This window comes from Lolium perenne, chromosome 2 (assembly GCF_019359855.2).
Source record: "Lolium perenne isolate Kyuss_39 chromosome 2, Kyuss_2.0, whole genome shotgun sequence".
Taxonomy (NCBI): Eukaryota; Viridiplantae; Streptophyta; class Magnoliopsida; order Poales; family Poaceae; genus Lolium; species Lolium perenne.
Window position 1 is genome coordinate 147981329 of NC_067245.2, and position 72089 is coordinate 148053417.

General features: G+C 43.7%; 2 protein-coding genes and 2 long non-coding RNA genes across 4 annotated transcripts in view; 2 read left to right on the forward strand and 2 right to left on the reverse strand.

The window, feature by feature from the left end:
* LOC127322035 (uncharacterized) overlaps window positions 1-411 on the reverse strand; it is a 1510-nt gene extending 1099 nt beyond the window's left edge. Inside the window, exon 1 of the long non-coding RNA XR_007864491.2 lies at window positions 135-411. This is a non-coding gene — a long non-coding RNA (uncharacterized lncRNA). The remainder of the gene's footprint in view (window positions 1-134) is intronic.
* A 24403-nt stretch (window positions 412-24814) lies between these two features.
* On the forward strand, window positions 24815-27906 carry LOC127321911 (uncharacterized). The gene is made up of 2 exons (XM_051350871.2): window positions 24815-24940; window positions 25941-27906. Exon 2 carries the CDS (start codon window positions 25956-25958, stop codon window positions 26937-26939), a length of 984 nt encoding a protein of 327 aa, XP_051206831.2. The 5' UTR covers window positions 24815-24940; window positions 25941-25955; the 3' UTR covers window positions 26940-27906.
* LOC139836073 (uncharacterized) lies at window positions 24831-26056 on the reverse strand. Its single transcript, XR_011752007.1, has 3 exons — window positions 25962-26056; window positions 25609-25755; window positions 24831-24968 (listed from the first exon to the last, which is right to left on the reverse strand). It is a non-coding gene; the product is annotated as an uncharacterized lncRNA (long non-coding RNA).
* An 8363-nt stretch (window positions 27907-36269) lies between the features above and the next one.
* On the forward strand, window positions 36270-37481 carry LOC127322110 (F-box/LRR-repeat protein At2g43260-like). The gene has a single exon (XM_051351070.2). The coding sequence runs from the start codon at window positions 36270-36272 to the stop codon at window positions 37479-37481; it is 1212 nt and encodes a 403-aa protein (XP_051207030.1).
* Window positions 37482-72089: the final 34608 nt, after the last annotated feature.

Genomic DNA, 72089 nt, shown 5'->3' on the forward strand with positions numbered 1-72089 from the left:
AAAGACAGGTGCTGAGAAGAAAAACTGGGCGTTTTTATGTGAACTCGATCTCGTCTGATCTCGTCTCTCCTTCTCAACTCGGACCAGATGAAGCAAGGAAACAAGTAGGAAGGTCAGGGCATGCAGCTGCTCACCCTGGAGGTGTCGACGACGAGGAGGAAACGGCAGGGGAGGTCGGAGTCGAGGCCACGGTCGCCGGAGTCCGGGAACAAGACGGCAGCGGCGGTGAAGATGTTGAGCAGACCCTGGCGTCTCCGGTTCCGTGAAGTAATCCGGGAGGTAGAGGAAGGAGTGGCGGTGCGATTCCCGTCCTCAGCTGGGCGTGCGGCGGTCCATGGCGTCGGCGGCGATCATCGGAAGCTCGGGAAAAACCCTCTCAACTCACGGACGGAAAGAGATGGAGGTGGCGGCGCGGAGAGGGAGGAGCGAGCTAGGTTTCTGGGGCTGCTCCTGGCGTCTTAAGGAGATGAAAAGAGGGGCAGGTGGCGAGCATCCATGGAGGGGGAGAAGATCATGTGGTGCTGGCTTGGTTCGTACAGGAGGCGACGCCAGGCGAGGAAGACGTACAGGAGCTGCGTCTCCAAAGTTTGGACCTGGGCTAAGGTTGGGCTTAGACCAAGGTAGGCTGCTGGGTTAGATACGTAGGTTAGGTTAGCTTTTCCCTTTTTATTTCTTTTTCCTGTTTTCTGTTTTTATTTCTTTCTCTTTTCAAAACTCTTTTCGGAAATTGAGATGTGAACATTTGAATTTGAATTCAGAGAAGGACTCAAGCGTCTATACCAACCTTGGTAGGCTTGAGAGAAATAAAAGAAAAAGAAGAAGAGTGGGACATAGAGAAATAAAGAGAAGATGAAATATTTGGTAAACCTTAATGGCTCAACCATTTGAGAAGGTAAACCATCTCAAGATCATAAAACATGTGTATTGCAAAAATAGAGAGGATAGGAAGGTTTATAGTAACCATATAAGAATTTGGCATGACCTATTTGAAAGATAGATCAAGTAGAGGAATAGGTTTAGGCTTGTTAGCTTTTCTTGGAACATCACAAGAGTAAGGGGATGAACCAAGAAGAAGAAAGAGGGAGAACAACAAGCAAGGCAACATAAGATCAAAGCCAAAACCAAAATGCAATTTATAAAAACCAAGGTGGTGATATGCATGAATGCAACATGATGAGATGATGACAATGCAAGAAAGGTAAAAAGGATCTAGGTATTACTCTTGGGATGTTACAAACGCCCCCCCTTGAAGGAATCGCGCCCCGAGATTCTCAGGAAGAAGAGAAAAAGGACGGGTACTCGGAACGGAGTTGATCTTCCCGCTCCCAAGTTGCTTCTTTATCGGAATGGTGCGACCACTGCACCTTGAGGAACTTGACAGAGTTGTTGCGAGTTCGACGTTCAGCTTCATCAAGAATCCGAACGGGATGCTCTTTGTAGGAGAGGTCTTCTTGTAGGTCGATGGACTCGTGATCAATCGTGCCACGGCCGGATCTTTGAAGCACTTCTTGAGCTGTGACACGTGGAAGACATCGTGCGCTTTGGAGAGCTTCTCAGGGAGTTCAAGGAGGTAAGCGACTTCACCACGCTTTGCTAGAACTTTGAAAGGACCAATGTATCTTGGCGCCAGTTTGCCTTTGATACCGAAGCGATGAGTGCCCCTCATAGGAGTAACACGAAGGTAGGCTTGATCACCAGGATGATATAACATATCACGGTGCTTGCTATCATAATAGCTTTTCACGAGATTGTGCTATCTTGATTGTCACGAATGATTCTCACCTTTTCTTGACCTCGTTGATGACATCGGGGCCAAAGATTTGCCTTTCACCAGCTTCGCACCAGTTCAGAGGTGTTACGCATTTGCGACCATAGAGAGCTTCGAAGGGTGCCATGCCCAAGCCGGCTTGATAGCTGTTGTTGTAAGAGAACTCGGCGAATGGAAGGCATTCTTCCCATTTCATGCCGAAGGAGATAACACGAGCACGGAGCATGTCCTCGAGAATCGATTGACTCTTTCGACTTGCCCACTCGTTTGCGGATGGTAAGTCAGGTCTTTGAAGAGCAGATTAGTTCCCATAGCTTTCTGAAAGCTTGCCCAAAACTTGGAAGTGAAGATACTTCCGCGATCAGAGCTTATTTCCAAGGGAACACCATGAAGAGAAACAATCTTTGCAGTGTAGAGCTCAGCCAACTGACTAGCAGATATTGTTTCTTTGACAGGAAGGAAGTGAGCAACCTTGGAAAGACGGTCAATCACCACGAAGATAGCATCATTGCCTTTCCGAGACTTTGGAAAACCAGTCACAAAGTCCATCTCAATCTTATCCCATTTCCACTCAGGAATCTTCAGGGGTTGGAGGACACGGCAGTGTCTACGATGTTACGCTTTGACACGGCGACAAACATCACATTCTGAGACATAGCGAGCAACATCCCTTTTCATCCTAGTCCACCAATAGGTAGACTTGATATCGAGATACATCTTTGTGCTGCCAGGATGGATAGAAAGAGGAGTGTTGTGAGCTTCTTTGAGAATGAGGTTTCTCAGGTCTGGATCATTCGGAACAACAAAACGACCTTGGAAGAAGAGAGTTCCTTGATCATCGAGAGAGAAAGACTTGTACTTGGGCTTGTGCATATTCTCTTTGATATTCTTGCTGCAAATATCTCGCAACTGTCCTTTTCGGATCTTATCTTCAAGATTTTGCGTGATCACCAAGTTTGCAAGGTAACCTTGGGGAACAAGCTCAAGATTTAATTTCCTGAATTCTTCATAAAGAGCAGGTTGACTTTCTTGAATCATGAGGTTGTTGCAATAGGACTTGCGACTAAGGGCGTCAGCCATGACATTAGCTTTGCCTGGAGTGTAGCTGATAGACAGATCAAAGTCCTTGATGGTTTCCATCCATCTCGTTTGACGGAGGTTCAAGTTGGGTTGTGTGAAGATGTATTTGAGACTCTTGTGGTCGGTGAAGATCTCACATTTGTTGCCCAACAAGTATTGGCGCCATGTTATTAAAGCATGTAACATGGCTGCAAGCTCAAGATCATGTGTGGGATAGTTGAGTTCATGCTTTTTCAACTGACGAGAAGCATACGCCACAACTTGACGTTCTTGCATGAGGACAGCACCTAGTCCATGAAGAGAGGCATCACAGAATATCTGGAAAGGTTTAGAAGTATCTGGAAGAACAAGGACAGGTGTGGAAGTGAGCTTCTGCTTGAGAAGATCAAAGCTTTCTTGGCATTGAGGAGACCAAAGGAACTTCTTGTCTTTCTTCAGGAGATCGGTAAGAGGCTTGGCGATCTTGGAGAAATTCTCAACAAAGCGGCGGCAGTAACTTGCCAAACCGAGGAAACTTCTCACTTGCTTGACATTCTTCGGAGGAAGCCATTCAACGATCGCCTTGACGGTTTCAGGATTGACAGCAATGCCTTTTCCCGAAATAACATGGCCAAGATAGACGACTTGAGGAAGCCAAAATTCACACTTGGAGAACTTGGCGTAGAGACGGTGTTCACGAAGCTTCAGGAGGATGAGGCGAAGATGCTCTTCATGCTCCTCATTGGACTTGGAGTAGACAAGGATATCATCAAGATAGACTACCACAAACTTGTCAAGGTACTCCATGAAAATGTAGTTCATCAACCGAGAGAAAGTGGCAGGAGCATTAGTGAGGCCAAAGGACATGACGGTGTATTCGTAGAGACCATAACGAGTTTTGAAGGCTGTCTTGGGTACATCCTCCTTGCGGATTTTGATTTGGTGATAACCACTTCTCAAATCCATCTTAGAGAACACAGTTGCACCCGCAAGCTGATCAAAGAGCTCATTGATGCGAGGAAGAGGATATGTATTCTTGATCGTTTTCTCATTGAGAGGACGGTAGTCAACCACCAATCGATCAGTTTATCCTTTTTCTTCCACGAAGATGGTAGGACATCCCCATGGAGAAGTGCTTGGCTGAATGAAACCAAGTTTTTGCAACTCATCAAGCTGCTTCTTGAGTTCAGCCAACTCATTGGGACCCATTTTGTATGGCCTCTTTGAGATAGGAGTTGTTCCAGGCTCTAGTTCAATGACGAACTCAACAGCCCTGTCAGGTGGCATACCTGGAAGTTCTTCAGAAAGACATCGGAAAGTCGCAAACCACCTGTGATAGACTCAAGCTCCGGAAGAGAACTAGGATTCAAAGCAAAGAGCTGAACGGAAGGTGTTTGGGAAGATGTATAGGTCAAGGTTCCTGATGAAGTAGGAAAAGAAACTGAATGGTTGGCGCAATCAATGACAACTTTGTTGGCCTTCAACCAATCCATGCCAAGGATGACATTAATGCCAGAGTTTCGAAGGAGTATCAAGGAGGCGAGAAAGATATGGTTTCCAATTTGAATTTGGTTACCATGGCTTAACTTCGAAGATATCATTTGTCCTCCGGGAGAGTGAACCACGAGATTAGATGGCAAGAAAAACACAACAAACTCGTGCATGAGCGAAACTTGAGAGATGAAAGAATGTGACGCTCCGGTATCAAACAGAACTGTAGCTGAGAAAGGGTTGATAGGAAGGACGAGGAACCATTTATCTTGTAAAGCTGAAACAGAACTTTTGCTGAACTTGAGATCTCCGTGGAACAGAAAGAGGGGTGGGAGGGCGGGAAACAAAACCTTCGAACGAGGCACGTAGGTGGGTTGCGCCGGAACAACAAGATCAACACATTTATCAAATTTAACAAAACCCAATATTAGTGCTAACGAGAACTTCAGAGGAAACATGAATATGACAAGATATCTTCAAGGTACAAGAATTCAAGTACACGAGAGGTAGCCATAACATGTAAAAGATTAGAACGATAGCAGCAACAGTACTTCACAAAGATACCTTGCGAGGTTTATGAAGTGCAGCTATACAAAAGTTTTTGCAATAGCAAGTGTCAATAACTTGGGTCGTGTTGACACTAGTTATGCATATTGGAAGGAAAACAACAGGGTATGAGCTTGGCGAAAACAACTTCGGGGAAGGAAAGTTGATATATGCACCGGAACAAAAAGTGGTCGAGATAGCAGCGGAACAACAGAGAGGAAACACATTAGCATGAAAATACCAATATGGCAAAGGAACAGATTATATGTGGAGATTGACAAAAGATGATAAGGAAGCAACCATAGTACAGAAAATTTTTCAAAACATTTTTCCCTATGGCACTATGGTTTCCCACAAGCACGTCCAATCCTAGATGAAACAAGATAAGAATAGAGTAAAACCGTTGCACGTCCTTACCAGAGGGAGGGTGGGTGGGGTAAGAAATAAAAGCAGAATTCCTACTCTCGCGCACAATTTTTCCTATGTAGCTACTAAAATATTAGTTTCTAGACTCAACTTCGTCCGCTGCAAGGGGCTCCTAAAGGCAGTCCTGCTCTGATACCAAGTCTGTAAGCCCCAGGAGTAGGAAAACCCAGAGCGCGCAGGTACGAGGGGTTTATGTGCATGAGGTCACTACAAAGGACCGTGAGGTCGCCTCGCATTCCCAAGCTTATGGGTAGGCCAAGCAAAGCTCGACACGCCCATGCACACAACACCCACCTCATAGGCTCACGTTAGGCTTTCCAGGCCTGAGTGCTTCACCTTCCTGTGCACTTCACACATACACACACTGTGCACAGGATACGAGGGTAGAATACAGCTTGAATATCACAACATGACTATGTATGACACAAAAGATGGAAATAAGGTTCATATATAGCAACGCTCTACTGAGCAAGATCCAAATGACACGCAAAGGGACACATATCCCATCAGTACATCGTACATAAGGTAGCCAAATAGTCTGGGTACAGACAAGATCCAAATTGGACTAAGAGTCCTGAAGATAATCAAGCGGTGTTCCCATAACCAACAAGCCACAGGCTGCTGCCTTAGGAACGATCCTGCTACGCAACGAAGTCGTCGTCCGTGAACTCGACAAAGTAGCCACCTGCGTACTGCTCATCCTCTGTCGTACCTGTTTGTCGAAAAGCGTGTTCCGGAAAAAGAGGAAGAAAAACGAGGGTAAGTACCGTTGGCACGTACTTGCGAGACAAGACCAGCTATGCTTGCTGGTGGGCGGTGTAAACTTCGCCCGGCTATATGTGGAGTTTAGCGGCAGCAAAGCACTAACCAATAGAGACACGCTACAACATCCGTCTAATAGAGAAGGTGAGGGAGCGCATAATCTAGCAGTTCTATACTCTGCAAACAACAACCCAGCCAGTGCGATCCCCCTTAGCCAAGAGGTACTAACAAGGCACTCACACAGTTGACAATTTTATATCCATTCCATTATAATAGGGCTAACTTACTACGCAAGTAATTAGCAAGTTATTAGCGACAACATTAGGTGTAAGTTGTTCTATGATCGAGTTATACAGCTCCAAGTCGTCCATAACCGCGGACACGGCTTATCGATAAGATTTAACCACAGGGTGCACCAATGTTACCATACACGCATGCTCGAACCCGCTTAATTACGGCGGAGTCTCACAACAAGACCGTTCCCAAATCAACAAGAAAGTCTAGGGGGGCCACCCGCCTAAGCTACCCGTATCGAAGTTCGGCCGTACTCCGAGACGGACTCAGAGGTTTGCGCCGGCGGCTAGGCGTGCGAACCACACGCTTCGCTAAACGTCCCGCAAGGTACAAGATGAGAATATAAACACCCGAAGGCAACAGGAAGTAAACACCCGAAGGCAACAGTAAGTAAAGCATGGCATACATGGCATAGGCAAATAAAACCAAGGTTGTGGCCCCCTTTTCAACAGACTTGAGAAATGGTAATGGGTGATGGGGGGTCCCGATAAAACCTCCCACGAGTGGTTAGCGCGCTCAGTCTTAGAAACAGATAACAAGAACTCGGGTCCTAGGGGACATTAGCAAGTCAAAGTTCCGATGCTTTCGCAAAGGGGCTCACAGATGCCTCTGCATATTATATCCCTTAGCAATTTTAAGTTGTAGCAAAAGTTATCATCATCATTTTGAAAAGGTAGTACATGTGTCAACATCCCAACAAGATATCCCGAATATTTCGAGATATCAACAGAAAACCCTAAACTCGCCTACGACTCGCAAAGCTGGCAAACAACAAACAATAGGTAGGGCGAGGAGGTGTATCTCGGAGATATAGGTAACAGGTGGATAGGACACGTGACACAACAGAATCGCAACATAAGGATAGCAATAGATCAAAAGAGCATGTAAAAGTAAAATAGGTGAAGGGGTGGGCTACTTTGTCAGATCAGAGGTAGAAGCACCGACACGATCCTCCAGGGGGAACTCGTACTCCTGCTCGTACTGCTCTGCGTCGGCGTCTACTCGAGAAGAACCAAATAGCACATACAAAAAAAGTAATAGCACAAATCAATACAAGTGCAATGCGCAATATGATGCATGATGACATGGCAAGATGATATGTGCAAGGTTTCATGTATAGCAAATTAAGTGGGGTGTTCAAATATAGCATGAAAAGATGGAACACCCACACATAACATTTAGTTATGGTTGCAAATTTTACTTATTTCGAACCAGGGATGATGCCAATGATGCATGACAATGTTAAAATTGAATTCCTCTCATTTTTCTGATACAAAAAGATATAAAGTTTGTCAAATTCGGAGTTGTAGAGATGAAGTTATGAATTATGCAACAATAATCAAGTTTAGTCCAGATTTGAAATTGACACAATTTTAGTTGTTCAAAAGTTGAAACAAATTACATGGTTGGAAAGAGCATGTTTTTCTGATCGAAATGGACATATGGTTTGTCCAATTTGGATTTGTAAAAGTGCAGTTTTTAAGATTTTAGAAAACCATCTGTTTGCGTAAACTTCTGAAAACTGAATTTCGACAGCTGAGAACTGAAACGGAACAGCTGCTGTTTCCTGTAGATGGATTTCTGCACGAATTTTAAAGTGACCGCCGCGAGAGATCTGGGCAGTTCTAGACGAGGCTCTCGACAGTCGGAGCATGCTGATTGTGCCAACATTCAAATGGGACAGATTTGGGACGTTTTGGTGAACCGTGGCGACGGTGAGGTTCGCCGGAAAACGGTACCGCGACATGTGCGAGAAACAGCGAAAACTGAAAACAGATTCTGGACAGATGTTTGATCGAAGGTGGCGTCGTCTACAGGCAACGAAATTGAGTGATTCCAAAACGAAAGTTGTAGCCCTTCGTCTCAGCTTTCCAACGGTGCGAAGAACGCAAGCTGGAGTGGCCTGTGCTGGCGAGGAGATGTGTCGAAAGACAGGTGCTGAGAAGAAAAACTGGGCGTTTTTATGTGAACTCGATCTCGTCTGATCTCGTCTCTCCTTCTCAACTCGGACCAGATGAAGCAAGGAAACAAGTAGGAAGGTCAGGGCATGCAGCTGCTCACCCTGGAGGTGTCGACGACGAGGAGGAAACGGCAGGGGAGGTCGGAGTCGAGGCCACGGTCGCCGGAGTCCGGGAACAAGACGGCAGCGGCGGTGAAGATGTTGAGCAGACCCTGGCGTCTCCGGTTCCGTGAAGTAATCCGGGAGGTAGAGGAAGGAGTGGCGGTGCGATTCCCGTCCTCAGCTGGGCGTGCGGCGGTCCATGGCGTCGGCGGCGATCATCGGAAGCTCCGGGAAAAACCCCTCTCAACTCACGGACGGAAAGAGATGGAGGTGGCGGCGCGGAGAGGGAGGAGCGAGCTAGGTTTCCTGGGGCTGCTCCTGGCGTCTTAAGGAGATGAAAAGAGGGGCAGGTGGCGAGCATCCATGGAGGGGGAGAAGATCATGTGGTGCTGGCTTGGTTCGTACAGGAGGCGACGCCAGGCGAGGAAGACGTACAGGAGCTGCGTCTCCAAAGTTTGGACCTGGGCTAAGGTTGGGCTTAGACCAAGGTAGGCTGCTGGGTTAGATACGTAGGTTAGGTTAGCTTTTCCCTTTTTATTTCTTTTTCCTGTTTTCTGTTTTTATTTCTTTCTCTTTTCAAAACTCTTTTCGGAAATTGAGATGTGAACATTTGAATTTGAATTCAGAGAAGGACTCAAGCGTCTATACCAACCTTGGTAGCTTGAGAGAATAAAAGAAAAAGAAGAAGAGCGGGACATAGAGAAATAAAGAGAAGATGAAATATTAGGTAAACCTTAATGGCTCAAACATTTGAGAAGGTAAACCATCTCAAGATCATAAAACATGTGCGTTGCAAAAATAGAGAGGAGAGGTAGGTTTATAGTAACCATATAAGAATTTTGGCATGACCTATTTGAAAGATAGATCAAGTAGAGGAATAGGTTTAGGCTTGTTAGCTTTTCTTGGAACATCACAAGAGTAAGGGGATGAACCAAGAAGAAGAAAGAGGGAGAACAACAAGCAAGGCAACATAAGATCAAAGCCAAAACCAAAATGCAATTTATAAAAACCAAGGTGGTGATATGCATGAATGCAACATGATGAGATGATGACAATGCAAGAAAGGTAAAAAGGATCTAGGTATTACTCTTGGGATGTTACAGAAGAGAGAATTAAAAAACCCCATGGAAATTTATATGCATGCTAATGGGAATGTTATTAATATGAATGCTTTGAACACTATTGTTGCTAATGCTATGGAAAATTCTAAGCTTGGGGAAGCTGGCTTTGATGAGCATGATATTTTTAGTCCCCTAAGCATTGAGGAGAAAATTTACTTTGATGATAATTTGCCTCCTATTTATGATGATTATAATGATAGTAGTCTTTTGGTGCCGCCTGTTATGGAGGATAAATTTGATTATGATTACAATATGCCTCCTATATTTGATGATAGCCACTTTGTTGAATCTGCTCCCACTACAACTAATAAAATTGATTATGCTTATGTGGAGAGTAATAATTTTATGCATGAGACTCATGATAAGAATGCTTTATGTGATAGTTATATTGTTGAGTTTGCTCATGATGCTACTGAAAGTTATTATGAGAGAGGAAAATATGGTTGTAGAAATTTTCATGTTATTAAAATGCCTTTCTATGTGCTGAAATTTTTGAAGCTACACTTGTTTTATCTTCCTATGCTTGTCACTTTGCTCTACATGAACTTGTTTATTTACAAGATTCCTTTTCATAGGAAGCATGTTAGACTTAAATTTGTTTTGAATTTGCCCCTTGATGCTCTCTTTTGCTTCAACTCTTATTTCTTGAGAGTGCATCATTAAAATTGCTGAGCCCATCTTAATGGCTATAAAGAAAGAACTTCTTGGGAGATAACCCATGTGTTTATTTTACTACAGTAATTTTGTTTTATATTTGTGTTTTGGAAGTTGTTACTACTGTAGCAACCTCTCCTTATCTTATTATATTGCATTGTTGTGCCAAGTAAAGTCTTTGATAGAAAGGTTGATACTAGATTTGGATTACTGCGCAGAAACAGATTTCTTGCTGTCATGAATCTGGGCCTAACTCTCTGTAGGTAACTCAGAAAATTATGCCAATTTACGTGAGTGATCCTCAGATATGTACGCAACTTTCATTCAATTTGAGAATTTTCATTTGAGCAAGTCTGGTTCCTCAATAAAATTCGTCTTTACGGACTGTTCTGTTTTGACAGATTCTGCCTTTTATTTCGCATTGCCTCTTTTGCTATGTTGGATGGATTTCTTTGTTCCATTAACTTCCAGTAGCTTTAAGCAATGTCCAGAAGTGTTAAGAATGATTGTGTCACCTCTGAACATGTGAACTTTGATTATGCACTAACCCTCTAATGAGTTTGTTTCGAGTTTGGTGTGGAGGAAGTTTTCAAGGGTCAAGAGAGGAGGATGATACAATGTGATCAAGAAGAGTGAAAGCTCTAAGCTTGGGGATGCCCCGGTGGTTCATCCCTGCATATTTCAAGAAGACTCAAGCATCTAAGCTTGGGGATGCTCAAGGAATCCCCTTCTTCATCGACAAATTATCAGGTTCCTCTAGTGAAACTATATTTTTATTCCGTCACATCTTATGTACTTTGCTTGGAGCGTCTGTATGCTTTTGTTTTTGTTTTTGTTTGAATAAATGCTTGTGTGGGAGAGAGACACGCTCCGCTGGTTCATATGAAAACATGTGTTCTTAGCTTTTAATTTTCATGGCGAAGGTTGAAACTGCTTTGTTAATTGTTATATGGTTGGAAACGGAAAATGCTACATGTAGTAATTGGTAGAATGTCTTGAATAATTTGATACTTGGCAATTGTTGTGCTCATGTTTAAGCTCTTGCATCATATACTTTGCACCTATTAATGAAGAAATACATAGAGCTTGCTAAAATTTGGTTTGCATAATTGGTCTCTCTAAGGTCTAGATAATTTCTAGTAAGAGTTTGAACAACAAGGAAGACGGTGTAGAGTCTTATAATGTTTACAATATGTCTTTTATGTGAGTTTTGCTGCACCGCTTCATACTTGTGTTTGTTTCAAATAACCTTGCTGGCCTAAACCTTGTATCGAGAGGGAATACTTCTCATGCATCCAAATCCTTGAGCCAACCACTATGCCATTTGTGTCCACCATACCTACCTACTACATGATATTTCTCCGCCATTCCAAAGTAAATTGCTTGAGTGCTATCTTTAAACACTTCAAAAGTTATTACCTCTTATTTGTGTCAATGTTTTATAGCTCATGAGGAAGTATGTGGTGTTTATCTTTCAATCTTGTTGGGCAACTTTCACCAATGGACTAGTGGCTTCATCCGCTTATCCAATAATTTTGCAAAAAGAGCTGGCAATGGGATTCCCAGTCCCAAATTAATTAACCTTCATAATGTTACAAAAATAGACACTCCTCCATGGTATGTGATTGTTGGACGGCACCCGAGGATTCGGTTAGCCATGGCTTGAGAAAGCAAAGGTGGGGAGGAGTGTCATCATAATAAAACTAAAATAAAAAGGCACTCCTTCATGGTATGAGATTGTTGGCAGGCACCCGAGGATTCGGTTAGCCATGGTTTGTGAAAGAAAGGTTGGAAGGAGTGCCACACAAAAATAAAAATAAAATGGGAGCCACTCTTTGAAGGTTTGTCTGGCAAGGGGGTTAGAGTACCCGCTACCATTCGTTGACAACAACAAACACCTCTCAAAACTTTACTTTTATTGCTCTCTATATGTTTTCAAAATCAAAGCTCTAGCACAAATATAGCAATCAATGCTTCCCTCTGCGAAGGGCCATTCTTTTACTTTTATGTTGAGTCAGTTCACCTATTTCTCTCCACCTCAAGAAGCAAACACTTGTGTGAACTGTGCATTGATTCCTACATACTTGCATATTGCACTTGTTATATTACTTTACATTGACAACTATCTATGAGATATACATGTTACAAGTTGAAAGCAACCGCTGAAACTTAATCTTCCTTTGTGTTGCTTCGATACCTATACTATGAAATTATTGCTTTATGAGTTAACTCTTATGCAAGACTTATTGATGCTTGTCTTGAAGTACTATTCATGAAAAAACTTTGCTATATGATTCATTTGTTTACTCATGTCATTTACCATTGTTTTGATCGCTGCATTCATTACATGTGCTTACAATAGTATGATCAAGGTTATGATGGCATGTCACTCCAGAAATTATCTTTGTTATCGTTTACCTGCTCGGGACGACGAGTAAACTAAGCTTGGGGATGCTGATACGTCTCCGACGTATCGATAATTTCTTATGTTCCATGCCACATTATTGATGATATCTACATGTTTTATGCATACTTTATGTCATATTTATGCGTTTTCCGGAACTAACCTATTGACGAGATGCCGAAGTGCCAGTTCCTGTTTTCTGCTGTTTTTTGGTTTCAGAAATCCTAGTAAGGAAATATTCTCGGAATTGGACGAAATCAACGCCCAGAGTCTTAGGATTGCATGAAGCTTCCAGAACACCCAAGAGCCGCCAGAGAGGGGCCACAGGGGGCCCACACATGGTGGCGGCGTGGCCCAGGGGGGGCACGCCGCCCTAGTGTCTGGTGGCCCCAGACCACTTCTGACGCCGCCTCTTCGCCTATAAGAAGCCCCTGACATAAGTCTTCGATACGAAAAAGCCACGGTACGAGAAACCATCCAGAGCCGCCGCCATCGCGAAGCCAAGATCTGGGGGACAGGAGTCTCTATTCCGGCACGCCGCCGGGACGGGGAAGTGCCCCCGGAAGGCTTCTCCATCGACACCGCTGCCATCTCCACCGCTATCTTCATCACCGCTGCTGTCTCCCATGAGGAGGGAGTAGTTCTCCATCGAGGCTAAGGGCTGTACCGGTAGCTATGTGGTTCATCTCTCTCCCTATGTACTTCAATACAATAATCTCATGAGCTGCCTTACGTGATTGAGATTCATATGATGATGCTTGTAATCTAGATGTCATTATGCTAGTCAAGTGGATTTTACTTATGTGATCTCCGGAGACTCCTTGTCCCACGTGTGTAAAGGTGACAGTGTGTGCACCGTGTGGGTCTCTTAGGCTATATTCACAGAATACTTATTCACTGTTATGAATAGCATAGTGAAGTGCTTATTTATATCCCTTTATGATTGCAATGTGTTTTGTATCACTATTTATCTATGTGCTACTCTAGTGATGTTATTAAAGTAGTCTATTCCTCCTGCACGGTGTAATGGTGACAGTGTGTGCATCGTGTAGTACTTGGCGTAGGTTATGATTGTAATCTTTTGTAGATTATGAAGTTAATTATTGCTATGATAGTATTGATATGATCTATGCCTCCTTCATAGTGTGATGGTGACAGTGTGCATGCTATGTTAGTACTTGGTGTTGTTGTGTTGATCTATCATGCACTCTAAGGTTATTTAAATATGAATATCGAATATTGTGGAGCTTGTTAACTCCGGCATTGAGGGTTCGTGTAATCCTACACAATTAGTGGTGTTCATCATCCAACAACAGAGTGTAGAGTGGTTTTATTATGTGATCAATGTTGAGAGTGTCCACTAGTGAAAGTATAATCGCTAGGCCTTGTTCCTAAATACTGCTATCGTTGCTTGTTTACTGTTCTACTGCATCGGTACTGTCCGCAATATTACCACCATCAACCACACGCCAGTCCTGGACAGCAAAGCACTTTTCTAGCACCGTTACTACTGCTCATACTTACTCATACCACTTGTATTTCACTATCTCTTCGCCGAACTAGTGCACCTATTAGGTGTGTTGGGGACACAAGAGACTTCTTGCTTTGTGGTTGCAGGGTTGCATGAGAGGGATATCTTTGACCTCTTCCTCCCTGAGATCGATAAACCTTGGGTGATCAACTTAAGGGAAACTTGATGCTGTTCTACAAACCTCTGCTCTTGGAGGCCCAACACTGTCTACAAGAATAGAAGCACCCGTAGACATCAATCATGTCATCCAAAGTCAGTTTATTTGCATTGACCAAGCAAGTGAGCTTGTGCCGCAGCAGTCCTCCCCTCTACAATCCACCTATGAAGGCGTGCATGGCTGTGGTATTATCCACGTTTTCGCACTCGTTCCTGGTTGCCAACCATCGCGTGAGAAAGTTTCTTGATGTTTCGCCCTTCTTCTGGATACATGCCTGTAGGTCGCTTGTCGTGGCAGGTCTCTTGTAGGTGCCCCTGAAGTGCTTTTCGAAGGCTGTCTTCAGGTCGAACCAACAAAAGATGGAGTTCTTCTCGAGGTCGCTGAGCCAGATCCGGGCTGGACCTACAAGGTACAGCTGAAGCATGCGGCAAGCGATGTTAGGGGTTCCTTCGGCGAAGGTCACTGCATTGTAGTAATCCTCGATCCAAGTATCCGGCCTTTCGGTGCCATCATAATTCTTCAGGTTTCCGGGTAGCTTGAGGTTCATCCTTGGCTTTGGTTCCTCTCGAATCATCCTGCCAAAGCACTTTGGGCCGATGTAGTCAGTTTTGTATTCATTAAGACGTTCCCGCGCATCACGAGAGCCGTTGCGGGGTGATTTTGAGCGCGAGCGAGATCTCCGGCCACCGCCTCCGCCTTCACCTCCGCCTCCACCACTAGGTGGTGGGGAGGGAGACCTACGAGGGGGCCGGTGTGACCTCTTGCTTCCGCCTTCTGATTCTCCTCGCCCTTCGCGATGCTGACTCCGGCTTCGACGGCTGCCTTCACCATGTTGCTGGCTGCCTTCGTCGTTCCGGCTTCTGCGAGGCTCCGGGTCGCTCCTCGTGTCGGCTCCGACGGGGTTTCGGCGTTCGCTCTCTACTCCTGTTCCTCTGGGGGACGACATTGTCGCGGATGTTGATTCCACCTGGCCCGTGGGGTCTGGTGTTTCCGGCTGGGCTACGGCGACGAGGGAGTGGAGGACGCGGGTAACCATTGGGCGGAGGTGATGGGTTCCGGTACTTGTCCCTACCAGTGTACCTTGCATCCTTTCCCTTCCTTGGATCTGACGGAGGTGTCTTTGATGGCACAGGGATTGGATTTGGGTGTTCCCTGGTTTTCCTTCTGCGTTCCGAGGATCCGGTCCGTGATTCATCATCATGATGACGATTGCCATTGGCGTCCTTCTGCGCGGTAGAGATGCAATGATCCGGGTTGGATTCCAACCTGCGCGAAGTATCTGCCTTGCTGATGACCCACAAGTATAGGGGATCGCAACAGTCTTCGCGGGAAGTAAAACCCAATTTATTGATTCGACACAAGGGGAGCCAAAGAATAGTTGAAAGCCTTAACAGTGGAGTTGTCAATTCAGCTGCACCGGGAAAAAGACTTGCTCGCGAGAGTTTATCAGTAGTAACAGTTTTATAGCAGTATCAGTAGTGAAATATCAGCAGCAGTGTAACAAAGACAGCAGTAGTGATTATAGTAAACAACAGGATTAAAATACTGTAGGCACAGGGATGGATGAACAGACGTTGCATGGATGAGAGAAACTCGTGTAACAATCAAAGCAGGGCATTTGCAGATAGTAATAAAACGGTGTCCAAGTACTAAACAATCCATAGGCATGTGTTCCATATTTAGTCGTACGTGCTCGCAATGAGAAACTTGCACAACATCTTTTGTCCTACCAGCCGGTGGTAGTCGGGCATCTAGGGAATCTACTGGAAATTAAGGTACTCCTTTTAATAGAGCACCGGAGCAAAGCATTAACACTCCGTGAACACATGTGATCCTCACATCACCGCCTTCCCCTCTGGTTGTCCCAATTTCAATCACTTTGGGGCCTCGGGTTCCGGACAGCGATACGTGTATACAACTTGCAGGTAAGATCATAAAACAATGAATATCATCATGAAACAATAACATGTTCAGATCTGAGATCATGGCACTCGGGCCCTAGTGACAAGCATTAAGCATAACAAGTTGCAACAATATCATCAAAGTACCAATTACGAACACTAGGCACTATGCCCTAACAATCTTATGCTATTACATGACCAATCTCATCCAATCCCTACCGTTCCCTTCAGCCTACAGTGGGGGAATTACTCACACATGGATGGGGGAAACATGGCTGGTCGATGGAGAGGCATCGGTGGTGATGATGGCGATGATCTCCTCCAATTCCCCGTCCCGGCGGAGTGCTAGAACGGAGTTTCTAGTCCCGAGACGGAGTTTCGTGATGGTGGCGGCGTTCTGGATGGCTTCTGGCGATTTCGACTTCCCGTCTCGCGTTTTTAGATCGAAACCCTTTAATAGTCTAGAGGGGGGCGTCAGAGGCTGGCCGAGGCGGCCTCACCATAGGGCGGCGCGCCGGCCCATGGTGTGGGGGCCGTGGGCCCCCCTGGCCTGCCCTTCTGGCTCCGTGAATCTTCTGGAAAAATAAGCCCTTTGACATTAATTCCGGGGATTTTCCCGAAAGTTGAATTTCTGCACAAAAACGAGACACCAGGGCAATTCTGCTGAAAACAACGTTAGTCCGTGTTAGTTGTATCCAAAATACATAAATTAGAGGCAAAACAATAGCAAAAGTGTTCGGGAAAGTAGATACGTTTTGGACGTATCAACTCCCCCCAAGCTTAGCTTATTGCTTGTCCTCAAGCAATTGAGTTAACAACTGAGTGCGATAAAAGAACTTTTACGAACACATTTGTTCATATGATGTAAATATTCTCATGATATGGACAAGTACTTAGGCAATTCATAATAAGATACATGCTAATAAAATCATCTAGTAGCTATGTCAATCATGGAAAAGGTACCAACAAATTAATAATAAGCATCATGAATCATGTCTATCAGCAGGATTGCAATGTTCATAAAAGGATATGACAAAGTGGTATCTTGCTTGCCCGTATTTGTACAGCAAAACATAAATGTTCGGGCACCTTTGAAGTTCATGGAAAGACTAGAAGTAGAGATTGTCAAAGATAAAAGCATCAAAGTTATACCACAGTTAATCACATTTTGGGACAAGCATATTATACTAAGAATGACAGTTGTGCTCTCAAGAAAGTGCTCAAAGAAAGGATGGTGACTCAACATAAAAGTAAAAGATTGACCCTTCGCAGAGGGAAGCAGGGATTAACATGCGCTAGAGCTTTTCATTTTTAAAAACAGGAGTAAAATTATTTTGAGAGGTGTTTGTTGTTGTCAACGAATGGTAATGGGTACTCCAACTACCTTGTCAACCAGACTTTCAAGAGCGGCTCCCATGAAGGACGTTATCTCTACCAGCAAGGTAGATCATCCCTCTTCTCTTTTGTTTACACACGTACTTTAGTTTTATTATAGGTGACACTCCCCCCAACCTTTTCTTACACAATCCATGGCTAACCGAATCCTCGGGTGCCTTCCATCAATCTCATACCATGGAGGAGTGTCTATATGCAAAATTAAGTTGCTTACTGATGAATCAGGGCAAAACATGTGAAGAGAATGAAGTTTGATTAATTGGGGTTGGGAACCCCGTTGCAAGCTCTTATTATAAAAGTCTGTCAAAAGTAAATGACAAGGTTGAAAGATAAACACCACATACTTCCTCATGAGCTATAAAATATTGACACAAATTGAGAAGCATTTTGAAGGTTTAAAGGTAGCGCATGAGAATTTACTTGGAATGGTTTGAAATGCCATGCATAGGTATTTATGGTGGACACTTTGGAATAACTTGGTTTTTAGGGGTTTGGAAGCACGAGCAGCGTTCCCGCTCAGTACAAGTGAAGGCTAGCAATAGACTGGGGAGCGACAATCAAGAGAGCAATAACCGTCATAATCATGCTTGCGACAAAATAAATTAACGGAGGCATAAAAGTGATGCAAGAACTCTGAGGCAAAGTAAATCATCAAGGCTTAATTGACTTTTGTTCAGTCATATGCATGCGTGAGCATGTGCCAAGTCGATTCAAATGAATTATTCAGAGGAGGATACCACAATGTCATACCTATTTATGAATAAGACAATGCAAGCAAACATCCATGACATGCTACTCATATTAATAAACTGGAGCTAGACATGAGAGATCATGAACTACTAGACTTTCTTAAATGACATATACCTCACATGAACCAACTAAGCATGCTCACATGGATGAGTATAGTTACAAAAATGAAAACAAATAGAGTTCATACCAGCCTCTCACCACAGTCGAATGGTCGTAGATCGTCATTATTGCCTTTCACTTGTGTAGCTTGAATAATATGAAATGAAAACCATGCTCCAGTCACCGAAGACCATTGAACTCCATAATGAACTTTACAAAACCAAAGAAGAACAGCAAATATTTTTGGTGTTTTCGAATTGGAAACAAGAACAAAAGGAAACAAGCAAACAAAGCAAAATCTTTTTGGATTTTCTTATAGCAAACCGACGATAGCAAACAAAGCAAAATAAAAGCAAGAAACCAAAATAAACAAATGGTGAAGAGAAACAACAGAAATATTTTTGATCTTTTTTTGTTTTAAGGAAATAAACAAAGCAAAAACAGGAAAATGAAAACTAGAAGAGTCACATAAACACAAAGCAGCAGGAATTCGTCAAACTTGATAGCAGTACAGTAATATATTTTTAAGAAATTCTTCCGCTGCTCAGCTCGAAAAGTGTTCAACTAATGAAAGTTAGATAACAACCTGGGGAACATGCACAAAAATTGGCTTCTCAAAATAACGTTCTGGCTGTTTTTGAGAATTTTTTTGGTATCAGTCCAGAATCTGTTTTCAATCAGCACTTCCCCAAATATCATCTCCCTCTTATTAGAAAACCAGTTTAAGAAGCTAAACAAGTATGTACAAGTATCCAGAAACTATAATATGCAAAGAATGAGTGATGCCGGTATACCTCCCCCCAAGTTTAGGCTTTTGGCCTAAGTGGAGATCAATCCCATGGTGCCCATAAAGTAGCACCTCCGTAGTACGACGAAGATGGATCCTGTTCTGGGTATGTGCTGGAAGAAGCACCAGGATACGTGACGGTGTAGTCGTGGGAGGGCTCGGCGTCCTCGGAGTCATGCTACTGGTGGAAACCATGTATCCTCAGCTGCTCATCCACCTCCTCCTTAGAGCGCGACCACGGTTTCTTGTGAATACTGAACAAATCTGGCTGCGGCAATGGGATTTCCCTCTCATCCCCGTCAGTAAACAACATTCTATAGACCATATTATCTAAACTAGAGTCAGTTGTAACAAATTGGTGACTCTTCATAGCAGCAATATCAAGCCTTATAGGAGTTAATTTCACATCAGTAGGGTCAAGAGGAAGATCTAAATATGCCAAAATGCGTGATGCAACAATTCCTCCAAAAATAGGCCCCTTGTTAGACAAACGGCGAGCAGCAAGAGCACCAAGATGATAAGGTGTCTCTCCAGTAAGTGCAGCAACTAGGAAAGCAAGATGATAACTAGAATTATTGCTAGTGTTCTCCCTACCAAGAATGCTAGTAGCAAGATAGTAAGCGAAATATCTAATGGCAGGGAGTTGAATGTTTCTTATCTTGCCGCGCTGAATGGTGCGACTATCATCATTGCTGACTCCTCGATAGAGCTCCAGCAAAGCCTTGGGATCATTCTCGATCTTCTTCGCTGTACCTACAGGGGCAATATCCAATGCAGTACAAAAATCCTTCAACTTCATAGTAATAGGATTACCATAAATCCTGAATGCAACTGATGGTTGATAGTGCTTGTTGCTGAACTGAAAGCTCTCAACAAAGATTTTAGTCAGCATGTAGTATTGATCCCTCTCATCTTCCATATAGGTGGTTAAGCCCACATTACCGACGAGGAGGAAGAAATCATCCAGCAACCCTGCATTACTCAAAAAGTTATAACATGGAAAAGATGAAGCGTTAGGGACTCCATTGTCCTCTTCGGCTTCAAAGCTCGGTGTGATGACATCCTCATTATAGGATCGTCTAATCCGAGTGGATGCCCTTGAGGGCCTCCCCGTGCTTGTCATCTCTCTTTCAAACACTTCTCCAAAGTTATAGTTATCCATCTTCTTTTTCTGAAATTTTTCAACAAACATTATAAAATTTTATTTGGAGACATATAACTGAGGGAAACTACTATAGGAACTTGCTAGAGTACTAAACATGCATCAAAACTAATTTTTACAACTTAGAACAAGCATGCAAGCTCACTAAACATGTTACCTACAGCAGCAAAATATTCAAGATATACTCAACCAAACAAAATTCTACTTGGATAATCGGAGGAGTCACATAGCGGAGAGCAAATGTGCCAAATTTCAGACAGAAATCTGGGCTGAACAAAGAGATCGAGAAATCCTGAGCTCTTGAGCAAAAAGGCGAGTGAGAGAAAGTTGGTACGAGTTTTTTCGGGAGAGAGAGTGAGATGGGAGGAAGAGATGAGTAAGTGGGGCAAGGAGGGGCCCACACCACAGGGTGGCGCGCCCCCCTCCTTGGCCGCGCCGGCTGGTGGGGTGCAGCCCTGGGGTGCCCCACTGGTCATCCCCAGGTGCCCCCAGATGCCTCTTCGAAAAATAAGACCAACGGTATAATTTTTGTGAATTTTTGAAAACTTTGAAAAATGCACATTTCTGGGTATTAAATTTATTATTATTGGGCAGAAAAAGATTTTGAAATCTCTAAACAACTAAAAAACTTTGCAAATCAAGTAGTGCTACAGCGAGTAAAACAAGTGGAGGAAGAAAAAGATGTTGTTTAGTTCCTCTATGCATATAAAATGAATTTGTTAACAAGGTTGATCAAGTCTTGCCACCAAATAAATTTTACATAGCATAAGAAGAAATAAACCTCAAATCTATTGATATGGATCCAATCATAATATTTTGATATCCTTCTTTAGGCTCATATATAGGACAATCAATAACTCCCACTTTGATAGTTCTCACATTAGAAATTGTATTAACTCCATACTTTATCAATCCTCTTGGGGAAATAAACGGTATGTTCCTTGTCATCAACATTGAAAGTAACTTTTCCTTTATTGCAATCAATAACAGCCCCTGCGGTGTTAAGAAAAGGTCTCCCAAGAATAATAGACATATTATCATCTTCAGGCATTTCCAACACAACAAAATCAGTTAATATCAAGCAGTTATTAGTAACTTGAACAGGAACATCCTCACATATACCAACAGGAATAGCAGTAGATTTATCAGCCATTTGCAAAGATATATTAGTTGGTATCAACTTATCTAAATAAAGTCTCTTGTAAAGAGAAAAAGGCATAACACTAACACCTGCTCCCAAATCACATAGAGCAGTTCTAACATAATTATTCTTAATAGAACAAGGAATAGTCGGTATACCTGGGTCGCCCAGCTTCTTTGGAACTTTGCCATTGAAAGAGTAATTAGCAAGCATAGTGGAAATCTCCTCATTAGGAATTTTCCTTTTGTTAGAGACAATATCTTTCATATACTTCAAATAAGGAGGCAATTTAATAGCATCCGTCAAAGGGATTTGCAAGAATAAAGGTTTCATCCAATCACAAAATTTATTATAGTGTTCTTCTTCCTTTGATTTTAGTTTCTTAGCAGGAAAAGGCATTTGCTTTTGAACCCACGGTTCCCTTTCATTACCATGCTTCTTAGCAATAAAATCTTCTTTAGTATACGTTTTATTTTCAGCATGCTTTTCAGGTTCATCTTCAACCTCTTCTTTATCAGAAGCATCATTCTTATCATTATCTTTATCATGTTCATTACCACTTTCAGTTTCAGCATCAGAAATAGAAATACTATTAGGATCATTAACAGGCTCAGAGGATTCTACAACATTTTTATGTTTATTTTTCTTTTTCTTAGAAGGAGCACTAGGTTCAATGCGTTGAGAATCTTGTTCAACTCTTTTGGGATGCCCCTCAGGATATATAGAGGATCCTGAGTGGAAACACCGCCTCTAGTTGTTACTTCATAAGCATGTTTTTCTTTAGAACTATTTTTTAACAAGTCATTTTGCACTTTAGTGAGTTGATCAATTTGAGTTTGAATCATATGAAAATGTTTAACAAGCATCTTAACATCATTGGAGGTTCTCTCCACAATATCATGCAAATTACTAATAGCTTGAGAATTTTCCATTAAATGATTCTCTACTCTCATATTAAAATTTTCTTGCTTAACAATATAATTATCAAACTCATCTAAGCATTGAGCAGGAGGTTTTGAATACGGAATATCTTCCCTAGTAAAGCGTTGAAGAGAGTTTACCTCAATCATGGATGAAGGGGGAATTATCTTGCATAAATCTTCTATGGGAGGTAAATTCTTCACATCTTCAGATTTAATACCTTTCTTCTTAAGAGATTTCTTGGCTTCCCTCATATCTTCATCATTTAATTTAATCAAACCCCTCTTCTTCAATATCGGCGTTGGAGCTGGTTCAGGTGTAGCCCAATCATCATGATTCCGGCCTATTTTTGCCAATAATTCTTCAGCTTCGTCTGGAGTTCTTTTCCTGAAAACACAACCAGCACAACTATCCAAATATGCCCTAGACTCAATGGTTAGTCCACTATAAAATATATCAAGTAAATCATGCTTTTCCAGATCATGTCCAGGTCGAGCTCTGATAAGAGAACAAAATCTTGCCCAAGCTTCAGGCAATTTCTCTCCATCTTCCTGGTCAAAGCTATAAATTTTCTGCAAAGCAATATGTTGAGCACTAGCAGGAAAGTATTTCCGAAAGAAAACATCAAGCAAACCACTTGGACTATCAATAGAATCAGGAGGCAAACTATTATACCAAGTTTTAGCATCATCCTTTAATGAGAAAGGAAAATTTTTAGCAACAAAATAAGTACGCATCTTGATATCATCAGAAAACAAGCTACTCAAAGTAGAAAGTTCATTCATGTGTTCTACAACACTTTATTTTTCAGTACCACACAAGGGTGTTTTCTCAACAATAGCTATATGAGATAGATCAAGAGAAAAATCATAATCCTTATCCTTAATGTTTATAGGAGATGTGGCAAATTTAGGATTAGGAGACATTTATATCTAACAGTATGTTGTGCAAGAAACTTTTTTATTTTACTTACATCAGTACTAGCATTGCATTTAACAATAAAATCATCATCAAGTTCCACATAATCTTCATCAGGATCATCACTAGAGTATTCAACAGACTCAGGTGAATTAACAGGTGTAGCAGTATTTTCATTAGGAGTTTCAGTATTTTCAATTTGTCTAGACCTAGCAATTGTAGCATCTAGAAAAGAACCCAATGAACCACTATCATCAAGCACAGCAGAAGCATCATCAAAATTATAAGAGTTTTCAGATTCAGCAGAAGTACCAGCATGTGAAGCTTGTGGTGGTGAAACAAGTTGACTTATCACAGATGGTGAATCAAGAGCAGCAAAGGTACTCAGAGTCGTACCTTTTCTTGTAGTGGATGGTAATATGGTGACTTTAGGATCGTGAGATTTACCCATGATGGAGAATTTGCAGCGAACAATATCAATCCAAGTGAACTTCCAAATAAAGCTATGCTCCCCGGCAACGGCGCCAGAAAATAGTCTTGATGACCCACAAGTATAGGGGATCGCAACAGTCTTCGCGGGAAGTAAAACCCAATTTTTTGATTCGACACAAGGGGAGCCAAAGAATACTTGAAAGCCTTAACAGCGGAGTTGTCAATTCAGCTGCACCTGGAAACAGACTTGCTCGCAAGAGTTTATCAGTAGTAACAGTTTTATAGCAGTAGCAGTAGTGAAATATCAGCAGCAGTGTAACAAAGACAGCAGTAGTGATTATAGTAAACAGCAGGATTAAAATACTGTAGGCACATGGATGGATGAACGGGCGTTGCATGGATGAGAGAAACTCATGTAACAATCAAAGCAGGGCATTTGCAGATAGTAATAAAACGATGTCCAAGTACTAAACAATCCATAGGCATGTGTTCCATATTTAGTCGTACGTGCTCGCAATGAGAAACTTGCACAACATCTTTTGTCCTACCAGCAGGTGGCAGCCGGGCCTCTAGGGAATCTACTGGAAATTAAGGTACTCCCTCCGGCCCGATTTACATGACTCAGCCCATGCACAGTTGTCATTTTGCGAAAACCCCCTCGCGATTTCAATTCTTCTTAGTTGTGGTCCTCAAAATCAAAATCAATCGTGATCCCGACGTCGCAGCGCAGTCCCGCACCGGAGCTCCGTCTCCGTCCGGCGCCGCGCCGGAGCTGGTCTCGCGCGCTCGACGTCGAAGGTGAGCCGCACCCCGCCGGCCGTCCGCGACCGCTCCAGTACCAGAGGAGGTGGGGCCTCCAGGAGCAGAGGAAGCCGACATTCCCCTCCCACGCCGGAGCTCCGTCCCCGTCCCGCGCCGGAGCTGTGCTCGCGCGCTCGACGTCGACGGTGAGCCTGCACCCGCTCCGGCCGCCCGCGACCGCTGCAGGATAGAAGAGGCGGGGCCTTCGACGCAGGGCCTCCACGACGTGATCCGGGCATCGTGCTGGACATCGGCTGCGTGCAGACGTACGTAGCCAACACTGCAGCACTCGTGCAGAAGCACCTACGGCTCCAGGGAGCACCGCCGCTCGCCACATGCCCTGCTGGTTCCTTGGAAGGTTTGCTCGATGCTTCCATCCACATGCCCTGCTAGTTCATGCGACATGATAATTATTAGGACTGCACATACTTTGCAAGATAGATGTTGCAGCTCAATAATGAAACGTGAAATCCACACAATCTACCAAATGACAATTTGCAAGATAGATTCCCACAATTTGAGTTTGTTCAGTGACAGCACAAGCAAAAAAGTTGTGTTCACTGACAGCACAAGCAAAGATTTGTGTTCAGTTAACTGCATTTTCTACAGTGAACACAAGCATCTCCCTGCAAATCCTAGAGTGTGCTCCTAAGCGCAGACGGCGTCCTCGTGCTACTCCAGGCACAGTCCCTGATTCGGAAGAGAAATGCTAGAGAAACTGTAAAGAGTCATGCACCATGGATGATGATTTGCGAAATTTAGCATTGAGTAGAGGCACAAACAATAGTTTCCTACATTTTCTATTTCTGCAGTGATTGAACTGGTTGAGAAACTGTTAACTCCCTGATTTGGCTCCCAATTCTGTCACACATATCAGAGGAAAGTTGATGCATAGGTTGGCCAGTAACTTTGCCAGGACCATTGATGCATAGGGTTCATACCAGAATGGTGATCTTGGAATATTATTACTCATCATGATTTCATCAAATCTCTTCCGGGGCAAAATGCAAAAAGGAAGACATATACCTTGCTCTACCTTGTTGTTCAGCATGCTTTCTGTATATCTGGTCATATACAAAGTTATAGATGGAACCAGAGCACTAGTAGCAGCTGTCACCGCCAATTGCAGATTTGCCATTACTTGCATCTTCCCCTCCAGCTCCCACTGTGAAGCTGAAAATATGCATTGTTCCTTTGTCAGTATAGAAATCAAGGAACACACACTTGCACATTCATATGAAGCATTAAGAGACAATATATATATATATGCAGCTTAAACCTACTGTCTCAACATTCTACGGATGCCATATAATAGGAAGCTGTGAAGCTAAAAATATGCATTGTTCCTTTTGATGTAGGTACGATAAGAGGAGATGGACCTCGATCTCAACTTGCCTCCACAAGTGGTGATGTATTTGGACCTTAACTTTAGTCCGCATGAGGAAGAGGAAGAAGATGTAGAAATGCCTAAAGCCGAAGATGTGGAAATGCCTGAAGCTGAAGATGTACAAATACTCGAAGCCGAAGATGTGGAAATGCCTGAAGCTGAAGATGTAGAAATGCCTGAAGCCGAAGATGTAGAAATGCCTGAAGCCGAAGATGTAGAAATACCTGCTGCACATGCACAACGTAGAGAGCTACCTGATAGTCACAGATTCGCAGCATACATCGCATTGAAAGCTCTTGGCAATGACAGGCAAATTGCGAAGTCAGATAAAGAACTTGTAGCTACTCTTCTAAAAACAAGTCTAAGCACAATTGAAAGAATTTGGAGAAAGGGGAGAGAACAAGAGATAAAGCAGCTAGAGGTTGATGTCTCAAATCAAAAGAAGGGGCATTGTGGACGAAAGAGAGCAGATCTTGGTTTGTCAAGGATGCCTTCCATTCCTCTAAACAAAAGGTCTACACTAAGGGCACTTGCAAGGGAATTGGGTGTCGCCTATGCCACCTTGCAGAGAAGGTTTCAATGGGGTAAAATAAGACGGCATACAAGTACCCTCAAGCCAGCTTTGAAACCAGAAAACAAGATTGCTAGGCTCAAATTTTGCACTTCAATGATTGATCAAACAACAATAGCCGAGGCAGAACCATCTTTCCTTAGTATGGAGAACATAGTTCATATAGACGAAAAATGGTTCTACATGACAAAGAGGAGCAGAAAATACTATCTACTGCCGGAAGAACAAGACCCTGTGCGAACTATTCACAACAAGAACAGTATAGGAAAGGTTATGTTCTTGACCGCAGTGGCCAAACCCCGGTACAATGAGCAAAAAAAGTCATGTTTGATGGAAAAATCGGAATCTGGGCATTTGTTGAAGAAACCGCAGCCAAGAACAACTCCAAAAATAGGTTGAAAGGAACGATGGAACTAAAGACCATCATAGTTACTAGAAACGTAATGAGGGAATTCCTTTGTGAAAAGGTAATTCCAGCAATTGCATATCTATGGCCTGATAATGATGGAACCATCTTTATACAGCAAGACAATGCACGAACGCACGTTCTTCCAAATGATCCAGTTTTCCTAGCTGCTGTCAAAGAATCTGGACGGGACATTAAGTTGCTGCAGAAGCCTCCAAACTCACCTGACTTGAATGCCCTGGATCTTGGCTTTTTCAGCTCCATACAATCCCTGACAGTTCAGTATGCACCTACCACACTAAAGGAACTAATTGAGTCGGTTGAACAAGCCTTTGATGGTTATGATGTGGACACACTAGTTAGAGTGTTCATAACCCTTCAGACTGTCATGATCGAGGTGATGAGAGTTGAAGGAGATAACACATACGATATAAAACATATGGGAAAAGTGAAGCTACAAAGAGAGGGAAATCTACCAATGATTCTAGCATTTGATGGTACATACTATCAGAAAAGCTTGGAGATTATAGCAAATCATGAGGCGGCATTGGATTCATTGAACAAGCAAGAGGAAGAACAGAAAAAGGATAACAAGATAAAGGAGTGCAATATAAAGAGAAAAGCACGCCGGACAGGCCCTCGGGTCATTGTGGATACTGAGACAATAATTCCAGGAAGTTTGTATGCGACATGGTTGGACGACCCATCAGACCTCGTATCTAAAAGACGTCGAATCAGCAGTTTAAGTCAAGAGATTGTTGTGAAACTACCATCCCACCATAAGATACACGAGTGGAGTCAGCCTATGTAACTGCCTCCTATGTGTTGTAATTATGTCCTATGTGTTGTATATGACATTAAGCAATTGTATAATTGTGGTCTGAATTGGTGTCCATTAATGTTCATTATATTCTGTACAAAGAAAGCAACAAGTAATCACAAGGTGTATCAATCTTATTATATGCTGGTTGTTGGTTGTTTTCTTAGAACATGATTTGAGACTCAATTCAGACTATGTTTGATTAGAACATGATTTGAGAAACTTGGGGAGTTTGTCCATACTTAATCAAATAAGAAATGTAGGTACTCCCTCCGTTCCTTTTTAATTGACTCGAATTTAGTACAAACTTGTACTAAATTCGAGTCAATTAAAAAAGAACGGAGGGAGTACTATACTCTTAATTTGGATAACTAGGGCCCGGTTGCTTGTAACGAATGCTACCAAGACAGTTTACGAATTTCTTTCACAAGCAGCAAACTACTATTTATGTGCATTAAGAGGAGAAGTGGCTGCAAAGGTTTGCAAGCAGCGGACTGCCAACAGTGCCACAACATAAGATGGGTAGATGCTGAACTAAGGCTTCTTTGTCTACAACAGTATATATATGGCAATTAGGATAGTGAAAATGGCAATGTAAGGTTGTGGAAGCCAAGGAAAATTTTGTTGGTAGCCGGCCAGTTGCTGCCAGGCAATAAGTGCTGAGGACCCTAAAAGTCTAAAACTACTTTTAGGGGTGGGCCTCATATTTTACTTGAAAAATAGCTGTCATATTTCAGCTACATTTCAATGTCTAGTTCATCTCCACTGTTTTGGGTCTCTCTTTCACAAATTTGGAATTACCCACAAGATCAGCTAGAATGCAATCAACAATCTGACGAGGGTAGTTTGATTAAACGACGCCACAGAAAGGATGCCTACTGCACAAGCACAGATGTAGCGTAGAAGATTATTTCTTTAGATGTCCTCTGAAAAGTACATTTGCAATTTGGTGGCAGTAAACTTTGGATACCTACATTCCCTTGACAATTTATTCCATATGTTGAGAGAAGGTTTGGATTCTTCAAAATGGATCAGAAGCTCGTATACTGGTGCAATTTTCTGGTCACTACGGATGTCTTACAGTAACATGCTCTAATAATGCTATCATTGCTTATCCTAACACGATCATATTTGAAGCATTCAAGTAGGGCTGCGAGTAGTACTACCTGCTATTCACTAGGCAGGGTTTCAAGCTATGGATGTCTAAATTACATCTTGAAAGCTATAAGAAACAATCCCATGAATCAAACAGATCACTGAACAATTGAAAAATTGCTGAAGTAACCTAGTTCGCTAGTCCCCTAGACAGGCAGTGACCTGTGACCATTGCTGGCCATGCTTTTACTTGATTGCCTATACTGGCTCCTTCTTGGCTGACATTCTTGTAATTTCCCCTTTCTACCTCAGTGACATCAACTCTATTCTCTTTGAGAAATGCACTGAATTATCAGGCTCTTTATTTTTACTGAAACTAGTGAAGGCAAGGAAATCTGGAAACAGAAGTTTAAAAGAATATCATCTTACACGTATCTTGATTCTCTGTCTCAAAAGCAACGGGGATTAACTTGCAGGTTCCTTAATTTGGCAGAATTTGCAGAAGCTAAAAATCTGAAATTGCTCCCATGGGTGGGTGGAAGTGGAAGGAAGGGTAGGGAATACCTGGCGCTGGGGACGCGGGGATGCATCTCCAGCTCGAACTCGACGGGGAGGCCGAGGAAGCAGTGGAAACGATCGACGGGGGTGCCCGATCTCCATCTCTCCGAGCCCAGTCGCGGTGGCCGCATCCTCATCGTCCTCCCCAACCTTCCTCTGCCGGAGACGCGGTTCGGCTCCCGCTCCATCCGGCACGCCACCACCGACCTCCGCACGGCCGCGAGCGGCAACGCCAACACCGACGGCTGCGAGCGGCAGCGCCAACACCGATGGCTGCTGCCTCTCTCACAGCGCCAAAACCAACGGCAGAGCGGCGGGGGTAAGCAAGAAAGCGGCTTGGGCGGTGGGGAGGCGGTGGGGAGGTGGGCGGGGAGGTGGGCGGCGCGAGCGAGCGACCGGCGAGGCGCAGCGGAGCGTCGGGCGGTGGATCCAGGAAGACAGGAGAACGGGATATGCGGTGGGAGGGTTTCTAGTTGTGTCGGAAATTAATGAAGGACGTTTTTGCAAAACGTCCACCACATCATGTAAATCGGGCCGGAGGGAGTACACCTTTTAATAGAGCACCGGAGCAAAGCATTAACACTCCTGAACACATGTGATCCTCACATCACCGCCTTCCCCTCCGGTTGTCCCAATTTCTGTCACTTTGGGGCCTCGGGTTCCGGACAGCGATACGTGTATACAACTTGCAGGTAAGATCATAAAATAATGAATATCATCATGAAACAATTACATGTTCAGATCTGAGATCATGGTAATCGGACCCTAGTGACAAGCATTAAGCATAACAAGTTGCAACAATATCATCAAAGTACCAATTACGGACACTAGGCACTATGCCCTAACAATCTTATGCTATTACATGACCAATCCCATCCAATCCCTACCATCCACTTCAGCCTACAGCGAGGGAATTACTCACACATGGATGGGGGAAACATGGCTGGTCGATGGAGAGGCGTCGGTGGTGATGATGGCGATGATCTCCTCCAATTCCCCGTCCCGGCAGAGTGCCATAACGGAGTTTCTGGTCCTGAGACGGAGTTTCGTGATGGTGGCAGCGTTCTAGATGGCTTCTGGTGATTTCGACTTCCCGTCTCGCGTTTTTAGATCGAAACCCTTAAATAGTCCAGAGGGGGGCGTCAGAGGCTGGCCAAGGCGGCCTCACCATAGGGCGGCGCGCCCCCCCTCCTAGGCCGCGCCGGCCCATGGTGTGGGGGCCGTGGGCCCCCCTGGCCTGCCCTTCTGGCTCCGTGAATCTTCTGGAAAAATAAGCCCTTTGACATTAATTTCGGGGATTTTCCTGAAAGTTGAATTTCTGCACAAAAACGAGACACCAGGGCAATTCTGCTAAAAACAGCGTTAGTCCGTGTTAGTTGTATCCAAAATACACAAATTAGAGGCAAACCAATAGCAAAAGTGTTCGGGAAAGTAGATACGTTTTGGACGTATCACTTGCTCTGCTGCTTCATTGCTGAGGTGACGAGCGTACGGACGTAGTTGATGTCGATCTCCTCGTCCTTGTTTTTCAAGATCTCCGCAGCCTTCTTCATGTTATCCTTTGGAGTTGCGAATGACTGTTGCTCGGTGGGAGTTGCGAAGGTGATCTTACGAGGAGTTACAGCTTCTCGCCTGATTCTATCAGCCTCCTGTTGAGCCTCGGTGATCTTGTCCTCCCAGTGCTTCCGGAGTTGCTTGACTTGTTCCAGTGATTCGTTCACCTGACGTTCTTGTTTGAGAAAATTATCCACGAAGTGCGTGGCCTCTTTCCTCTCGTCCAGCATTGCTGCTGCGGTGGTGGCGAATTTTTTGGTTGTTGCCAGCATCTCCTGCCTCTTGGCTTCTAGAGCTTCCGCATTTGTTGCGTCTTCAGGGGTTATGGGTTTGTTGAGGATATCCGAATGTGCGATTGCATCCATGCCTGCCTGTTCAACCAGTTCTTCTGGGGACAGGACTTCCTTATGCGGTCGTTCCCGCGATAGCGGAGATCCTGCATTGGATGGCTGTGGGTCGGATTGAGTATTCTCATCTTCTGATTCCCGCTGATCCAGCGCCGCCAAGGTTGCGAGGACCTGCTTAGGCTGGGCGGATTCAACTTCAGACTGATCACCGCCTCCAAATTCCTTCAGCTTAACTCTTCGGTATCCATGGAGGAGGTATCCCCGAAGACTGGGCTTAGGTTGCACAAGATCGATTCTTCACCCGGAGCGTCGCTTTCTCCGACAGCCTCCTGCTGATTCGGAGCGGCGCTGTTTTCCGGTGCCTCAACCTGCATGGGGCCAGCTCCGACTTCTTGAGGGGCGGCTCCTGCGGTATGGGATAAGAAGTGCACGAAGTGACACCGTTGCTTCTCTAACACCTAGGAGACCCAGAAAGATCTGCATTGGTCTTCCACCTTTATTTCCTGCTCAGGGGCGGATTGGGTGGGTTTTGATTTTTCCAGATCTAAGGCGGAATCCTTCTTAGCAAGTTCCTGCGTCTCAGATCGGATCTTCGCGGTTGCGTCCTGCTCAGCGGCGGTCGCGTCAGCGTTACTTACCATGTGTTCCCATCGGAATCGACGGTTTCGCCAATGAAGATGTGTATGCCACCAATCGGGACGATGGAGAGCTTGACGGGGTTGGTCTTAGCCGGAATCCAGCACTCGTCCGGAGGGACGATTGGAAGGTTCCCGACATAGAGGACACGCCCCACAGCGATGGTTTCGTCGTAGCTTCCCATGGCGGAACCCTCCCGGTTCCGGCCTCTAGACGCCGCTGGCCCCACGGTGGGCGCCAACTGTCGTTGCCTATTCGACGGTACCTCAAAGGAGGGATCCTCACGAGGGGGAGAAGAAGTAGGGGCCATAGGGCGGAGTGCACACGGGACGGTGGTACGCGATTTACCCAGTTTCGGAACACCTGCACGAGGGCAAGGCCTACTGCTGCTTGTCTGGAATTATCTGGGCGCTTTCGCGTTGTTACAATGAGTTGTGGTTGTGCCTCTAGGGCTCCTGGGATCCGGCTTATAAAGGCGCACAGATCTAGGGTTTACATGGAGAGTCCTAGCCGGAATACAAGTTGCCTAACTACGGTACAATATCTTGCCGTGTACGTCAAGGATCCGCCTTCCTTCAGGTCAGTGCTGGATCCGGATACTTCATGGGCATTCACGTATCCGGCCTCCTTCGTAGGTCGGTTGGGATCCGGCTTCCTGTTCCTGGGCCGTACTTCATCCTTCAGGATCTACAGCAACCGGCCGCCCGATGGGCCACATGCCACATCACCATCTGTGGACCACCGGGCTTGCCGGATCTAGGCCATGCCATCGATATACCCATAAAGTATACCCACAACACATCTATATACTAAAAAGCATCACGATACATACAAATATACACAAATTTTTAGCGTCCTTTTATAGACAGTAAGACATAGTAGATAGAAAACAATTAATTAGTCAATGTAGTGTTCCATTGTTCGATGAAGAGTGTTCTTTTATGCTCTCAAAAAAGATCATGTCATGTCAACCTTTTTCTGAGAAGTTGTTTTGCATTTCAGGGTTCCATGCTCGTTCCATGTTGTATTCCGTGCTAAGGAGTTTAGTGATATGGTTATAAGAAGGATTTGAAAGTGGGGTTTCAAGCATAAAAGTTTCCAAGTAGGCGAGTATAAAGTTTAGAAACGCATAAAGAACTTGAGAAGTTTAGTTTGTAGGTTACTTTATATAATACTGTAAGTATATATACTAGAGGAATTAAGTTAATGTAAATATCTTTTTACCGTGCACTGTTTCACTTTGTTTCAACCTGCACTAATCCAATACTAGCACGGATCGCAAAACATCAATGAGACTGTTTCACTTTGTTTCAATCCGCACTAATCCAAAACTAGCACGGATCGCAAAACATCAATGAGACGGACGAAGCATGGAATATTCCGAAACATGCACGGTATCTATACCGTGTGCACAGTAGAGAAAGCACTCTCGTCTGGGAGCAATATATCAACCGACAGTGATTCCGCGTCATCTCCGACTCGGTTCACCTCTTGCATTGATCCCGCACAGGCACGTGCCAAAGTTGATATCGAGCACCAGCTCGACCTATAGCTAATTTTGTACGCGCGAGGACATCGATCAGCCAATGGCATCGTGGCCTCCGAGCTTCCAGTGCTCTCCGCCGAGCAAGCGTGGCAGGCTCATTGTTCCCGACGAAGGTAACGAAGGATACGTCCTCCCCATGAATGAATTGCAGAAGGTGTTCCTGTGGCTACCATCAAAATGCGTCGGCCGCCTCCGCACTGTCTGCCAAATTTAGTCACAAAAATTATTCTATTTAATTCACATTTAAAAGAAGTTTTCAATAGTTTGTGATATATATTTTATATTTTATTAATCAAATTAGTAGTTACTTTTTTCTCTAAATACGTAATTGCGTGTAAATCGGTATGGAGGGAGTATATGGCGAATCCCCTCCCTGGCAATCGGTCGCTCGAGCGATCGGTTTCTGTCGACGCGGAGCGCTCGCGCGAAAGCGCGACTCAATTCCCTTTGTATCACGTAGTGTTTTAATTGCGTTTACACGTGTTCACACTAACAGCTTGTATTACTACTTTGCAAGTTGCATGCAGCCAATAGCGTTCACACTTCATGCATGCACATGCATAGAGCATCTCATGGATTTGCATTTAATGAGCCAACTTTTCAGCACTCTTTCATAAGTTGTTGCATGCATACACATAGCATTTCACTCTTTTTTCTTCAGCACGAGGCAGACTCTCAATTCTCTTTTTGCAATTTCTTTTTGGGTTTTTTTTCGTACGGTAATTCATATTTAATGGTGTCCTTTTGCAATTCCTTTTTTCGGGCCAATGGTTTTTAAGGGAGAAAATAACGGGTGGGAAGATCCACTTGCAACTCAAATGAACTACCACTTGCTACTCAAATTAAGTACTGTTTTAAGTTGTAAGTTAACAAAAGTTGCTAAAAAATTTCTTAATGAAAATTACTTTTTAGGGTTGCTAGGTATTTATATTTACCGTTGATAAATAACGGGGCACCGGATTGATAACTTGTAAACAAAAAAAAAGTCGCTACATATTTTAAATTAAATTAAATTTTTAGGGTTGATATTTATTTATATTTACCATTGATAAATAGCGGGTCACCGGGTTGATAGCTTCTAAACTAAAGAGAGTCGCTAAAATATTTTAAATGAAATATTTTTTAGGGTTATTATTTATTTACATTTATCGTTGATAAATAACGAGGCACCGGGTTGATAGCTTGTAAAATAAAAAAATGTTCGCTAAAATATTCTAAATGGAATACTTTTTAGGGTTGGTAGTTATTTATAATTACCATTGATAAATAACAGAGCACCGGGTTGATAACTTGTAAACTAAAAAAGAGTCGCCAAAATATTCAAAATAAAATTAGATTTTTAGGGTTGGTAGTTATTTATATTTACTGTTGATAAATAACAGGACACCGGATTGATAGCTTCTAAACTGAAAAAAATCGCTAAACTGTTTCAAATAAAATTAACTTTGGGATTGATAATTTTATACATTTACCGTTGATCACTCAAGTACGGAGGGGTTGATTATTCAGATAGAGAGGGTTGATAAATTTTAGCCCGAAAAAAACTTTCTCGAGACATATCAACATGGGTGCTAGTTTTGAAGATCTTGTCGAGACGGATTTATTGGTGAAACCGAATCTTAATTTGGAGTTGTCGTTTGAAAGTTAAAACGTTTTGAATTTACAAAATTGGAAAAGATTCCGCTGACATCAGCATATTCGTCTATTTATGCATGCATGCAGAACTTTCCCTCAATAGCCTACACCAGGTTGATAATTTTATACATTCACCCTTGATCACTCAAGTACGGAGTGTTGATTATTCAGATAGAGAGGGTTGATAACTTTTAGCCCGAAAAAAAGTTTCTCGAAACATATCAACATGGGTGCTAGTTTTGAAGATCTCGTCGAGATGGATTTATTGGTGAAAGCGAATCTTAATTTGAAGTTGTCGTTTAAAAGTTAAAACATTTTGAATTTTCAAATTTGGAAAAGATTCCGCTGACATCAGCGGATTCGTATTTTTGTGCATGCATGCAGAACTTTCCCTCAATAGCCTGCACTAGGTTGATAATTTTATATATTTACCGTTGACCACTCAAGTACGGAGGGGTTGATTATTCAGATAGAGAGGGTTGATAACTTTTAGCCGGAAAATAAATTTGTCGAAACATATCAACATGGGTGCTAGTTTTGAAGATCTCGTCGAGCCGGATGTGATTGTGAAAACGGATCTTAAATCGGAGTTGTTGTTTGAGAGATAAAATATTTTAAAATTTCGAATTTGATAAGTTTTAACGTGGACGTGAGTCAGAGAAAGGAGAAGAAAGAGGTTTGCTCACGTAACCCAGAAAAGCTGTCGGAAAGTGATCGCTAAGCAAGCTTTGAGCGAACGACCGCCAACTAGGGTCGCCCAGTATATGGAGTTGTACACAAGTTGCACCCGCCCCGCAAAGTGCATATCGGGATATCCGAGTAGAACTAGTACGTATACGAAAAAAAAAAGAGTAGAACTAGTACGTCCATCGTCAATACGGGAGCAAGAACGGCGGTGTCTTTGTTTTTGTTGGGATCCGGGAAAGAATCGCGAGCTCTGTGTCAACCGACTCCGACTTGGACTCCGGCTCGTGTCCGACTCGGTTCACGACTCCTCACGGATCCATATAAGCATGCAATGATCCCGCACATGCAAGAACTCACATCGAACACCAGATTAGAATTAGGTACGCGCGGCGCGGGTTGAATTCCTTGAGCACCCTTGCGAGATCTTGGTCATCGATCAACCAGTATGGAGTCGAAGCCTTCAAGCTCGTGGTCCCCGCCGAGGAAGCGCGCCAGGGCCAGGCTAGTCGCTCCGGACCAAGGCAACGATGGATACATTCTCCCCACAAACGAGCTGCAGGAGGTGCTTCTGAGGCTACCGTCAAAATGCCTCGGCCGCCTCCGGGCCGTCTGCCAGTCGTGGCGGTACATGCTCTCCGACCCGCTCTTCGTCGCCGCCCACGCGTCTCGCTCCAACGCGGACTCCATCCTCGTCGTCGCCGACCACTCCCCTGATCGCCAACTAGTCGACCTCATCTTCCTGGACGTGGCCACCGGCGCCGTTTTGCAGCGCATGGACGGGCTAGCTAGGCGTCGCGGCGAGCTGCTCTGTTTCGTAGGCCCGGGGCCGGGCGGCGGCGCAGTCCAGGTTCTCGGCCCGGCGACCGACGACACGACCGACGTCGTCGCCACGTCGACGGAGCCGTACGACCGCGCTAGCTTCACGGCCTCGTTCTACTTGGTCGGGCACGTGCCTGCCACTGCCGGAGAGCACAAGGTGCTCCACGTCACGGACGTCCGTGGAGAGCAGTCGTGCGAGGTCTTCAGCATCGGCGCCGGCCGCCGCCAAAGTCATCAACGCTGGAGGCCAACGCAAGGCCCCCCTCCGTTTCGTGTCGACTGGATCGCCCGGAGCAGAGCGGTGGTCAACGGTGTCGCTTACTTCCTGCCCACCGCCTATCAGGACCTGAACCACTACGACAGCGTCGCCGCGTTCTACCTCGAGACAGAGCAATGGAGGCCAACTCCCATCCGAGGCCCAGTGTGCAACAGAAAGCAGTCCGTCTGCCTCCTGCTGTTCTGCTTCAGCCTAGCCGAGCTCGACGGCCACCTCGTCATGGTTCATCATAACTGGCGGGTCAGAACCATGGACATCTACTCCCTGACGACGGACACAGAGAAGGGGGGGTGGTCAAGGACGCTATCTCTGCGTCTAAACTGGGTTGTGAACCGAAGATGCGAACACTTCGCGGAGCCGTTGGCGGTGTTAGACGACGGGAGGATCGTGGTCTTTGTACCAGGGACAAAGCGCGGTGTTGTGCGGGTGTATGATCCCAGAACGGAGACTAGGACGGAGGTGATGCTCATGTCCCGGCATTGTACCGTTGTTGGGCTCTACAGAGGAAGCCTCCTTTCGTTTCGTGTACTCCCCCAGTCTCGTGAAATCGTCAAAATTTGAATATATCTAGATGCTATTTACAGTAATATCTAAGCACATCTAATTTTGGATAAATTTTAGATAATTTTTGTGGGATTTTCTTACAGACTCACACTCTGACACCGCATGCAAGGGAACGTGGTCCGATTTTTCAGCAAGGAAAAAAAAATCAGCCAATCAGCACGCTCGAGGTAATCCCGTAAAGTTTCCCTAGCCTAGATTGTCCGTACGTATATGACTACTGAAAGCGCGTACAATCAAGAAGAAAGGGCTCTTGTGAAGTTGCTTGTATCTTCTCTTAATTTGTGATATTCACAAATCCACTGAAAAACTTCGTACTCATCAAAACCTTAGTAGTGTTCCACAACTCTAGCACTCTAAAATATAGTTATCTATATTTATTCCCCTCTCGCAAAAAAAATCTATATTTATTCCTCTATACCACTGTATAGTATACAAAAATTTAAATCTAACTCAACATCGATGGTGTTCCCGCCGAGTCTGAGAAGTTTTGTCCGTTGATTGAATGAATCATATGGTAAAAAACATAAGTGAATCACTACACTTGGCCATTCATTTATTCAATCTAACGGCTGTCGTTTGCACATAGCAGCAAGCCCTATCATACATGCTGGTGCACACAGGCAAAATTCGTAGATTGTTGGGAGGCTCTCTGGCGTCTCCCAGGGCGACTCCCATGGCGATCTAGGGTTTCCCACCCTAGGTCTGTCGGGGTCTTCTCCGGCGCTGGCCACCCTCTCTGGGTTGGATCTGCTACATCTGCATGGCGATCCCTCCAGACCGGCGGTGGAAGATCACCTACATCACCACACGTGATCAAGATCGTGGGCGTCCAAAACCCTACGATGGGACCCTGGAAGGTTAAGGATTGGCTGTTGCTGATGAATGCCAAGAGTGCTCCTCTGGTTGGCCGTGCATTCAAGGAGGGAGAATGGATCAAGGATGGATCGGAGGTAAAATTTCCAAATCATCATGTCAAAGTTTTATCTTGCATCGCTGCTCCCACAGGTGATATGGCCGAAAAGGCTAGGGGACTAGGTCACCCGGTGTCACCTTCTAAACCTCCCATGCATGGGGATGGATCTACGTCCAAATCTTCTCCTACTCCTATGACCAACAAAGGTATTGCGGCTGAGTCTTCCTCGATCCATGATTCATTGGTGCTAGGGCTGGACTTCTCCCCAGGGTTGGATTTTTTTAGACAAGCTAGATCTGAGTTTCATGCCACGGTGCATCCGACTAGGAATTCGTCTCATTTCACGATGGTGGTTTCTTTTGGAAGATCTATTTTTAGGTTAACTGAGGATAATATTTCGGTTGCCCTTGAATCGGTGATCGAAGGACTCTGTGATGAATTAAAAGTTTTGGTTATCCGAGATAGAGTTTTCTCATTTACTATTTCATGCCGACGGATTGGATTTATGATTCTTCAGAAGAAATCTATGCTTGTGATCAATTCAAATGCTTCTTTCATCTTTGGGGTAGAGGAGTGATAACCCACAAGTATAGGGGATCGCGGCAGTCTTCGAGGGAAGTAAAACCCAAATTTATTGATTCGACACAAGGGGAGGTAAAGAATACTTATAAGCCTTAACAACTGAGTTGTCAATTCAGCTGCACCTGGAAAAGCACTAGCAACAGGGGTGATGTGAAAGTAGCAGTAATATGAGAGCAAGAGTAACAGAATAACACAAAGAAATAATAGCAATATGAGAGCAATGGCACCAGAAAATAGTTGATACTACTTCCAATGACATGTAGAACGAGTATGTAATGATGAGAGATGGACCGGGGTTCCCAGCGATCTACACTAGTGGTAACTCTCCAATAACAAGTAACAAGTGTTGGGTGAACAAATTACAGTTAGGCAATTGATAGGAATCAAAGCATTAAGACAGAACATCCAGATTATTAATTATGTAGGCATGTTTTCCAATTATAGTCGTACGTGCTCGCAATGAGAAACTTGCACAACATCTTTTGTCCTACCAGCCGGTGGCAGCCGGGCCTCAAGGGAATCTACTGGATATTAAGGTACTCCTTTTAATAGAGTACCGGAGCAAAGCATTAACACTCCGTGAAAACATGTGTCCCTCACATCACCGCCATCCCCTCCGGTTGTCCCGATTTCTGTCACTTCGGGGCCTTTGGTTCCGGACAGTGACATGTGCATACAACTTGTAGATACAATCTAAGCAATAATTATAAAGCTCAAATCTAAGATCATGCCACTCGGGCCCTAGTGACAAGCATTAAGCATAACAAGATTGCAGCAACAATAACTTCACAAACTTTATAGATAGACTAATCATAATGTATCATCCATCGGATCCCAACAAACACAACACCGATTACATCAGATGGATCTCAATCATGTAAGGCAGCTCATGAGATCATTGTATTGAAGTACATGGGATAGAGAGTACCAACTAGCTACTGCTAGAACCCGTAGTCCATGGGGGAACTACTCACGGAGCATGATGGAGGCGGTGGCGTCGATGGAGATGGCTTCCGGGGGCACTTCCCCGTCCCGGCAGGGTGCCGGAGCAGAGAGTTCTGTCCCCCGAATTGGAGTTTCGCGATGGCGGCGGAGCCCCTGGAGTCTTTCTGGAGTTTCGTCAATTGGTACTGCGTTTTTAGGTCGAAAGGGGTTATATAGGCGAAGAGGCGGCGCAGGAGGGTCGACAGGGTGGCCTCCCCATAGGGGGGCGCGGCCAGGGTCTGGCCCGCGCGGCCCACCCCTCTGGTGGCCCCCTGGCTCTCCTCCGACTCTCCTTCGGTGTTCTGGATGCTTCCGGGAAAAATAGGATCTTTGGCGTTGATTTCATCCAATTCCAAGAATATTGCCCGAACAGCCTTTCTGGAACCAAAAACAGCAGAAAACAGGAACTGGCACTGTGGCATCTTGTTTCCGGAAAACGCATAAAAACATTATAAAGTGCAAGCAAAACATGTAAGTATTGTCATAAAACAAGCATGGAACGTCAGAAATTATGGATACGTTGGAGACGTATCAGCATCCCCAAGCTTAGTTCCTGCTCGTCCCGAGCAGGTAAACGATAAAAAGAATAATTTCTGTAGTGACATGCTACTTACATAACCTTGATCATACTATTACAAAGCATATGAAATGAATGAAGTGACTCAAGGCAATAATCTATAGTTGCTAACAAATAGATAACATATAGCAAAACTTTTCATGAAGAGTACTTTCAAGACAAGCATCAAAAGTCTTGCACAAGAGTTAACTCATAAAGCAATAGATTCAAAGTAAAGGCATCGAAGCAACACAAAGGAAGATATAAGTTTCTGCGGTTGCTTTCAACTTTCAACATGCATATCTCATGGATAATTGTCAACATAAAGTAATATGATGAATGCAAATAAGCAAATATGTAAGAATCAATGCACAGTTGACACAAGTGTTTGCTTCTAAGGTGGGAGGAAATGGGTAAACTGACTCAACATAAAGTAGAAGAAAGGCCCTTCGCAGAGGGAAGCATTGATTGCTATATTTGTGCTAGAGCTTTGGTTTTGAAAACATAAAGAGAGCATAAAAGTAAAGTTTTAAGAGGTGTTTGTTGTTGTCAACGAATGGTAGTGGGCACTCTAACCCCCTTGCCAGACAAACCTTCAAAGAGCGGCTCCCATTAATTATTTTTATTTTTGGGTGGCACTCCTTCCAACCTTTCTTTCACAAACCATGGCTAACCGAATCCTCGGGTGCCTGCCAACAATCTCATACCATGAAGGAGTGCCTTTTTATTTTAGTTTTATTATGATGACACTCCTCCCCACCTTTGCTTTCTCAAGCCATGGCTAACCGAATCCTTCGGGTGCCGTCCAACAATCACATACCATGGAGGAGTGTCTATTTTGGTTAATTAATTTGGGACTGGGAATCCCATTGCCAGCTCTTTTTGCAAAATTATTGGATAAGCGGATGAAGCCACTAGTCCATTGGTGAAAGTTGCCCAACAAGATTGAAAGATAAACACCACATACTTCCTCATGAGCTATAAAACATTGACACAAATTGAGAAGCATTTTGAATTGTTTAAAGGTAGCACTCAAGCAATTTACTTTGGAATGGCGGAGAAATACCATGTAGTAGGTAGGTATGGTGGACACAAGTGGCATAGGTTTTGGCTCAAGGTTTTGGATGCACGAGAAGCATTCCCTCTCGATACAAGGCTTAGGCTAGCAAGGCTATTTGAAGCAAACACAAGTATGAACCGGTATAGCAAAACTTACATAAAAACATATTGCAAGCATTATAATACTCTACATTGTCTTCCTTGTTGCTCAAACACTTTTACCAGAAAATATCTAGACCTTAAGAGAGACCAATCATGCAAACCAATTTTAACAAGCTCTACGGTAGTTCTCCACTAATAGGTTTAAACTACATGAAAAAAAAAACTTAATCATAATCTACTTGAGAGCTCAAAACAATTGCCAAGTGTCAAATTATCCAAGACAATATGAGGCATTTTCTGTTTCCAACCAAATAACCATAAGTATTGTAGCTTCCAACTTTTATCATTGAACATTAAAAGTAAAACGAAGAACAAGTGTTCATATGAAAAAGCGGAGCGTGTCTCTCTTCCAAACAAGGATTGCTAGGATCCGATCTTATTCAAACACAAACAAAACGAAAATAAACACACAGACGCTCCAAGTAAAGCGCATAAGATGTGACCGAATAAAAATATAGTTTCAATAGAAGAAACCTGATAAGTTGATGAAGAAGGGGATGCCTTGGGCATCCCCAAGCTTAGACGCTTGAGTCTTCTTGAAATATGCGGGAATGAACCACGGGGGCATCCCCAAGCTTAGACTTTTCACACTTCTTGATCATATATCATCCTCCTCTCTTGACCCTTGAAAACTTCCTTCACACCAAACTTCTCATAAAATTCATTAGAGGGGTTAGTACTCAAAAAACTTGAATCCACCTTGGTCCTGTAGTGACACATTGCAAGAACTCAATAAAACATTAGCTACAGCTCTCCACATGTAGAAAGCCTCGCTTAAAGTCCACAAGAGACAATGCAAAAAACAGAGACAGAATCTGCCAAAACAGAACAGCCAGTGAAGACGAATTTTAAAGAAATACTTCCGTTGCTCAAATCAGAAAACTCAAAACTAATGAAAGTTGCGTACATATCTGAGGAACACGCACGTAAATTGGCATATTTTTCTGAGTTCCCTACAGAGAAAACAGCCCAGATTCGTGACAGATAGAAATCTGTTTCTGCGCAGAAAACCAAATCTGGTATCAACCTTCGATTAGAGGCTTCACTTGGCACAACTTTGCAATAAAATAAAGATAAGGAGAGGTTGCTACAGTAGTAACAACTTCCAAAACACAACAAAACAGTAGCAAAATAAACACATGGGTTATCTCCCAAGAAGTTCTTTCTTTATAGCCATTAAGATGGGCTCAGCAGTTTTAATGATGCACTCGCAAGAAATAAGAGTTGAAGCAAAAGAGAGCATCAAAAAGCAAATCCATAACACATTTAAGTCTAACCCACTTCCTATGCATAGGAATCTTGTAAATAAACATGTTCATTAAAAGCAAAGTAACAAGCATAGGAAGATAGAACAAGAGTAACTTCAAAATTTTAAGCATATAGAGAGGTGTTTTAGCACCATGAAAATTTCTACAACCGTATTTTCCTCTCTCATAATAATTTTCAGTAGCTTCATGAATAAAATCAACAATATAACTATCACATGCAGCATACTTTTCATGATTCACAAACACATAATTTTTATCAGGCTCAAAAATAGGTGGATTAAAACTTTCAAACTCACTTTTATCAATAATATAACAAGATGATTGATCAATCTCAAGAGATATGGGACTCATAGATAAAGTCAAGAACTCTCCAATCCCATTTTCATTAGTAGTACAATTAATATTATCAAGTAACATAGGACCATCATCTAAAGATTTATCATAAACATTTGCTAAGCAAAATTCTTTAGTACCATGCATTTCGACATCAGGCACAAACAAAGCATTATCATAAGATTTATCAAAGTAGCATGGATTATCATATATAACAGTAGCATAATTATTCTCACAAGTTTTACTCATAGGTAATATTTCAAGAGAATCCACAGGAACATAACATTCAACCTCTTTCGGTAAGCATGGAGGACAATCAAATAATGTAAGAGATAAAGAGTTACTCTCATTAGAAGGTTGGCATGGGTAGCTAATCCATTCTTCCTCCTTTTATTCGTCACTCTCCTCTTCTTTTTCATCCAATGAGCTTTCAGGTTCATCAATTTTCTTCTCTTTTTCATCCAATGAGCTTTCAGGTTCATCAATTTCTTCTTCCACAGGTTCCTGCAAATTGTGAGTGCATTCTTGTGCATTAATGAGTCTCTCTTTATAATCAATGATATAAGGATTATCACTGAAGCATTCTATGCAACAATTAAGGATAGAAGAGACATAATCTTTAAGGTCCTTGCAAACAACACAAGTTTCATAATTCTCAACCATGAAGGATTCGATCTCAGAAGCTCCCATAAATACGACAAATTGTTCTACCTCTTCGTACCCATAATGAATATAGCAATTCCGATTATAGTTCTTAATTAAAAATTCCTCACTAAAGCCACATTGAAATTTAAGATGTTTAGTATCCTGTTGAGAGCAACAGTTTATATCATGGCGTTTAAGCAAGATTTTAGCAATTGTATTCACTTTTTCTATCATAGCACTCATTACTTCACCCGCTCTTGATTTCCTATAATTATTATAACATTCTATGAGCTCCAAGTAGGTTGTAGGTTCTCCCATAACAGCAGTTTTTAATTTTTATATTTTTTCAAATTTTTATGGATTTTTGGGTATATGAGAAAAATAAAACAAGACAAAAACAAACTAAGCAAAAGTAAACTAGAAAAAAGTAAACTAAGCAAAACAAAATAAAATAAAACAGAGAGAGAGGTAGAGTGTACTCCCCAGGTGAACTTATGAGTAGAGCTATGCCTCCCTGGCAACGGCGCCAGAAAACAGTCTTGATAACCCATAAGTATAGGGGATCGCGGCAGTCTTCGAGGGAAGTAAAACCCAAATTTATTGATTCGACACAAGGGGAGGTAAAGAATACCTATAAGCCTTAACAACTGAGTTGTCAATTCAGCTGCACCTGGAAAAGCACTAGCAATAGGGGTGATGTGAAAGTAGCAGTAATATGAGAGCAGTAGTAACAGTAACACAGCAGCAGTAATAGCAATATGAGAGCAATGACACCAGAAAATAGTTGATACTACTTCCAATGACATGTAGAACGAGTATGTAATGATGAGAGATGGACCGGGGTTCCCAGCGATCTACACTAGTGGTAACTCTCCAATAACAAGTAACAAGTGTTGGGTGAACAAATTACAGTTGGGCAATTGATAGGAATCAAAGCATTAAGACAGAACATCCAGATTATTAATTATGTAGGCATGTTTTCCAATTATAGTCGTACGTGCTCGCAATGAGAAACTTGCACAACATCTTTTGTCCTACCAGCCGGTGGCAGCCGGGCCTCAAGGGAATCTACTGGATATTAAGGTACTCCTTTTAATAGAGTACCGGAGAAAAGCATTAACACTCCGTGAAAACATGTGTCCCTCACATCACCGCCATCCCCTCCGGTTGTCCCGATTTCTGTCACTTCGGGGCCTTTGGTTCCGGACAGTGACATGTGCATACAACTTGTAGATACAATCTAAGCAATAATTATAAAGCTCAAATCTAAGATCATGCCACTCGGGCCCTAGTGACAAGCATTAAGCATAACAAGATTGCAGCAACAATAACTTCACAAACTTTATAGATAGACTAATCATAATGTATCATCCATCGGATCCCAACAAACACAACACCGATTACATCAGATGGATCTCAATCATGTAAGGCAGCTCATGAGATCATTGTATTGAAGTACATGGGATAAAGAGTACCAACTAGCTACTGCTAGAACCCGTAGTCCATGGGAGAACTACTCACGGAGCATGATGGAGGCGGTGGCATCGATGGAGATGGCTTCCGGGGGCACTTACCCGTCCCGGCAGGGTGCCGGAACAGAGAGTTCTGTCCCCCGAATTGGAGTTTCGCGATGGCGGCGGCGCCCCTGGAGTCTTTCTGGAGTTTCGTCAATTGGTACTACGTTTTTAGGTCGAAAGGGGTTATATAGGCGAAGAGGCGGCGCAGGAGGGTCGACAGGGTGGCCTCCCCATAGGGGGCGGCCGAGTCCGGCCCGCGCGGCCCACCCCTCTGGTGGCCCCCTGGCTCTCCTCCGACTCTCCTTCGGTGTTCTGGATGCTTCCGGGAAAAATAGGATCTTTGGCGTTGATTTCGTCCAATTCCGAGAATATTGCCCGAACAGCCTTTCTGGAACCAAAAACAGCAGAAAACAAGAACTGGCACTGTGGCATCTTGTTAATAGGTTAGTTCCGGAAAACGCATAAAAACATTATAAAGTGCAAGCAAAACATGTAAGTATTGTCATAAAACAAGCATGGAACGTCAGAAATTATGGATACGTTGGAGACGTATCAAGGAGTACCTAACTAGGTGCGTGAATTCAAGCATTGGTAGCATGAATATCAGCAAGAATGGACACTGGTTAGTCCTTCCAAGCGCACTGTACAAATGGGTTTCAGTGCAATCCGTGCAGCTGGTAATTTGAAGTCAGATATTCTCTCTCGATCTAAAGTGCAGAAAAATTTGCGGTTTGCTACTATAGTGCATCATCCTGCTTGTCAAGGTTATAGATATCCTGCTACAGCTGAGGAAATTCAGGATTTGCAGCAGGGTGGTTATATATTATCTGTTACAGCAAAGGTGCCTGCTGCACCTGCCCCTGCCCCAATAGTACATTGGACTAATACTGAGCCTAGTATCACTTTCAGTACCTCGGCTAGGTCAAATAACTTGCAGTTTTCTCAGTCTATTCAACATGAGGCACGTAAAGCCTATTCTTATGCTTCTTCTGGATCTGATGTTGTTCCAGTTGTCAAGTTTGGAACTACTATTCCAGTTAATACCGTGTTTTCTCAGGAGAAGGTTGTTACTGTCGAGAACAGTTCTCGTTTGAATAATAATTTAGATGCAAGTATTCTATCTGATTCCGAGGATGAGGCATAGGAACTCACTGGTGTAAGAGCAAAATTCATATCCCATGTTTTGTGTGTTTGATGACAACACTTGAGTAATCTCACCGTGTGCCTTGAGTATCATTGTTAGATTTGCAAGTACACGGTGACCTCGCCGGACGCGTCAAGATCAGAAGACTGAAGCGTAGTTGATAGGTTTTCCAGTTTTGTGTGCGTTTAGCGAGGTAACAATGTTGGAGAGAAAAAGGGAAGAGAACCAGTTTTAGCCAGGCCGGTACTACCGGTACCTGTAGCGGTAGTACCGCTACCCCTATAGGTACCGCTCTCGGTACCGCTCTGAGTCTGCGCTGAATTCGTCCCCCAGAACGAGTTGCGGTACCCCTGCAGTACCTGGGGCGGTAGTACCGCACACGAGCGGTAGTACCGCTCACGGTACCGCTCGAGGTACCGTAATGCGTTACGGCAGTACCGCTCCGGTACCGCTCTGGTACCGCTTCGAGTCCTGTAAGGTCTGGACCCTATTGCGGTACCACGGGCGGTACCGCGGGCGGTAGTACCGCTCTGTGTCGTTTGACCATATCTGGGGGGATTTCAAACTCAGGGCGGTAGTACCGCTTGTACCAAAGCGGTAGTACCCCTTAGGCCAAAACTGGACATAACGGTTGGATTTGGAGGAGCCTATTTAAGGGCCCCTTCTTCCCCACCCGATTTTATCTCTTCCCCTTCTCTCTCCTCCATTGTTGCTGAGCTTAATCCTTGAGGATCTCCTTCCCCCTCCAACCAATCTTGCCCTAATTTTGAGGATAGGTGGAGGAGACCCCGATCTATAGTTCTACCAAGAGAGATTTCACAAATACTAGCTATTCCTTAGTGGATCTTGGTGGTAGGGTTCCTTTGGTGGATCTTGGAAAAGAGCTCCTTTGGTGGAGCATTGGGGAGTTCCTTTGGTGGAGCCTTGGAGAGTTCCTTTGGTGGAGCCTTGGAGAGTTTCTTGGTGGAGCATTGGAAGAGTTCCTTTGGTGGAGCATTGGTGATGGGTTCCTATGGTGGAGCATTGGAGATGTGCAGCTATGGAGTCTAGCTTGGTGATGTACTAGCTCCATAGGGTGTTGGGAGCATCCTTGTGTGTGTGGAGCTCGCCCCAACCTTGTGAAGGAATCACCGCCTCGACCGGTTCCTTAGTGGAAGAGGGAGAGCACCTCCGTGGAGCTCTCTCAAGGAAGAGGGTGAGGCCTTCCTTCATGGTGTGGCCGCCTAGTCTCTTGTGTGAGACTAGCACCTCCTCAACGCAGACGTACCTCCTTTAGTGGAGGGAACTGCGGGAAACAAACCTCGACTCGCCTCGCGCCCCCCCGGTTGTCTCGCTCCTCACTTTGTTTATCTTGTTGATTCCTTTACTTGTTGCACATACTCTAGCTTCATTGTAGGATCACCCCCATTGCTAAAAGTCACACCTTTACCTTCCGTTGCATAAAACTTGAAAAAGACTAAAAATTGCCGTAGCGCCATTCACCCCCCTCTTGTTCGCTACGATCCGTTCAAGTGGTATCAGAAAAAGGTTTTCTTGCTCGGGCTTTACCGCCTAAGAAATGGCCGAACAAGGGACGGTTGTGAATGGGTCACCTTCCCTTGAGCCACCCGCTCCATCATCGCCCATCGATTCCACGACGGCCACGTTGGATGACTGATACGTCTCCGACGTATCGATAATTTCTTATGTTCCATGCCACATTATTGATGATATCTACATGTTTTATGCACACTTTATGTCATATTCGTGCATTTTCTGGAACTAACCTATTAACAAGATGCCGAAGTGCCAGTTGCTGTTTTCTGCTGTTTTTGGTTTCAGAAATCCTAGTAAAGAAATATTCTCGGAATTGGACGAAATCAACGCCCAGGGTCCTATTTTGCCACGAAGCTTCCAGAAGACCGAAGAGGAGACGAAGTGGGGCCACGAGGTGGCCAGACTACAGGGCGGCGCGGCCCAAGCCCTGGCCGCGCCGGCCTGTAGTGTGGGCCCCTCGTGATGCCCCCTGACCTGCCCTTCCGCCTACAAATAGCCTTCGTCGCGAAACCCCCAGTACCGAGAGCCACGTTACGGAAAACCTTACTGAGACGCCAACGCCGCCAATCCCATCTCGGGGGATTCAGGAGATCGCCTCCGGCACCCTGCCGGAGAGGGGAATCATCTCCCGGAGGACTCTACGCCGCCATGGTCGCCTCCGGAGTGATGTGTGAGTAGTCTACCCCTGGACTATGGGTCCATAGCAGTAGCTAGATGGTTGTCTTCTCCCCATTGTGCTTAATTGTCGGGTCTTGTGAGCTGCCTAACATGATCAAGATCATCTATCTGTAATTCTATATGTTGCGTTTATTGGGATCCGATGAATAGAGAATACTATGTTATGTTGATTATCAATTTATATCTATGTGTTGTTTATGATCTTGCATGCTCTCCGTTACTAGTAGATGCTCTGGCCAAGTAGATGCTTGTAACTCCAAGAGGGAGTATTTATGCTCGATAGTGGGTTCATGTCTCCGTGAATCTGGGGAAGTGACAGAAATCTCTAAGATTATGGATGTGTTGTTGCCACTAGGGATAAAACATTGGTGCTATGTTCGAGGATGTAGTTACTGATTACATTACACGCAATACTTAATGCAATTGTCTGTTGTTAGCAACTTAATACTGGAGGGGGTTCGGATGATAACCTGAAGGTGGACTTTTTAGGCATAGATGCATGCTGGATAGCGGTCTATGTACTTTGTCGTAATGCCCAATTAAATCTCACTATACTCATCATAATATGTATGTGCATGGTCATGCCCTCTTTATTTGTCAATTGCCCAACTGTAATTTGTTCACCCAACATGTTGTTTATCTTATGGGAGAGACACCTCTAGTGAACTGTGGACCCCGGTCCAATTCTCTTTACTGAAATACAATCTACTGCAATACTGTTCTACTGTTTTCTGCAAACAATCATCATCCACACTATACATCTAATCCTTTGTTACAGCAAGCCGGTGAGATTGACAACCTCGCTGTTTCGTTGGGGCAAAATACTTGGTTTGTGTTGTGCAGGTTCCACGTTGGCGCCGGAATCCCTGGTGTTGCGCCGCACTACATCTCGCCGCCATCAACCTTCAACGTGCTTCTTGGCTCCTACTGGTTCGATAAACCTTGGTTTCATACTGAGGGAAAACTTGCCGCTGTACGCATCACACCTTCCTCTTGGGGTTCCCAACGGACGTGTGCTGTACACGCCATCAAGCAATTTTTCTAGCGCCGTTGCCGGGGAGATCAAGACATGCTCCAAGGGGAGTCTCCACATCCCAATCTCTTTACTTTGTTTTTTGTCTTGCTTAGTTTTATTTACTACTTTGTTTGCTGCACTAAATCAAAATACAAAAAAATTAGTTGCTAGTTTTACTTTATTTGCTATCTTGTTTGCTATATCAAAAACACAAAAAATTAGTTACTTGCATTTACTTTATCTAGTTTGCTTTATTTACTGTTGCTAAAATGGGTACTCCTGAAAATACTAAGTTGTGTGACTTCACAACCACAAATAATAATGATTTCTTATGCACACCTATTGCTCCACCTGCTACTACAGCAGAATTCTTTGAAATTAAACCTGCTTTACTAAATCTTGTTATGCGAGAGCAATTTTCTGGTGTTAGTTCTGATGATGCTGCTGCCCATCTCAATAATTTTGTTGAACTATGTGAAATGCAAAAATATAAAGATGTAGATGGTGACATTATAAAATTAAAATTGTTCCCTTTCTCATTAAGAGGAAGAGCTAAAGATTGGTTGCTATCTCTGCCTAAGAATAGTATTGATTCATGGACTAAATGCAAGGATGCTTTTATTGGTAGATATTATCCCCCTGCTAAAATTATATCTTTGAGGAGTAGCATAATGAATTTTAAACAATTGGATACTGAACATGTTGCACAAGCATGGGAAAGAATGAAATCTTTGGTTAAAAATTGCCCAACCCATGGACTGACTACTTGGATGATCATCCAAACCTTTTATGCAGGACTGAATTTTTCTTCGCGGAACCTATTGGATTCAGCTGCTGGAGGTACCTTTATGTCCATCACTCTTGGTGAAGCAACAAAGCTTCTTGATAATATGATGATCAACTACTCTGAATGGCACACGGAAAGAGCTCCACAAGGTAAGAAGGTAAATTATGTTGAAGAAACCTCTTCCTTGAGTGATAAGATTGATGCTATTATGTCTATGCTTGTGAATGATAGGACAAATGTTGATCCTAATAAGGTTCCGTTAGCTTCATTGGTTGCACAAGAAGAACATGTTGATGTAAACTTCATTAAAAATAATAATTTCAACAACAATGCTTACCGGAACAATTCTAGTAACAACTATATGCCATATCCTTATAATAATGGCAACGGCTATGGTAATTCTTATGGGAATTCTTACAACAATAATAGGAACACACCCCCTGGACTTGAAGCCATGCTTAAAGAATTTATTAGTACACAAACTGCTTTTAACAAATCTGTTGAAGAAAAGCTTGGGAAAATTGATATACTTGCTTCTAAAGTCGATAGTCTTGCTGCTGATGTTGATCTCTTGAAATCGAAAGTTATGCCTAATGAAAATCATCATAATAAAATTGTTACTACAGCAAATGCCATCCAAGTTACAATTAATGAGAATATAAGATTGATGGCCGAATTGCGTGCTAGGTGGGAAAGAGAAGAAAATGAAAAAGAAGATAATATAGCTAAAGTTTGGACTATTACCACCACTAGTAATGCTAATGCTACACAAGTTGCTGCACCTCCTACTAATACTAATAAAAGAATTGGTGTTAGCAATGTTTCCACTTCTAATGCAAAGCGCGAGAAACTGCCTGAAATCATTAAACTGCTGAAATTGCCTGTGATAAAACTGCTGAAATTTTTTCCAACATTGGGGATGATGATCCTATTGCTTTAGATTATAATGGTTTGAATTTTGATGATTGTCACATCTCTGAAGTTATAAAGTTCTTGCAAAAACTTGCTAAAATTCCTAATGCTAGTGCTATAAATTTGGCTTTCACGAAACATATTACAAATGCTCTCATAAAAGCTAGAGAAGAGAAATTAGAGCGCGAAGCTTCTATTCCTAGAAAGCTAGAGGATGGTTGGGAGCCCATCATTAAGATGAAGGTTAAAGATTTTGATTGTAATGCTTTATGTGATCTTGGTGCAAGTATTTCCGTTATGCCTAAAAAAATTTATAATATGCTTGACTTGCCACCGCTGAAAAATTGTTATTTGGATGTTAATCTTGCTGATCATTCTACAAAGAAACCTTTGGGGAAAGTTGATAATGTTCGCATTACCGTTAACAATAACCTTGTCCCCGTTGATTTTGTTGTCTTGGATATTGAATGCAATGCATCTTGTCCCATCATATTGGGAAGACCTTTTCTTCGAACTGTTGGTGCTATCATTGATATGAAGGAAGGTAATATAAAATATCAATTTCCTCTCAAGAAAGGTATGGAACACTTCCCTAGAAAGAGAATGAAGTTACCTTTTGATTCTATTATTAGAACAAATTATGATGTTGACACTTCGTCTCTTGATAATACTTGATACACACTTTCTGCGCCTAGCTGAAAGACGTTAAAGAAAAGCGCTTATGGGAGACAACCCATGTTTTTACTACAGTACTTTGTTTTTATTTGTGTCTTGGAAGTTGTTTACTACTGTAGCAACTTCTCCTTATCTTAGTTTAGTGTTTTGTTGTGCCAAGTAAAGTCGTTGATAGTAAAGTTCATACTAGATTTGGATTACTGCACAGAAACAGATTTCTTTGCTGTCACGAATCTGGGCAAAATTCTCTGTATGTAACTCAGAAAATTATGCCAATTTACGTGAGTGATCCTCAGATATGTACGCAACTTTCATTCAATTTGAGCATTTTCATTTGAGCAAGTCTGGTGCCTCGATAAAATTCTTCAATACGAACTGTTCTGTTTTGACAGATTCTGCCTTTTATTTCGCATTGCCAGTTTTGTTACGTTCGATGGATATTTTGATTCCATTGACTTTCAGTAGATTTGTGCAATGTCCAGAAGTGTTAATAATGATTATGTCACCTCTGAACATGTATATTTTGATTGTGCACTAACCCTCTAATGAGTTGTTCTAAGTTTGGTGTGGAGGAAGTTTTCAAGGATCAAGAGAGGGAGATGATACAACATGATCAAGGAGAGTGAAAGCTCTAAGCTTGGGGATGCTCCGGTGGTTCACCCCTGCATATATCAAGAAGACTCAAGCGTCTAAGCTTGGGGATGCCCAAGGCATTCCCTTCTTCATCGACAACATTATCAGGTTCCTCCCCTGAAACTATATTTTTATTCCATCACATCTTATGTGCTTTTCTTGGAGCGTCGGTTTGGTTTTGTTTTTTGTTTTGTTTGAATAAAATGGATCCTAGCGTTCACTTTATGGGAGAGAGACACGCTCCGCTGTAGCATATGGACAAGTATGTCCTTAGGCTCTACTCATAGTATTCATGGCGAAGTTTCTTCTTCGTTAAATTGTTATATGGTTGGAATTGGAAAATGATACATGTAGTAATTTGCTATAATGTCTTGGATAATGTGATACTTGGCAATTTTTGTGCTCATGTTTAAGCTCTTGCATCATATGCTTTGCACCCATTAATGAAGAAATACATAGAGCATGCTAAAATTTGGTTTGCATATTTGGTCTCTCTAAGGTCTAGATAATTTCTAGTATTGAGTTTGAACAACAAGGAAGACGGTGTAGAGTCTTATAATGTTTTCAATATGTCTTTTATGTGAGTTTTGCTGCACCGCTTCATCCTTGTGTTTGTTTCAAATAACCTTGCTAGCCTAAACCTTGTATCGAGAGGGAATACTTCTCATGCATCCAAAATACTTGAGCCAACCACTATGCCATTTGTGTCCACCATACCTACCTACTACATGGTATTTCTCCGCCATTCCAAAGTAAATTGCTTGAGTGCTACCTTTAAATTTTCATTCTTCACCTTTACAATATATAGCTCATGGGACAAATAGCTTAAAAACTATTGTGGTATTGAATATGTACTTATGCACTTTATCTCTTATTAAGTTGCTTGTTGTGCGATAACCATGTTCACTGGGGACGCCATCAACTATTCTTTGTTGAATATCATGTGAGTTGCTATGCATGTTCGCCTTGTCTGAAGTAAGGGAGATCTACCACCTTATGGTTAAGCATGCATATTGTTAGAGAAGAACATTGGGCCGCTAACTAAAGCCATGATCCATGGTGGAAGTTTCAGTTTTGGACATATATCCTCAATCTCATATGAGAAAATTAATTGTTGTTACATGCTTATGCATAAAAGAGGAGTCCATTATCTGTTGTCTATGTTGTCCCGGTATGGATGTCTAAGTTGAGAATAATCAATAGCGAGAAATCCGATGCGAGCTTTCTCCTTAGACCTTTGTACAGGCGGCATAGAGGTACCCCTTTGTGACACTTGGTTAAAACATGTGCATTGCGATGATCCCGGTAGTCCAAGCTAATTAGGACAAGGTGCGGGCACTATTAGTATACTATGCATGAGGCTTGCAACTTGTAAGATATAATTTACATGATACATATGCTTTATTACTACCGTTGACAAAATTGTTTCTTGTTTTCAAAATCAAAGCTCTAGCACAAATATAGCAATCGATGCTTTTCCTCTTTGAAGGACCATTCTTTTTACTTTTATGTTGAGTCAGTTCACCTATTTCTCTCCACCTCAAGAAGCAAACACTTGTGTGAACTGTGCATTGATTCCTACATACTTGCATATTGCACTTGTTATATTACTCTATGTTGACAATATCCATGAGATATACATGTTATAAGTTGAAAGCAACCGCTGAAACTTAATCTTCCTTTGTGTTGCTTCAATGCTTCTACTATGAATTATTGCTTTATGAGTTAACTCTTATGCAAGACTTATTGATGCTTGTCTTGAAGTACTATTCATGAAAAGTCTTTGCTATATGATTCACTTGTTTACTCATGTCATATACATTGTTTTGATCGCTGCATTCACTACATATGCTTTACAAATAGTATGATCAAGGTTATGATGGCATGTCACTCCAGAAATTATCTTTGTTTATCGTTTACCTGCTCGGGACGAGCAGAACTAAGCTTGGGGATGCTGATACGTCTCCGACGTATCGATAATTTCTTATGTTCCATGCCACATTATTGATGATATCTACATGTTTTATGCACACTTTATGTCATATTCGTGCATTTTCTGGAACTAACCTATTAACAAGATGCCGAAGTGCCAGTTGCTGTTTTCTGTTGTTTTTGGTTTCAGAAATCCTAGTAAAGAAATATTCTCGGAATTGGACGACGAAGTGGGGCCACGAGGTGGCCAGACTACAGGGCGGCGCGGCCCAAGCCCTGGCCGCGCCGGCCTGTAGTGTGGGCCCCTCGTGACGCCCCCTGACCTGCCCTTCCGCCTACAAATAGCCTTCGTCGCGAAACCCCCAGTACCGAGAGCCACGATACGGAAAACCTTACTGAGACGCCGCCGCCGCCAATCCCATCTCGGGGGATTCAGGAGATCGCCTCCGGCACCCTGCCGGAGAGGGGAATCATCTCCCGGAGGACTCTACGCCGCCATGGTCGCCTCCGGAGTGATGTGTGAGTAGTCTACCCTTGGACTATGGGTCCATAGCAGTAGCTAGATGGTTGTCTTCTCCCCATTGTGCTTAATTGTCGGGTCTTGTGAGCTGCCTAACATGATCAAGATCATCTATCTGTAATTCTATATGTTGCGTTTGTTGGGATCCGATGAATAGAGAATACTATGTTATGTTGATTATCAATTTATATCTATGTGTTGTTTATGATCTTGCATGCTCTCCGTTACTAGTAGATGCTCTGGCCAAGTAGATGCTTGTAACTCCAAGAGGGAGTATTTATGCTCGATAGTGGGTTCATGTCTCCGTGAATCTGGGGAAGTGACAGAAATCTCTAAGATTATGGATGTGCTGTTGCCACTAGGGATAAAACATTGGTGCTATGTTCGAGGATGTAGTTACTGATTACATTACGCGCAATACTTAATGCAGTTGTCTGTTGTTAGCAACTTAATATTGGAGGGGGTTCGGATGATAACCTGAAGGTGGACTTTTTAGGCATAGATGCATGCTGGATAGCGGTCTATGTACTTTGTCGTAATGCCCAATTAAATCTCACTATACTCATCATAATATGTATGTGCATGGTCATGCCCTCTTTATTTGTCAATTGCCCAACTGTAATTTGTTCACCCAACATGATGTTTATCTTATGGGAGAGACACCTCTAGTGAACTGTGGACCCCGGTCCAATTCTCTTTACTGAAATACAATCTACTGCAATACTGTTCTACTGTTTTCTGCAAACAATCATCATCCACACTATACATCTAATCCTTTGTTACAGCAAGCCGGTGAGATTGACAACCTCGCTGTTTCGTTGGGGCAAAGTACTTGGTTTGTGTTGTGCAGGTTCCGCGTTGGCGCCGGAATCCCTGGTGTTGCGCCGCACTACATCTCGCCGCCATCAACCTTCAACGTGCTTCTTGGCTCCTACTGGTTCGATAAACCTTGGTTTCATACTGAGGGAAAACTTGCCGCTGTACGCATCACACCTTCCTCTTGGGGTTCCCAACGGACGTGTGCTGTACACGCCATCAATGACCTCAAGAAATTGGAGTCATCCATCGTTGCCCAAATGAAGGCGATGATGATGGATTTGGTGGTTCAAAAACCAAACCCTCCACCGATAGCAAGTGCCGAGGATCCGCCACCAAAAGCTAACACCCTTCCTCTTGTTGATTTTATCGCGGAAGCGACAAAAGATACACAAAAGGAAGGGGTTGGGGATACCGGCACTTCAACAAAAGGGAAGGATGATGACACACCGGTTGCGGAACGTCAAGGGGGTTATCATGCGGTGCCACCACCAAATGATTACACCATTAACGTTCCGATACCGATGCCGCATATCTTGTCGCATGGTTCACCACCGTTACTCGAGTCAAACAACTTTGAGAATTGGCAATTCTTAATGCGTTCACATGTGCGCAGCGCTTCTACCGAGCTTTGGCGTATCATTGAGGAGGGCTATTCACCACGAGATCCCAAGAAGATGACAAGGAGAGATGTGGTGGATGACCAACTCAACGCCACCGCCATCAACATGATTCATATGGCCATCTCCCCCAAGGACCGCGCTCATATCCGCTCGCTCAAGACCGCCAAAGAAGCATGGGACAAACTTGAGAAGCTCTTCCTCGGCAATGCAAGCATCCAAAGCTCTCGCTTTGATGAAGTGAACAACATGGCCGACAACTTCGTCATGATTGAAGGAGAGACCCCCGAAGAAATGTACCGACGCCTCATCGCTCTTGCCGTGCAAATGCAAGATCTTGGAGCAACGTTCGTGGATGACTATTGGATCAAGCGCAAGTTCTACAACGCTCTCCTCCCTTATGAGGAAGTGAAGTTGACGGCCATCCGCCAAAACGCCTCCTTCCGCACTATGACATCCGATGAAGTCCTTAGCGAAGTCATCGCTATGGACATCTCCAAGAAGAATGCGGAGGATCTTGTTGCTCGCGCCCACAACTCCCGCAAGCCCAACCTTGCATTGAAGATGAAGGTGCATGAAGCTAGTGAAAGTGATGAGGATCCCGTTGAGTGGGGTTCGGATGATCTCAAGCTCAACTACCATGAGCACATGGCTCTCGCCGCCAAGAAGTTTTGGGATGAAAACATGTCCCAAAACATAAGACCAAGAAGATCACGTGATTCTCCAAGAAGACCCTCCAAGAGCCCAAGAGAAAGGACAAGGGGAAGAACATGCTACAATTGCGGTGACAAGAATCATTTTGTCGCGGATTGTACATTTGAGAGAAGAGAAGATCATGGTGGAAAGCTTATCCCAAAGGATAGGTACAAGCCACACTCCAAGGGATTCTCCAAGTTCTCCCCAAGGTCCGATGACGACAAGGTCTCCTCCAACAAGAAGCCTAGAGCCTTCATCATCCGTGAAGAGTACACCTCCGATGAAGATGGGGAGCATGAGGACAAGCACTCCAACAAGGAAGGAGAGGGAGTGGCCGCCATCGCCATTTCCACTCCCTCTACCTCCCTCTTCGACTCTCCAAATGAGAACCTCACCTCCAACAATGCACGGTGTCTCATGGAAAAGGTATCCACGGAGGTAAAATCCCCTTCCAAACCATCATCCTCTACTAATGCCTCATATATTGATGATGCCACTAGTCTCACCGTTAAACGTGAGATTATGGGTTTGGATTCCTTGGATTCTTTTCTCACTAACATGAAGGGGGACACCAAGATTCATGTTGGGGCTCTCTTAGCCCAACTTGGTGCGGCACAAGATCTTATTGAGAAGAGGGAGAAGTTGGAGAGGGAAGCGGCTTATGAGCTTGCCAATCTCAAGGAGGAGCTTGATGATGAAAGGAATCTTCGCATGTCTCTTGAAGCTAGTGTCATTGTGCTTGAAGACAAGAATGAAGCTATTGTTTCACGCCTCACCAAGGATCGAGACCATGCTCTTGAGTTGGTTGGTGACCTCAAGAAAAAGATGCTCTTGCTCGAGGAAGCCAACAAAGCAAAAGACGATGAAGACCCCAATTCTTCCCATGATGAGCTTGTGGATCAAGTTACTTCCTTGAGGAGGCACAATGCCCTCCTCTTGGAAGTCAATGCTCTTCAAGAAGAAGCCTTGGATGAGTACTATCGATTTTTCAAGGAGAAGACCTCATGTTGCAACCATGAAGAAGAAATTTCCGCTCTTGAGGTCACCAAGGCCAAGCTATTGAGTTTGAGTAGCAATCAAGAAGAGTCGTTGGAGGAGTGTCTCCGTATGAGCAAGGAGAAGGATACATGTTGTGATCATGAGGAGCAAATTGCCGCCTTGAAGAGAAGGGAAGCCAAGCTCATGGAGATCAACTCCATGCAAGAAGAAACATTGAAGGAGTACTTTCCCTTGAGCAAGGACCGTGCATGTTGCACTCATGAAAGCGACATTGCCAAGATGGAAAATGACAAGCGCTTGCTCATGAGGTTGAACGCTCTCCAAGAAGAAGCTTTGATGGAACACTTCCGGGTGAACAAGGCAAAGGAGGTCCAAGTTTTTGATATTTGCCATCCACACCCGGAGCATGAAGATGAAGTCAATCGCTTGAAGGCCAAGGTTGATAGACTCCAAGTTCAAGCCAAGTACTTGGAAGGAATCATTGAAGCCAAAGATGGAGCCAAAGAGGGCTCTTGCAATGAAGGAGGAGTGGCTACCAAGCCAAAGAGAAAGAGGAAGAGGAGGACCAAGAAGAAGATGGACAAGAAGAACATGGAGACCAACCGTGAAGGGAGCAATGCTAGCTCAAGAAGGGATGGAGTGTCCAACTCCGCCTCGACGGGTTTTGCCGGCTCTAACAACCCTTCTCATGTTCTTTTTGTTGATTACTATGGACATATTCATGCTCGCTTTATTGGTCCTCCAAAGGACAATGTTGATTGGACTATTTGGGTTCCCAAATCCCTTGTTACTAACATGCTAGGACCCATTGAAAAATGGGTACCTAAATCCAAGACTTGATTCCTTGTAGGACTATGCTTCCGGTGGCGCTAAATGGGTGGTTGATAGTGGAGCCACAAGTCATATGACCGGAAGCAAGGATATTGTTGTCGACCTCATGCCTTCACTCTCTACCGTTTCTTATGGCGACAACACGTGCTCAAAGGTATTGGGTCTTGGCAAGGTGGTGGTAACACCCGACATCTCACTTGTGAATGTCCTCCTTGTCGAGACCCTTGGTTACAACTTACTCTCCGTTCATCAAATTGCTCGTATGGGACTATGCACATTCTTTGATGAACATATGGTGGTCCTCTTGTGGAGCAAGACACTCAATGTAGCTTTTGTTGGATATGTAGAGAACGGTTTGTATGTTGTCGACTTCTCCGGAAAGACAACATCTTCCGCTCTTTGCTTATTCGCCAAAGGTGACAAGGGTTGGTTATGGCATCGCCGACTAGCCCATGTCAACATGAGGATTTTGCAAAGTCTCCACAGGGGTGGCCACATTCTCGGACTAAAAGAAGATGTCTCTTTTTGCAAGGATCGTGTTTGTAGGGCTTGCGTACAAGGAAAGATGCATGGAGCTCCTCACAAGGCCAAGACTATCATTTCTACCACAAGATGCTTGGAGCTCCTACATGTTGATCTCTTTGGGCCACCGTCTCATGAAAGTCTTGGAGGAAAGAAGTATTGCCTCGTCATCGTTGATGACTATTCACGCTATTGTTGGGTATTCTTCTTCAAGTACAAGACTGAGACTCAACGGACCAGGATGGAGTTTGCCAACCAAGTTCAACGCAAGTACGACAACAAGATCTGGCAATAAGGAGCGACAATGGAACGGAGTTCAAGAACTACACATTGGATGAATTCCTCGGCGAGGAAGGAATCGAACACCAATACTCCACGCCATATACTCCCCAACAAAATGGGGTCGCCGAAAGGAAGAATCGAACCTTGATCGAAGCCGCTCGAACCATGATGATGGAATACAAGTCCAACTACAATTTTTGGGCGGAAGCTATCTCTACCGCTTGCCATGCTACTAATCGCCTCTACTTCCGCAAAGGTCTTGAGAAGACACTGTATGAGATCCTCACCGGCAACAAGCCTAATGTGTCATACTTCAAGGTCTTCGGATGCAAATGCTACATACTTGTCAAGGACGCACGCCTATCCAAGTTTGATTCAAGAGCTCAAGAAGGAATTTTTGTTGGCTATGCTACGGATTCTCACGCCTATAGAGTCTTCAACAAGTCAAGTGGACGTGTTGTAGAATCTTGTGATGTGACTTTCGATGAGGACGATAGATCTTTGGAGGAGCGAAGTGCTTCTTATGAGAAAGGAGATGCAATTCCCCCGGATACCATAGGAAGGATGGGTGTGGGCATTCGCCTACCTCAAACGCTACCTTCTATGAGTACCGGGGAAGGACCAAGTTCCACCCAAGTGGAGCCATCTACACCACAAGGCCAAGCTTCTTCCGTTGATCTAACAAATGCAAGCCAACCTCTACAACAACCTGTAATGTCCCAGGTTTAGTGACGATCGAGGGGTAGATTTTAGGAAGGGATGTGCATTGCATTGTAATTTACGGGGAAATTTCGCGCTTTTAAAACAAAACTGCATCGAAGGGGGACAGGTTTCTCTCTCGACATCCTACAGGGTTAGGGTTTCGAGAGTGCGATGAACTTGTTCCTACTTGTCTAAATTAGGGTTTTGAGAAGAGAGAAGTGGAATTGCATTGAAATCATAAGTTGCATGATTGATTTACAAGTTAAGTTGTTTGAATGAATTCAAACCAAATTTGAATTTGAAATTCAAATTCAAACATCAAATGATCATCACATAGTTCAAATTTGAGATAATTTATTCAACAATTATTATAAGTCAAGAATTTAAATAATACAACAATTATGTAAAGCTCATTAAGGAAAACTTGAGCTTTATTGATAATCACACACATAATACATTCTCTTTACAATATTCAGAATTGAATTATGGAATTACAACACATTACAAGAATTGAATAAATAGAAACAGAAAAAGGAAAATTACAAGTTATTTAAATGACCTAAACTACATGGTGAACTTCATGAATTCTCTGATCAAGATGATCTTGAGTTCATCTTGAGCATCTTCTTGATCCCTGCACACACACACAACAACCAGATCATTAAGCCAAGTGGCAAAGCCACTTGGCAGGTTAGCAAATATTACATAGTGTGGATATGACCAAGCTGCCGAGCTGATCCATTCCACCAGCTCAAGTCCCAAGCCACACACACACAGGCAGCACACAAGGCTTGCTGCATGTGCAACAACACATCAGGCCAGGGGAGTCACCATAGCAACCAGGTAGTGCTGTCGACCAACAGAGCAAAGCCAGGAGCATATAAAACTTGCCACAGTAAACCCTAGATCATTCCATCGAAAGCAGCTTCACAGAGTAAGTCACAAGAACACCAGAACACAAGAACAGCTTGAACAACCACTGCTGTTCAACACATTTTCACCACTACAGTACATCACCAAGAAGCATCAAGCTCACAAGGAGGAGCAGGGCAAGCTAAACAAACCACCAGAAGCAAACCCTCTACACCAACATCAAATTCTAGGAGCTGGAGTGAGGTATACCAAGCATCATGAACAAACCAGATGGTTTTGTTCATAAATAAGCATATGCACCAATCACACACAAGCAAAAGGGTGTGATACCCAAATTGTGTCATCATCTGGCTACTAAGCCATATGGTGCAAGCACAGGTAGTAAGGCCACAAGGAAATCATCTTATGGGAACAGCAGCCATGAAAAATCAATGCATAGCTGAAGAAATCCAGCAAGAGATGACAACAAAGCTAGCCTAGCCACATACTTAGCACCTATAGCCAGCTAAGCCATCAGACATAGACAAATCATTGTCTATTTGATTTCAACATCAAAAGTTACTGGCAATCCAATAAAAGGATCAACCAGAGAGCATCAAGTGAGCCACAGTAAGCCAACACTGGTGGGAGCCACCCTAACAGCAAGGAATTACTGTCAGGATTACCTCAACCACACAATCAATCCAAACAATTAAGCCTTACACCTGCATCATCACCCAAGTGGGTTCAGAGTGGGCTAGGGTCCCCAACAATTGTTGGCATCCCTCTAGCCCAAGCAAATCAATTGATATGATCATCACTGCAAGGAAGTTCACATCACTTATCTAACCAATTAAGCAAGGTAACAGAGATAAATCAATTACACAAGCAACCACTGCACCAGAACCTTGCACATGATCCAGAGGATCACTGCAAGCAACAGATGAAGCTTGAGTAAGCCATAAACCTCACTAGCACAAGTGTATGTGACACACAGATACCAGAATGAGCACCAGATAGGCACTGCCAGAAGTATAACAACTAATCATCAAGCAAATGATGATCAGAGACTCACCAGAGCTTGCTAACACTTGATATAAATGGCTATAAGCAAGCATAGCATCAGAAATGAGCTAGTCACTGAAGATTTACACCCAAACTATAACTGAATAAACAGATACTATAGTAATAATCATATGATTGTACCCAGAAGCACATCAAGGGCTTGATGAACCACTTGATCTTGCTAAACAATTAAAGCACATACCAGTAATCACTGAATCATGCAGTTAAACCAACAGTAATGCTCAATTGAGCATACTCATGAATTTGAGCACAAAGAACAGCATACCATTGCTCTGGCACTTGCCAAATTGCAAGTAATGCACACAGAACCCAAGCCAGAGCAGCAAACATGAACACACTTGATATCTAGCAAGCTCAGTAACAAGAACAGAGCCACAGAGAGGGAATTAAGCAAGAAAGGAGAGCATGGCAACCAATTAGATTAGGAATGCTTGCACAGGGATATGGCAGAACATCACCCAGCAATAGCACATGCTCAGTGCAGGCAAGCATAGCACAGTAGCAAAGCATGAGCATGAGCATGAGCATCAGTACAAGTACATGAACTAGAACTAGGCCATGGCGGCAGCAAGAGTGAGCACAAAGAAGACAAGCATCGTAGCAGCAAAGCAGCATACGCACACACAGCAAGCTAAGCGCAGCAGAGCACCAGCACGGCAAGCATCTCCATGAGGAGGAGCAGCCGCGGCCGAAGTCAGAGGAGGAGTAAGAAGAACAGGCACAGAAGAGGAGCAGAAGAGGTGGCGAACGTACCGAGGTCGAGCAGGCAGACAACCATGGTGGCCACGGTGGCACACGCCACGGCGCAGCGGCGCCAGGCCAAGCCAGGCCATGGTGGCGCCACAGCACCACCCCACCATGGCAGCACAACCACGGTGGCGCCATCACGCCAGGAGCTCTGGGAGCCGCGGGATCACGCGGATCCCGTAACCCTAGCCATGGCGAAGAGGGTCGAGGACGAACGGGAGCAGCGTCTGCTCCAGATCGACGCGGATGGGAAGGTTCGCCGTCACACGGCGGTTCGATTGCGCCCCATGGCGAGGGCCATGGCGGCTGGTGACCGCTGGAATCGGTCGGCGACGGTGAGGGCGACGCAGGTCGCCAGAGAGGAAGAGGATTAGGGTTAGGACATGGCGGCGCGAGGAAGTGAGCGAGTGAGCGACCGCTCGGGTCGGTCGGACCCGAGCTGGTCTAACCCAACCCACTGGGCTCCACTGACAGGTGGGCCCAGGGGCAATTGTGACTTTTCACAATTCAATTAAAAACCAGTAACTTTAAAATTCAATAGAAAATTGATAAGAACACTAAAAAATAATTAAAAATATGAAAATCAATAAGCGTAAAATTCTCTATCCAAATAAAATATCAAAGAGAATTTTTTGGAGATAATTAAGAATAAGTCTTAATTTGATGATTTAAATAATAATTTAAATCACACATATTATTTTCAATAATGAAAATAAGTCCATTAATGCAATTGGATTTTAAAAACACCTTGACAATATTTCAAGGTTGTATTTACCCTAAATCAAGTATCTACAATTTGTTCTTAGTATTAACCTCTCACATGAAATAACAACGACATCGGAAGGGGGGAACAAACCCTAAAACTGGAATCATGCATATTTGCTTCTTTAACCATTGCCCTTATCGGACAATGATGCTATTTTTCAGAGACAGAGGACAAGGGTCAGTCCACACCTTCCAACTGCAAAACTTTGCAGTGTTCAGGCAAGTTCATCACTTGCTCATGTCATTTGAGTATTTCTATCAAATTACTTGCAAAGTACTATGGTTATCACTATTGCATAAAAACCAAAACCACTACTTTCATAACTATGAATATGACTATGTGGTGGGCAATGGAACCATGGATTCTGTTGATATGGTGGAGGTTCCATTGCAAGGGTTTATATCCACCTAGGATTAAACAACAAATGTCGCCAGTGATTCTTGTGCCGTAATAACCGTGTTAACCATAAGATCTGAAATGGGACAGACTAGTCAATCGTATTTCCACCTCTTGTACATCAACGGATGCGCTTACCGTAGCAGTTGTATCTTGCGGAGCAACTTGTGGGTGGGGAACCCATTCTAAGTCCCCACGGTTATGCTGTGCATACTGTAGCGGTTGCGGCTTGCGGAACAACTTGAGGGTGGGGATCCCACTCTAATTCCCCACGGTAATGTGGTCTATGATGGGTTGCAGCTACCGGCGAAGGAGTTTGGTTCGATCCCAGACTGTTGTCGTGGTCGGGGTCCGTCCTTAAATGGTGTAAGTGGACCGACGAGGACCCAGGGTCGGGGTTTGCAACAAAGGGTGGGTGTGCGAGGTAGCGGAGGAATATGATTGGCTATGACCTTATACCGGGCCTCACACCGAAGGAAGTGTGGACGGGAAAGCTGCCCGGTTGGCACCAAGGTTAAGATCTCTTATGGGTAAAGCAACACACCTCTGCAGAGTGTAAAGAATTGTGACCTGTCACTCCCTGTTCCGGGAGATGGAACTGCGAACGCGGCCGGAAAGGAGCTCCATGAAGTTCTAGTAAACCGGTGAAGGCTGACGGACATAGCTCTTGGAAATAAAAGCAATCTCTTGAAGAAATGTTTATCAAAACTTGCATTGGTATTAGACTTTCTGGTCTAATATCGTAGCTAGTGCATTAAACACCTCTTATCTATAATGAACTTGTTGAGTACGCTCGTACTCATCCCAATCTTAAATCCCTTGCTTAGATTGTCTGAATTGTCTGGAGGAGGACTACGACAACAATGAAGGAGCCGAGATCATCAGCTATGAAGAACCAGACCTATCTGGAGGTATCGAAGGCATAGACTATCTCATCGTCTACGGATCCGGGGAGGCTTCCGGAGGAGAGCAAGCCTAGAATCATCTAGTAGTGGTAGTAGCCGAGCAGCATGAAACTCTTAATATTTAGCTGCTCGAGAGAATAAATGTACAACTTAATGAGACATCTATATTGTAAGCTATGTTGGGTTCGCCTCGAACCCAGGAGTATCCCTCTTAGGACCCAAGAGGAGCTCCGAGACGATATATGTATGATTATTGTAATATTAAATGAATAAGTTATGGACCTGCTATGTTCTGTTGTACTACTCTGAGGGATGTAATATTTGCGGAATGGTACTTCGTGAATGTTATATCAACGACTGGCATACTACAACATGCAGTGGTATGCAGGGTCACCACAGTTGGTATCAGAGCAAAAGCTTTGACCTTAGGTTGGAACCTAGTAAATGGGACCAAACGTAGGAGTCAAATAGGACTAGTAAAGAATTCTCTAAAAATATGGTGTATATTCAATTGAGAATACAACAATCATATCTTTTAGTGCGATAATTCTTTATTATCTCTATTATGATGCAGTATTACTAATCTTATAATCTTTCTATTTCTACAGCCAACATGGCAAGTTCACGTCCGGGACGAAACGTGAAAGTGATGGATTCCACACTGAGTGAATATGAAGGAGGACTTGCAGATATTCTACGTGACATGTTACTTGAATTTGGGTGTGATCCCCAGATCCAAGTAAAGAAATACATGTACTACGATGGTACTGTATTGGCCAAGTGTAGGGTAGGACTGCGACTTCCCGAATCATTGGGAATGAGCGTAGTAATGCCAGCAGGTGAAGCCAGAACTATCAACACAGCCTATCATATAGCCGTTATGAGAGCCATCACAGATATTCGGGAGCATAAGATGAAAGAGCTTATGGGTTCCGAATTCACCCACATTCCTCATAATCAGGAGGAAGAGGATCCCATGCTTAACCACTACAAATATGCAAAACGCAAACCAATAGCAGCTGCAAAATACATGGATAATAGCCGCAACTTAATATCATTGCTCTTTCAGTTGAACCATCATCTGACGGGAGCAATTGATACGATGCTAGAGGAGTTTACTGAACCCAAGGAGGAGACAAGGGGGAAAGAACCTATGGAGAATGTGGTGCACACACCAGTTTACTCAGCTGGTGACTACATTACTATTGATCCTCTTGAGTGTGAACCTACACCCGTTACACCTGGGAACTATTTGGGTAGTTCCTATGGGGGATATGAGGGTGGAGAGGAATCCGGAAACAATCAGCGTTCCGTGACTCCTATAGAAAACTCCACGGGTTGGCGTTGGGGATCTGATACGGGAACTCATAGTACTTCAGTGTATTATGACGGAGAGATGAATGATGACGCCACAACCCAGAACCAGAGTCATCCCAGTAATGGAGGAGTTGATGGAGGGTATCCGACACAGGTTGAGTCAGATACAAATGTTGGAAACACCTATGGTGGAGCTACATGGGAGTACACCCGATGGGTGGACTATGATGCACTTAATGACCAGTTTGTGAACACTGATTTCTCCCTAGGATCATCGTCCGATTCTGATTACCAGCCGACGGGGAGACCTTATGTTCCAGGGTCTATCAGGAGGACGACACGTTCGACCGGATGGAAGCCTGGGATGTACCGGGAGTGAAGATCGACTAGAGTCCACCAAGGGAGGCGAGGCTATAATGCACAAGTACCACGTGTATTATAGTGTGTAATATTTGTAGAAATTTGTACATATACTTTAATAAGTGAGTTTGCATACTCACATCGACTTGAGTATTGTAATAAGACCACTTAAGTATGTATATACATGGTATATGTTTTGTATGATTTGGATTTGCTTCTTGATTTCCATTGCGTGACTAGTTCTGTGCACAAAGTTGAGCTCAGAAAACTTGCGCATGGAGTAATTATGAGTATCATCTTGTGTTGCAGAACTAGGGGGTTATGTCGGGAGCGTTAGGAGAGGAGACCGAAGCGCAGTGCATGGAGCGCGAAGCAAAGCAAAAGGAAGAGGCTGATGAAGCAGCCAAGAATCAGTTTCCACCACCACCACCACCCATGACGCAGCAGAATTTCATCCAGTACATGCAGCTGGTGAAGGAAAGACAACGAGTAACGTTGGAGCAGCAGAATAAATTCTTCCAAGAGTTGCTGCAGCAAAACAGGGCGGAGAGACCCGAGAATCCGGGAGTCACCTTAGCAGACTTCCAGAACACTAAGCCTATATCTTTCGCATATGCGCCCGAGCCAATGGACGCGGAAAATTGGCTTATGGACACTGAGCGAAAGCTCAACACGGTTGGTTTCAATGACCAGGAGAAGGTCCGTTATGCTACACACCTGCTGTGTGGACCCGCCGCATTATGGTGGGACAATATCGTAGCCGTTTATCCGGCTGGAAAAGTATTCACCTGGGAGGAGTTCGCAAGGAAGTTCAGGGAATCCAATGTCCCTGAAAGTATTGTGGAACTGAAGCGTAGAGAGTTTGAAAGTCTCGAGCAGAAGGACAAGGCCATCCTGACTTATGTCAGGGAATTCTCAAAGCTGTCCCGGTACGCTGTTGATGAAGTCAACACCGAGGACAAGAAAAAGAAGAGGTTTTTGAGGGGGTTAAGTCCCCAGTTCAAGGTACAGCTCCGAATGATGAGAGCGACAGAGTTTCAAGAGTTGGTGGATGCCGCCATCACTCTGGAAGATGATTTCAAACAACTGCAGGAGGAAAAGAGGAAGAAGGCCAAGTTTGAGCCTAAAAGATTTTCCAGTAACAAGCCCAACACCAGCTTGAATTTCAAGCCAAGATACAACAACAACAACAGCAACTACTACGGTAGTAGGAAGAACCAAGCGTTTCAAACTGCAAATCAAATAGTTTGTCGCATCTGCGGGTTTAAAGGACATGCTTCAAAGGATTGTCGTAAACCCAGAATCATTTGCTTCGGGTGTCGTCAGGAGGGGCACATGATGAAGGATTGCCCCAATAAGAAGAATGGAGGAGGTCAATCTGGAGGAGGAGGAAACCGAGGAGGAAATAATGGAGGGAACTGGAAGAATAAGAAGCCCTTCGGCAAGCTGAACTGCACTAGTCTGGAGGAGGTGGTCAACTCCGATCAGGCTGTGATAGGTACGCTCCAGATACTCACTCATCCTGGCAAAGTACTTTTTGATACTGGTGCAACTACATCATTCATTTCCCAGCAATTCATCATCAAACATGGGATTAGCTGCACTAAGTTAGATACACCCATAACTATACTTTCCACGGGGGGAACGATAGTAGTAACCCACACCAAACAAAAACAAGTCATCATGATCAATAAGTGCGCGTTTGACGTGGACCTGTTCATTTTACCGATGAAGGACATTGATGTCATCCTTGGTATGAACTGGTTAGAAGCTAACGGAGCATTGATCGACTGTGTGAACAAGACCGTATCTTTGAAAAGCCCCGATGGAAGTAGAATGATCTACCAAGGTGACAAACATACACAGACAGAAGTTGAGCTACAGCTGAACAGCATGAAGGAGGTGAAATTAGAGGATATACCTGTAGTGAATGAATTCCAGGATGTGTTTCCTGCGGAATTACCAGGTATGCCACCAGATAGGGAGATAGAATTCACTATCGACCTAATTCCGTGAAAACGACTCAGGTGCTAAAGCACCATATAAGATGGGGCCTAAGGAATTGAAAGAACTCAAGGAGCAATTGGATGACTTGGAACAGAAAGGATTTATACAAGAAAGTGTTTCACCATGAGGATCACCTGTGATCTTCGTGGATAAAAGAGATGGAGGATGAAGGATGTGTGGAGACTACAGGAATCTGAACAACGTCACAATCAAGAACAAGTATCCACTTCCAAGAATACAAGATCTATTCGATCAAGTTAGAGGCGCGGGAGTCTTTTCGAAAATTGATCTAAGATCCGGTTATCACCAGATAAAGATCAAGAAGGAAGATGTTCCGAAAACTGCCTTTGTTTCAAGGTATGGACATCATGAATACCTTGTAGTGCCATTTGGATTAACCAATGCCCCAGCAATTTTCATGAATCTCATGAATAAGATTTTCATGCCATATCTAGACAAGTTTGTCATCGTATTCATTGATGATATCTTGATCTATTCCAAGAACAAGGCCGAACATGCTGAGCATCTGAGGCTAGTGTTGCAAACACTAAGGGAACATCAACTCTATGCCAAGTTTAGCAAATGTGAATTTTGGCTAGATCAAGTAGAATTTCTTGGTCATGTCATTAGTAAAGATGGAATAGCTGTTAACCCGAGCAAGGTAGCAGCAGTTCTAGAATGGGAAGCACCCAAGGCATCAAGGAAATCCGAGGATTCCTAGGAATGGCAGGATATTATCGGAGATTCATTGAAGGATTCTCCAAGATAGCAGGACCCATGACGAAGCTGTTAAGAAAGAACACACCATTCGTGTGGTCAGAGGAGTGTGAGAAGAGTTTTCAAACTCTGAAAGAGAAACTCACCACGGCACCGGTGTTAGCAGTTCCTGAAGTTGGCAAGGATTACACCGTGTACTGTGACGCATCCAAGCATGGATTGGGTTGCGTACTCATGCAAGATCGGAAGGTAATATCCTATGGATCGAGGCAACTCAGACCTCATGAAGTGAACTATCCAACACATGATCTAGAATTAGCAGCAGTTGTATTTGCACTCAAAACTTGGAGACATTTTCTCTATGGAGCCAAGTGTGAGCTCTATACGGATCATAAAAGTCTCAAATACTTCTTCACTCGGAAGGAGCTCAATATGAGGCAGAAAAGATGGCTTGAACTGATCAAGGATTATGATTTGACAATCAATTATACTCCAGGAAAGGCCAATGTTGTAGCAGATGCCTTGAGTAGGAAGAGTACCGGAGGAGTGGAACAAGAGATATCACCGGAGTTGAGGAAGGAAATAAGTCAAGCCCAAATACAACTTTGGGAGAAGGAAGCTCATGAAGGACTATCGGCTTTGCAAGTAGCCGATGAGCTAAATGTTAACCTGAAGAATGAGATAATGATGGGTCAGCTGGACGATCCATTCATCGTGGAGGAGATGAGAAGAATAGATGAGGGAAGACCATCAGAATTTCACCGTGGAGAATCTGGATCATTATGGTTCCAGAAGAGAATTTGTGTTCCGGATATTGCTGAAATCAAGGAAGTAATACTCCGGGAAGCCCATCAAACACCATATTCCATACATCCGGGAAGTACAAAGATGTACATGGATCTAAAGGAGCTATTCTGGTGGAATAACATGAAGAGAGAAATAGCACAATATGTGGCGGAATGCCATACCTGCCAAAGAGTGAAGGCTGAACATCAGAGTCCAGCAGGGAAGTTACAACCTTTACCTATTCCAGAATGGAAATGGTAAGAGATAGGAATGGATTTCATAACCGGACTACCCATGACTAATAAAAAGAAGGACATGATATGGGTAATCATGGACCGGTTGACGAAGAGTGCACACTTCTTAGCGGTAAATCAGCAGGATAAAGGAGAGAAACTCATCGATCTTTACATCAAAGAGATCGTGAGTAAACATGGAGTGCCCAAGAAGATCGTGTCCGATCGAGGATCCGTTTTCACGTCAGCATTTTGGAAGCAACTACACGAAGCTTTAGGATCCAAGTTGGACTATAGTACCGCTTATCATCCCCAGACAGGTGGACAAACCGAGAGAACCAACCAGATCTTAGAGGATATGCTAAGGGCTTGGGCCCTAGACTTCGGAGGATCATGGGAGGAGCACTTACCACTAGCAGAGTTTTCATACAATAATAGCTATCAAAGCAGCATCAAGATGGCACCGTTTGAAGCTCTATATGGAAGAAAGTGTAGATCACCGATATGTTGGTATGAAGCCGGAGCAAGTAAAGAGTTCAACCCTGATTATATCAAGGAAAAGCAACAAATCATTGACATTATCAGGGATAGGCTCAAGATAGCCCAAAGCCGACAGAAGAGTTATGCCGATCCAAAGAGGAGAACTTGGGAGCCACGAGTTGGAGACATGGTATATCTTAAGGTGAGCCCAATGAAAGGACTTCAGATGTTTGGAGTAAAAGGAAAGCTAAGCCCTAGGTACATCGGACCTTTCAAGATTTTGAGTCAAAACCGAGGGTTAGCCTTTGAATTGGAACTACCAGGAAGGTTATCTCAGGTTCACAACGTATTCCATGTGTCACAACTCAGAAAGTGTTTAAAGACCCCAGATGAGCCAGTATCACATGAAGAGCTTGAGTTACAACCAGATTTGACATACATCGAGAAGCCAGCAAAGATTCTCGAAGAAAACTGGAAACAACTCAGGAATCGAGCTATAAAGTATTGCAAGATACAATGGAAGCATCATCCCGAGAGGGAAGCCACCTGGGAAAAGGAGGAAGACCCGAGGAAAACATACCCCGAACTCTTCAGGTATTACAACCACAACTTCGGGACGAAGTTTTCTTTAAGG

Bases quoted from the DNA above. Each gene is read 5' to 3' on its own strand.
- LOC127322110 (XM_051351070.2), top strand. From the start codon at position 36,270: ATGGAGTCGAAGCCTTCAAGCTCGTGGTCCCCGCCGAGGAAGCGCGCC.
- LOC127321911 (XM_051350871.2), top strand. From the start codon at position 25,956: ATGGACCTCGATCTCAACTTGCCTCCACAAGTGGTGATGTATTTGGAC.